The following is a 67,129-nucleotide window of genomic DNA, read 5'->3' as shown; positions in this document are numbered from 1 at the left end:
GGAGCTTTGTCTTTTGATTTGGTTTTGTGTATGAAAAATAGCATGGGCAAATTTTGGGGTATAACACATATGAATATGTCTCCCCCTGAGATTAACAATCTCCCCCTGAGATAAATAATCTCCCCCTGAAATAAATACTCGAAGAACTTTAATAAAAGACTTCCCTGATTATTTCGGTAGAGACGATCACATAAGCTTCTTGTCTTTAGAGAATTCATAGCTTCTGACTTCTGCTTCCATTGGACAGCTTCAGAACTAGAATTTCCTTAGATCCCTAGAACACTCACAGCTTCTGATTCCTGCTTCCATCTAGGACAGCTTCAGAACTTGAATTTCTTTGATCTTCTGAACATTCACAACTTCTGACTTCTGCTTCCATTTAGGACAGCTTCAGAACTTGAGTTTTCTGGATCTTTAGAACATTCACAGCTTCTGATTTCTGCTTCCCTCGGATAGCTTCAGAGCTTGAATTTCTACCAACATCACTTCATGCTAGATTTGTATCAGAACATTGTTGAATGTACCAGAGCATCATCTGAGCATCTCTACATCCTGAAATGTTACAGAACAAAAAACTAAACGACAAAAGTCAGCATGAACGAGTCAGAACATAAAATGTATATTTGAACACATGATATGTATCAGAGCCATATAGGCTGAAATAATGTATCAGAGCAAATAGAATTTTGTCAAAGCAGATAGACAAATATGGATCAAATTCTATTATCAGTGCTTCTGATTCATTCTTCTTTCTTGCTTCTGATTTCTGAAGCTTGACAGCACTCAGCTTGCTTCAGTTTCCATGGTTTTGCTTCTTGTGTTTGCTTTGAAGATTCTCTTCACTTCTTTATACCTGCAAAACACTTAAACCATATAGAACTTGCAGTTCTTGTTAGTAAATGTGTGGGAGCTTTACCCAGCAACTGATAGATTAATCAAATCATTTATCATTTATCTTCTCCCCCTTTTTGTCATAACATCAAAAAGAATATTTCAAAAGATTCAGATGAATAAAACGACAAATAAAATCACTGGAATGTAAATCAAGGAAACTTTTTATTGATAATCAAAAGATATTACAAAAGGTTCCTATATTTAACAAGATGAGAAACATTCCTAGCAAATACATAAAAAGTCATCCCAAGAGGAAATGACTACAAAAATTAAAAACAGCACCCTAGCAAGACACACTCCGTGTCAACCCATCAAGAATCCCTGTGGACTCTTGTCTTCCAGACTGGAACCTCCACTGTAGGAGAGATCCAAGTGACCAAAGAGGAAGAGAGGGACAGTTCACAGACAGAGAGCTAATGTTGCAAACGGGGCTTTCCCTTAACATAGAAGTTAAGAATATCATTCTTAACCTCCTCCCATAACTCAAGAAAGTCTTCTGTCTTTGGGTGAAAGTTGATAACAACATCAAAGAAGAGGTCTGACTTGAGAGGTATTAGGAGAGCCGTCCCGAGATATGCAGAGATCTGTCGCCTTTGAGTCATAGATCCTCAACAGACTTAGGATGAACGCTAGGTTTGAGCTAGGATTTTTTAAAAGTAAGAAAAAATTGTTTGAGTAAGAGAAGAAAACGGAAGAGAGAGAGATAACTTGATGAGGAATGCAAAGTGAGAGAGATATAAGAGGGAAAAGAAACGTTTGAAGAATATAAAAAGAAAATAAAACGAAACAAATGATGGATAGCATTTAATGTTACGTGACGTGAGGAGAGATAATAAAGACGAATGAGGTGACTAGCACAGTTACCTATGGTCGGCGTCCCTTCAACTGCACGCGCGCTTATCCATGAATAGTAACGACAGGTTTACCATCCCGAGATAAAACGTTACAGTTGTTTTGCTTTAAAAGAGGTTCTGAATCCACTTAGACAATGAAACGTTAGTAATAACCGAATCATAATTTCTAAAATATTTCAAACAGAACTTCTGATATAAAAAGAAATCCACATTCATTTCAGAAGATACTCATACGTAAGAACTTCTCATCTCCTCATTCTGGGCATAAATCCATACTGATGTTCTTCAGAATGAACTTAAACCTATCTTCAGCCAGGGGTTTTGTAAAAATATCAGCCCATTGATGGTCTGTATCAACAAAGTTTAAAGATATAACACCCTTCTGAACATAGTCCCTTATGAAATGATGTTTAATCTCAATATGTTTAGCTTTTGAATGAAGAATAGGATTCTTAGATAAACATATAGCAGAAGTATTATCACAGAATATAGGAATGTTACTCTCATATATCTGATAATCTTCTAACTGACTCTTCATCCAGAGCATCTGTGTACTGCAACCAGCAGCAGCGACATATTCTGCTTCTGTTGTTGATAGAGCAATAGTTGCTTGCTTCTTGCTGTACCAGGAGATCAAATGACTTCCAAGAAATTGGCAACTTCCTGAAGTACTCTTTCTTTCAATTCTATCTCCAGCATAGTCAGCATCGCAGAATCCTACTAAGTTGTATTCTTTAGATTTTCTGTAAACTAAGCCAACATTAGTAGTACCTTTCAGATACCTTAGAATTCTCTTAACAGCAGTTAAATGAGATTCTCTAGGATCTGATTGGAATCTAGCACACAAACAAACACTGAACAGAATGTCAGGTCTAGAAGCAGTCAGATATAGAAGAGATCCAATCATACCTCTGTATAACTTCTGATCTACCTTCTTACTTACCTCATCCTTACCTAGGATGCATGTTGGATGCATAGGAGTTTTGGCTTCTTTGCAGTCTAGAAGATTAAACTTCTTCAGAAGTTCCTTCACATACTTGGTTTGATGAACATACGTTCCTTCTGATGTTTGATTTATTTGTATTCCAAGGAAATACTTGAGTTCTCCCATCATGCTCATTTCAAACTCAGCCTGCATAGATTCAGCAAACTCCTTTCCAAGTGTAGCATTAGATGTTCCAAAAATAATATCATCTACATATATTTGACAAATTAAAATATCCCTTTTAAAGGTTTTACAAAAGAGAGTAGTGTCCACTTTTCCTCTAGTGAAACCATTATCCAGAAGGAAAGAACTTAAGCGCTCATACCAAGCTCTGGGAGCCTGTTTCAATCCATACAATGATTTCTTTAGTTTAAAAACATGATTAGGAGACATAGAGTCTTCAAAACCAGGAGGTTGATGGACATAAACTTCTTCATCTATATAACCATTTAAGAAGGCACTCTTAACATCCATCTGATAGAGAGTGATATTATGTTGAGTGGCAAATGAAATTAATAGACGAATAGATTCTAACCTGGCCACTGGTGCAAAGGTTTCTGTATAGTCAATCCCTTCTTGCTGACTATAACCCTGAGCCACCAGTCTGACTTTGTTCCTTACCACTTCACCTTTCTCACTGAGCTTGTTTCTGAAGACCCATTTTGTACCGATTATATTGAATCCATCTGGTCTAGGAACAAGATCCCAAACATCATTCCTTGTAAACTGATTCAGTTCTTCTTGCATAGCAATTATCCAGTCTGGATCTTCTAGAGCATGATCAACAGAAGTTGGCTCGATCAAAGATACAAGACCTAATTGACAATCTGCATTGTTCTTAAGGAATGCTCTTGTTCTGATTGGATCATCCTTCTTTCCAAGAATGACATCTTCTGAATGACCAGAGATGAGTCTGGATGATCTTCTGACAGATGGTTCTTCAGATATGCTTAGATTCTCCAGAGAAGCTGATACTTGATCTTCAGATTCTTTGCTTCTGAGAAGCTTTGCTTCTGATGCGTTGCTTCTTGGCTCAACAACTTCTGATATATCAATATCACAATCTGCAAAATTATCAAACTGCTTTGGTTTTTCAGAACCAAGCTTATCATCAAACCTGATATTGATTGATTCTTCTACAATCAATGTTTCAGTATTGTATACTCTGTAGCCTTTTGAGCGTTCAGAATATCCAAGAAGGAAACATTTTTGTGCTTTGGAATCAAACTTACCAAGATGATCTTTAGTGTTCAGAATAAAGCATACACATCCAAAAGGATGGAAATATGAAATGTTGGGCTTTCTATTCTTCCACAATTCATAAGGAGTCTTATTAAGAATAGGTCTGATAGAGATTCTATTCTGAATATAGCATGCAGTGTTTATTGCTTCTGCCCAGAAATGCTTAGCCATATTGGTTTCATTGATCATGGTTCTGGCCATTTCTTGCAGAGTCCTATTCTTTCGTTCTACAACTCCATTTTGCTGTGGAGTTCTAGGACAAGAGAAATCATGGGCAATACCATTTTCTTTGAAGAATTCTTCAAAGGATCTGTTCTCAAATTCACCACCATGATCACTTCTGACCTTTATGATTTTACACTCTTTTTCAGATTGAATCTGAATGCAGAAATCAAAGAACACTGAATGAGTCTCATCCTTGTGTTTCAAGAATTTTACCCATGTCCAGCGGCTATAATCATCTACGATGACTAATCCATATTTCTTCCCTCTGACAGATGCTGTTTTGACTGGGCCAAACAGATCAATGTGCAAGAGTTCTAATGGCCTTGAGGTAGAAACAACATTCTTGGACTTGAATGCAGGTTTGGAGAACTTGCCCTTCTGACATGCTTCACAAAGAGCATCTGATTTGAATTTCAGATTAGGGAGTCCTCTGACAAGATTCAGTTTGTTAATCTGAGAAATCTTTCTCAAACTAGCATGACCTAATCTTCTGTGCCAGACCCACTGCTCTTCAGAAACAGACATAAGACAAGTCACCTTCTGACTCATAAGATCTTTCAGATCTGTCTTATAAATGTTGTTCTTCCTCTTGCCTGTAAATAGGATTGAGCCATCCTTCTGATTTACAGCCTTGCAAGACTCTTGATTAAAGATTATATCATAACCATTGTCACTCAATTGACTGATAGATAAGAGGTTATGTGTTAATCCTTCTACAAGAAGTACATTAGAAATGGAAGGAGAGTTACCAGACTTTATAGTTCCAGAGCCAATTATCTTGCCCTTCTGATCTCCTCCAAACTTGACTTCTCCTCCAGACTTAAGCACCAGGTCTTGGAACATAGACCTTCTTCCTGTCATGTGTCGTGAGCATCCAGAGTCCAGGTACCATGACATGTTGTGCTTTGTCCTTTTTGCAGTCAAGGATATCTGCAATAGGAATAATCTTATCCTTAGGTACCCACATCTTTTTGGGTCCTTTCTTGTTAGATTTTCTCAAGTTCTGATTGAACTTGGGTTTAACATTGTAAGCAATAGGAGGAACAACATGATAATTTTTAATGTGAGTTTCATGATATTTCCTAGGTTGTGTCACATGCTTCTTAGTGTGTGTTATGTGAAAACTTTGAGCATATGAAGTGTGCCTAATATCATGGGAGTGGCCATACTTGAACTGATCATACAATAGTTCAAGTTTGTATGGGGTTTCACCCTCAAAACCAATGCCAACTCTTTTGTTTCCAGACACAGCATATATCATAGAAGCTAGCTGACTTTTGCCAATACTTCTAGATAAGAACTTCCTGAAACTTAAATCATATTCTTTCAGAATATGGTTTAGACTAGGAGTGGATTTTTCTGAATCAGAAGGAGATCCAACATTATTGGATAATTTTAAAAGTTTTTCTTTTAATTCAGAGTTCTCCATCTCAAGCTTCTTTGTTTCAAATTCAAATAGCTTTTTCAGCTTTTTGTATTTGAGACTCATCTGAGACTTGAATTCCAGAAGTTCAGTTAGACCGGAAACTAACTCATCTCTAGTAAGTTCAGAAAATACCTCTTCAGAATCTGATTCTGATGTAGATTCTGATCCGTCATCTTCTGTCGCCATCAGCGCACAGTTAGCCTGCTCATCTTCAGAGTCTGAATCATCTTCTGACTCATCCCAGGTTGCCATAAGACCTTTCTTCTTATGAAACTTCTTCTTGGGATTTTCCTTCTGAAGATTTGGACATTCATTCTTGAAGTGTCCAGGCTCATTGCATTCATAGCACATGACCTTCTTCTTGTCAAATCTTCTGTCATCAGACGATTCTCCACGTTCAAATTTCTTTGAACTTCTGAAGCCTCTGAACTTCCTTTGCTTGGTCTTCCAGAGTTGATTTAGCCTTCTGGAGATCAAGGACAGTTCATCTTCTTCTTCAGATTCTGATTCTTCAGGATCTTCTTCTCTAGCCTGAAAAGCGTTAGTGCATTTCTTGATATTGGATTTTAATGCAATAGACTTACCTTTCTTTTGAGGCTCATTTGCGTCCAGCTCTATTTCATGACTTCTCAAGGCACTGATAAGCTCTTCCAGAGAAACTTCATTCAGATTCTTTGCAATCTTGAATGCAGTCACCATAGGACCCCATCTTCTGGGTAAGCTTCTGATGATCTTCTTTACATGATCAGCCTTGGTGTATCCCTTGTCAAGAACTCTCAATCCAGCAGTAAGAGTTTGAAATCTTGAAAACATCTTTTCAATGTCTTCATCATCCTCCATCTTGAAGGCTTCATACTTCTGGATTAAAGCTAGAGCTTTAGTCTCCTTGACTTGAGCATTTCCTTCATGAGTCATTTTCAAGGACTCATATATGTCATAGGCCGTTTCCCTGTTAGATATCTTCTCATACTCAGCATGAGAGATAGCATTCAGCAAAACAGTTCTGCATTTATGATGATTCCTGAAAAGCTTTTTCTGATCATCATTCATTTCTTGCCTTGTCAGCTTTACGCCTCTGGCATTTACTGGATGTTTGTAACCATCCATCAGAAGATCCCATAGATCACCATCTAGACCAAGAAAGTAACTTTCCAGTTTATCTTTCCAGTATTCAAAGTTTTCACCATCAAATACCGGCGGTCTAGTATAACCATTGTTGCCGTTGTATTGCTCAGCAGAGCCAGATGTAGATGCAGGTGTAGACTTTTCACTTTCATCAACCATCTTTTACTGAAGCGTTTTTCTCTTCCTGAATCTTTTCTAAACACGGTTAAGTGCTTGCACCTTAGAACCGGCGCTCTGATGCCAATTGAAGGATAGAAAAACACTTAGAAAGGGGGGGGTTTGAATAAGTGTAGCTTTAAAAACTTGACAGATAAAAATAAATTGCACAGTTATTTTTATCCTGGTTCGTTGTTAACTAAACTACTCCAGTCCACCCCCGCAGAGATGATTTACCTCAATTGAGGATTTAATCCACTAATCGCACGGATTACAATGGTTTTCCACTTAGTCAGCAACTAAGTCTTCCAGAGTCTTCTGATCACACACTGATCACTCCAGGAACAACTGCTTAGATACCCTCTAAGACTTTTCTAGAGTATACTGATCCACACGATCACTCTAGTTACAACCTGCTTAGATAACCTCTAAGACTTCCTAGAGTATTCTGATCCACACGATCACTCTAGTTCCTTACAACTTAATGTAATCAATTCTAAGAGTATTACAATTGCTTCTTAAAAGCGATAATCACAAACTGTGATATTTCTCTTAACGTTTAAGCTTAATCTCACTAATATATTACAACAGCAATGTAGTGAGCTTTGATGAAGATGAAGATTCTGAGCTTTGAATTTGAACAGCGTTTCAGCAAGTTAATTTGAGTTGTTTTGGTGCAGAATCGTTAACCTTGCTTCTCATCAGAACTTCATATTTATAGGCGTTGGAGAAGATGACCGTTGAGTGCATTTAATGCTTTGCGTGTTCCGTACAGCATCGCATTTAATGTTATACGCTTTTGTCAACTACCTCGAGCCTTGTTCACGCTGTGTCTACTGACGTAGCCTTTAATAGCTTTTAACGTTCCTTTTGTCAGTCAGCGTAGCTTGCCACTTGTACTTCCTTCTGATCTGATGTTTGTGAATACAACGTTTGAATATCATCAGAGTCAAACAGCTTGGTGCATAGCATCTTCTGATCTTCTGACCTTGAAGTGCTTCTGAGCGTGATACCATCAGAACTTCAGTGCTTCTGTTCTCTTGTTCTTCTGATGCTTCCATAGACCCATGTTCTGATTCTGCTTCGACCATCTTCTGATGTCTTGCCAGACCATGTTCTGATGTTGCATGCTGAACCCTTTGAGACAAAGCTTCTGAGCGCTGAATTATGCGTACTCTTTATATATTTCCTGAAAAGGAAATTGCATTGGATTAGAGTACCATATTATCTTAAGCAAAATTCATATTATTGTTATCATCAAAACTAAGATAATTGATCAGAACAAATCTTGTTCTAACAATCTCCCCCTTTTTGATGATGACAAAAACATATATAAATGATATGAATTTGCGATCAGAAAGAACAGACGGCAAAAGACAAATTACACAGCTATAACATAAGCATATGAATATGTCTCCCCCTGAGATTAACAATCTCCCCCTGAGATAAATAATCTCCCCCTGAAATAAATACTCGAAGAACTTTAATAAAAGACTTCCCTGATTATTTCGGTAGAGACGATCACATAAGCTTCTTGTCTTTAGAGAATTCATAGCTTCTGACTTCTGCTTCCATTGGACAGCTTCAGAACTAGAATTTCCTTAGATCCCTAGAACACTCACAGCTTCTGATTCCTGCTTCCATCTAGGACAGCTTCAGAACTTGAATTTCTTTGATCTTCTGAACATTCACAACTTCTGACTTCTGCTTCCATTTAGGACAGCTTCAGAACTTGAGTTTTCTGGATCTTTAGAACATTCACAGCTTCTGATTTCTGCTTCCCTCGGATAGCTTCAGAGCTTGAATTTCTACCAACATCACTTCATGCTAGATTTGTATCAGAACATTGTTGAATGTACCAGAGCATCATCTGAGCATCTCTACATCCTGAAATGTTACAGAACAAAAAACTAAACGACAAAAGTCAGCATGAACGAGTCAGAACATAAAATGTATATTTGAACACATGATATGTATCAGAGCCATATAGGCTGAAATAATGTATCAGAGCAAATAGAATTTTGTCAAAGCAGATAGACAAATATGGATCAAATTCTATTATCAGTGCTTCTGATTCATTCTTCTTTCTTGCTTCTGATTTCTGAAGCTTGACAGCACTCAGCTTGCTTCAGTTTCCATGGTTTTGCTTCTTGTGTTTGCTTTGAAGATTCTCTTCACTTCTTTATACCTGCAAAACACTTAAACCATATAGAACTTGCAGTTCTTGTTAGTAAATGTGTGGGAGCTTTACCCAGCAACTGATAGATTAATCAAATCATTTATCATTTATCTTCTCCCCCTTTTTGTCATAACATCAAAAAGAATATTTCAAAAGATTCAGATGAATAAAACGACAAATAAAATCACTGGAATGTAAATCAAGGAAACTTTTTATTGATAATCAAAAGATATTACAAAAGGTTCCTATATTTAACAAGATGAGAAACATTCCTAGCAAATACATAAAAAGTCATCCCAAGAGGAAATGACTACAAAAATTAAAAACAGCACCCTAGCAAGACACACTCCGTGTCAACCCATCAAGAATCCCTGTGGACTCTTGTCTTCCAGACTGGAACCTCCACTGTAGGAGAGATCCAAGTGACCAAAGAGGAAGAGAGGGACAGTTCACAGACAGAGAGCTAATGTTGCAAACGGGGCTTTCCCTTAACATAGAAGTTAAGAATATCATTCTTAACCTCCTCCCATAACTCAAGAAAGTCTTCTGTCTTTGGGTGAAAGTTGATAACAACATCAAAGAAGAGGTCTGACTTGAGAGGTATTAGGAGAGCCATCCCGAGATATGCAGAGATCTGTCGCCTTTGAGTCATAGATCCTCAACAGACTTAGGATGAACGCTAGGTTTGAGCTAGGATTTTTTAAAAGTAAGAAAAAATTGTTTGAGTAAGAGAAGAAAACGGAAGAGAGAGAGAGAAATAACTTGATGAGGAATGCAAAGTGAGAGAGATATAAGAGGGAAAAGAAACGTTTGAAGAATATAAAAAGAAAATAAAACGAAACAAATGATGGATAGCATTTAATGTTACGTGACGTGAGGAGAGATAATAAAGACGAATGAGGTGACTAGCACAGTTACCTATGGTCGGCGTCCCTTCAACTGCACGCGCGCTTATCCATGAATAGTAACGACAGGTTTACCATCCCGAGATAAAACGTTACAGCTGTTTTGCTTTAAAAGAGGTTCTGAATCCACTTAGACAATGAAACGTTAGTAATAACCGAATCATAATTTCTAAAAGATTTCAAACAGAACTTCTGATATAAAAAGAAATCCACATTCATTTCAGAAGATACTCATACGTAAGAACTTCTCATCTCCTCATTCTGGGCATAAATCCATACTGATGTTCTTCAGAATGAACTTAAACCTATCTTCAGCCAGGGGTTTTGTAAAAATATCAGCCCATTGATGGTCTGTATCAACAAAGTTTAAAGATATAACACCCTTCTGAACATAGTCCCTTATGAAATGATGTTTAATCTCAATATGTTTAGCTTTTGAATGAAGAATAGGATTCTTAGATAAACATATAGCAGAAGTATTATCACAGAATATAGGAATGTTACTCTCATATATCTGATAATCTTCTAACTGACTCTTCATCCAGAGCATCTGTGTACTGCAACCAGCAGCAGCGACATATTCTGCTTCTGTTGTTGATAGAGCAATAGTTGCTTGCTTCTTGCTGTACCAGGAGATCAAATGACTTCCAAGAAATTGGCAACTTCCTGAAGTACTCTTTCTTTCAATTCTATCTCCAGCATAGTCAGCATCGCAGAATCCTACTAAGTTGTATTCTTTAGATTTTCTGTAAACTAAGCCAACATTAGTAGTACCTTTCAGATACCTTAGAATTCTCTTAACAGCAGTTAAATGAGATTCTCTAGGATCTGATTGGAATCTAGCACACAAACAAACACTGAACAGAATGTCAGGTCTAGAAGCAGTCAGATATAGAAGAGATCCAATCATACCTCTGTATAACTTCTGATCTACCTTCTTACTTACCTCATCCTTACCTAGGATGCATGTTGGATGCATAGGAGTTTTGGCTTCTTTGCAGTCTAGAAGATTAAACTTCTTCAGAAGTTCCTTCACATACTTGGTTTGATGAACATACGTTCCTTCTGATGTTTGATTTATTTGTATTCCAAGGAAATACTTGAGTTCTCCCATCATGCTCATTTCAAACTCAGCCTGCATAGATTCAGCAAACTCCTTTCCAAGTGTAGCATTAGATGTTCCAAAAATAATATCATCTACATATATTTGACAAATTAAAATATCCCTTTTAAAGGTTTTACAAAAGAGAGTAGTGTCCACTTTTCCTCTAGTGAAACCATTATCCAGAAGGAAAGAACTTAAGCGCTCATACCAAGCTCTGGGAGCCTGTTTCAATCCATACAATGATTTCTTTAGTTTAAAAACATGATTAGGAGACATAGAGTCTTCAAAACCAGGAGGTTGATGGACATAAACTTCTTCATCTATATAACCATTTAAGAAGGCACTCTTAACATCCATCTGATAGAGAGTGATATTATGTTGAGTGGCAAATGAAATTAATAGACGAATAGATTCTAACCTGGCCACTGGTGCAAAGGTTTCTGTATAGTCAATCCCTTCTTGCTGACTATAACCCTGAGCCACCAGTCTGACTTTGTTCCTTACCACTTCACCTTTCTCACTGAGCTTGTTTCTGAAGACCCATTTTGTACCGATTATATTGAATCCATCTGGTCTAGGAACAAGATCCCAAACATCATTCCTTGTAAACTGATTCAGTTCTTCTTGCATAGCAATTATCCAGTCTGGATCTTCTAGAGCATGATCAACAGAAGTTGGCTCGATCAAAGATACAAGACCTAATTGACAATCTGCATTGTTCTTAAGGAATGCTCTTGTTCTGATTGGATCATCCTTCTTTCCAAGAATGACATCTTCTGAATGACCAGAGATGAGTCTGGATGATCTTCTGACAGATGGTTCTTCAGATATGCTTAGATTCTCCAGAGAAGCTGATACTTGATCTTCAGATTCTTTGCTTCTGAGAAGCTTTGCTTCTGATGCGTTGCTTCTTGGCTCAACAACTTCTGATATATCAATATCACAATCTGCAAAATTATCAAACTGCTTTGGTTTTTCAGAACCAAGCTTATCATCAAACCTGATATTGATTGATTCTTCTACAATCAATGTTTCAGTATTGTATACTCTGTAGCCTTTTGAGCGTTCAGAATATCCAAGAAGGAAACATTTTTGTGCTTTGGAATCAAACTTACCAAGATGATCTTTAGTGTTCAGAATAAAGCATACACATCCAAAAGGATGGAAATATGAAATGTTGGGCTTTCTATTCTTCCACAATTCATAAGGAGTCTTATTAAGAATAGGTCTGATAGAGATTCTATTCTGAATATAGCATGCAGTGTTTATTGCTTCTGCCCAGAAATGCTTAGCCATATTGGTTTCATTGATCATGGTTCTGGCCATTTCTTGCAGAGTCCTATTCTTTCGTTCTACAACTCCATTTTGCTGTGGAGTTCTAGGACAAGAGAAATCATGGGCAATACCATTTTCTTTGAAGAATTCTTCAAAGGATCTGTTCTCAAATTCACCACCATGATCACTTCTGACCTTTATGATTTTACACTCTTTTTCAGATTGAATCTGAATGCAGAAATCAAAGAACACTGAATGAGTCTCATCCTTGTGTTTCAAGAATTTTACCCATGTCCAGCGGCTATAATCATCTACGATGACTAATCCATATTTCTTCCCTCTGACAGATGCTGTTTTGACTGGGCCAAACAGATCAATGTGCAAGAGTTCTAATGGCCTTGAGGTAGAAACAACATTCTTGGACTTGAATGCAGGTTTGGAGAACTTGCCCTTCTGACATGCTTCACAAAGAGCATCTGATTTGAATTTCAGATTAGGGAGTCCTCTGACAAGATTCAGTTTGTTAATCTGAGAAATCTTTCTCAAACTAGCATGACCTAATCTTCTGTGCCAGACCCACTGCTCTTCAGAAACAGACATAAGACAAGTCACCTTCTGACTCATAAGATCTTTCAGATCTGTCTTATAAATGTTGTTCTTCCTCTTGCCTGTAAATAGGATTGAGCCATCCTTCTGATTTACAGCCTTGCAAGACTCTTGATTAAAGATTATATCATAACCATTGTCACTCAATTGACTGATAGATAAGAGGTTATGTGTTAATCCTTCTACAAGAAGTACATTAGAAATGGAAGGAGAGTTACCAGACTTTATAGTTCCAGAGCCAATTATCTTGCCCTTCTGATCTCCTCCAAACTTGACTTCTCCTCCAGACTTAAGCACCAGGTCTTGGAACATAGACCTTCTTCCTGTCATGTGTCGTGAGCATCCAGAGTCCAGGTACCATGACATGTTGTGCTTTGTCCTTTTTGCAGTCAAGGATATCTGCAATAGGAATAATCTTATCCTTAGGTACCCACATCTTTTTGGGTCCTTTCTTGTTAGATTTTCTCAAGTTCTGATTGAACTTGGGTTTAACATTGTAAGCAATAGGAGGAACAACATGATAATTTTTAATGTGAGTTTCATGATATTTCCTAGGTTGTGTCACATGCTTCTTAGTGTGTGTTATGTGAAAACTTTGAGCATATGAAGTGTGCCTAATATCATGGGAGTGGCCATACTTGAACTGATCATACAATGGCTTGTATGTGAATTTCATTTCATCAACAAGTTCAAGTTTGTATGGGGTTTCACCCTCAAAACCAATGCCAACTCTTTTGTTTCCAGACACAGCATATATCATAGAAGCTAGCTGACTTTTGCCAATACTTCTAGATAAGAACTTCCTGAAACTTAAATCATATTCTTTCAGAATATGGTTTAGACTAGGAGTGGATTTTTCTGAATCAGAAGGAGATCCAACATTATTGGATAATTTTAAAAGTTTTTCTTTTAATTCAGAGTTCTCCATCTCAAGCTTCTTTGTTTCAAATTCAAATAGCTTTTTCAGCTTTTTGTATTTGAGACTCATCTGAGACTTGAATTCCAGAAGTTCAGTTAGACCGGAAACTAACTCATCTCTAGTAAGTTCAGAAAATACCTCTTCAGAATCTGATTCTGATGTAGATTCTGATCCGTCATCTTCTGTCGCCATCAGCGCACAGTTAGCCTGCTCATCTTCAGAGTCTGAATCATCTTCTGACTCATCCCAGGTTGCCATAAGACCTTTCTTCTTATGAAACTTCTTCTTGGGATTTTCCTTCTGAAGATTTGGACATTCATTCTTGAAGTGTCCAGGCTCATTGCATTCATAGCACATGACCTTCTTCTTGTCAAATCTTCTGTCATCAGACGATTCTCCACGTTCAAATTTCTTTGAACTTCTGAAGCCTCTGAACTTCCTTTGCTTGGTCTTCCAGAGTTGATTTAGCCTTCTGGAGATCAAGGACAGTTCATCTTCTTCTTCAGATTCTGATTCTTCAGGATCTTCTTCTCTAGCCTGAAAAGCGTTAGTGCATTTCTTGATATTGGATTTTAATGCAATAGACTTACCTTTCTTTTGAGGCTCATTTGCGTCCAGCTCTATTTCATGACTTCTCAAGGCACTGATAAGCTCTTCCAGAGAAACTTCATTCAGATTCTTTGCAATCTTGAATGCAGTCACCATAGGACCCCATCTTCTGGGTAAGCTTCTGATGATCTTCTTTACATGATCAGCCTTGGTGTATCCCTTGTCAAGAACTCTCAATCCAGCAGTAAGAGTTTGAAATCTTGAAAACATCTTTTCAATGTCTTCATCATCCTCCATCTTGAAGGCTTCATACTTCTGGATTAAAGCTAGAGCTTTAGTCTCCTTGACTTGAGCATTTCCTTCATGAGTCATTTTCAAGGACTCATATATGTCATAGGCCGTTTCCCTGTTAGATATCTTCTCATACTCAGCATGAGAGATAGCATTCAGCAAAACAGTTCTGCATTTATGATGATTCCTGAAAAGCTTTTTCTGATCATCATTCATTTCTTGCCTTGTCAGCTTTACGCCTCTGGCATTTACTGGATGTTTGTAACCATCCATCAGAAGATCCCATAGATCACCATCTAGACCAAGAAAGTAACTTTCCAGTTTATCTTTCCAGTATTCAAAGTTTTCACCATCAAATACCGGCGGTCTAGTATAACCATTGTTGCCGTTGTATTGCTCAGCAGAGCCAGATGTAGATGCAGGTGTAGACTTTTCACTTTCATCAACCATCTTTTACTGAAGCGTTTTTCTCTTCCTGAATCTTTTCTAAACACGGTTAAGTGCTTGCACCTTAGAACCGGCGCTCTGATGCCAATTGAAGGATAGAAAAACACTTAGAAAGGGGGGGTTTGAATAAGTGTAGCTTTAAAAACTTGACAGATAAAAATAAATTGCACAGTTATTTTTATCCTGGTTCGTTGTTAACTAAACTACTCCAGTCCACCCCCGCAGAGATGATTTACCTCAACTGAGGATTTAATCCACTAATCGCACGGATTACAATGGTTTTCCACTTAGTCAGCAACTAAGTCTTCCAGAGTCTTCTGATCACACACTGATCACTCCAGGAACAACTGCTTAGATACCCTCTAAGACTTTTCTAGAGTATACTGATCCACACGATCACTCTAGTTACAACCTGCTTAGATAACCTCTAAGACTTCCTAGAGTATTCTGATCCACACGATCACTCTAGTTCCTTACAACTTAATGTAATCAATTCTAAGAGTATTACAATTGCTTCTTAAAAGAGATAATCACAAACTGTGATATTTCTCTTAACGTTTAAGCTTAATCTCACTAATATATTACAACAGCAATGTAGTGAGCTTTGATGAAGATGAAGATTCTGAGCTTTGAATTTGAACAGCGTTTCAGCAAGTTAATTTGAGTTGTTTTGGTGCAGAATCGTTAACCTTGCTTCTCATCAGAACTTCATATTTATAGGCGTTGGAGAAGATGACCGTTGAGTGCATTTAATGCTTTGCGTGTTCCGTACAGCATCGCATTTAATGTTATACGCTTTTGTCAACTACCTCGAGCCTTGTTCACGCTGTGTCTACTGACGTAGCCTTTAATAGCTTTTAACGTTCCTTTTGTCAGTCAGCGTAGCTTGCCACTTGTACTTCCTTCTGATCTGATGTTTGTGAATACAACGTTTGAATATCATCAGAGTCAAACAGCTTGGTGCATAGCATCTTCTGATCTTCTGACCTTGAAGTGCTTCTGAGCGTGATACCATCAGAACTTCAGTGCTTCTGTTCTCTTGTTCTTCTGATGCTTCCATAGACCCATGTTCTGATTCTGCTTCGACCATCTTCTGATGTCTTGCCAGACCATGTTCTGATGTTGCATGCTGAACCCTTTGAGACAAAGCTTCTGAGCGCTGAATTATGCGTACTCTTTATATATTTCCTGAAAAGGAAATTGCATTGGATTAGAGTACCATATTATCTTAAGCAAAATTCATATTATTGTTATCATCAAAACTAAGATAATTGATCAGAACAAATCTTGTTCTAACAATCTCCCCCTTTTTGATGATGACAAAAACATATATAAATGATATGAATTTGCGATCAGAAAGAACAGACGGCAAAAGACAAATTACACAGCTATAACATAAGCATATGAATATGTCTCCCCCTGAGATTAACAATCTCCCCCTGAGATAAATAATCTCCCCCTGAAATAAATACTCGAAGAACTTTAATAAAAGACTTCCCTGATTATTTCGGTAGAGACGATCACATAAGCTTCTTGTCTTTAGAGAATTCATAGCTTCTGACTTCTGCTTCCATTGGACAGCTTCAGAACTAGAATTTCCTTAGATCCCTAGAACACTCACAGCTTCTGATTCCTGCTTCCATCTAGGACAGCTTCAGAACTTGAATTTCTTTGATCTTCTGAACATTCACAACTTCTGACTTCTGCTTCCATTTAGGACAGCTTCAGAACTTGAGTTTTCTGGATCTTTAGAACATTCACAGCTTCTGATTTCTGCTTCCCTCGGATAGCTTCAGAGCTTGAATTTCTACCAACATCACTTCATGCTAGATTTGTATCAGAACATTGTTGAATGTACCAGAGCATCATCTGAGCATCTCTACATCCTGAAATGTTACAGAACAAAAAACTAAACGACAAAAGTCAGCATGAACGAGTCAGAACATAAAATGTATATTTGAACACATGATATGTATCAGAGCCATATAGGCTGAAATAATGTATCAGAGCAAATAGAATTTTGTCAAAGCAGATAGACAAATATGGATCAAATTCTATTATCAGTGCTTCTGATTCATTCTTCTTTCTTGCTTCTGATTTCTGAAGCTTGACAGCACTCAGCTTGCTTCAGTTTCCATGGTTTTGCTTCTTGTGTTTGCTTTGAAGATTCTCTTCACTTCTTTATACCTGCAAAACACTTAAACCATATAGAACTTGCAGTTCTTGTTAGTAAATGTGTGGGAGCTTTACCCAGCAACTGATAGATTAATCAAATCATTTATCATTTATCTTCTCCCCCTTTTTGTCATAACATCAAAAAGAATATTTCAAAAGATTCAGATGAATAAAACGACAAATAAAATCACTGGAATGTAAATCAAGGAAACTTTTTATTGATAATCAAAAGATATTACAAAAGGTTCCTATATTTAACAAGATGAGAAACATTCCTAGCAAATACATAAAAAGTCATCCCAAGAGGAAATGACTACAAAAATTAAAAACAGCACCCTAGCAAGACACACTCCGTGTCAACCCATCAAGAATCCCTGTGGACTCTTGTCTTCCAGACTGGAACCTCCACTGTAGGAGAGATCCAAGTGACCAAAGAGGAAGAGAGGGACAGTTCACAGACAGAGAGCTAATGTTGCAAACGGGGCTTTCCCTTAACATAGAAGTTAAGAATATCATTCTTAACCTCCTCCCATAACTCAAGAAAGTCTTCTGTCTTTGGGTGAAAGTTGATAACAACATCAAAGAAGAGGTCTGACTTGAGAGGTATTAGGAGAGCCATCCCGAGATATGCAGAGATCTGTCGCCTTTGAGTCATAGATCCTCAACAGACTTAGGATGAACGCTAGGTTTGAGCTAGGATTTTTTAAAAGTAAGAAAAAATTGTTTGAGTAAGAGAAGAAAACGGAAGAGAGAGAGAGAAATAACTTGATGAGGAATGCAAAGTGAGAGAGATATAAGAGGGAAAAGAAACGTTTGAAGAATATAAAAAGAAAATAAAACGAAACAAATGATGGATAGCATTTAATGTTACGTGACGTGAGGAGAGATAATAAAGACGAATGAGGTGACTAGCACAGTTACCTATGGTCGGCGTCCCTTCAACTGCACGCGCGCTTATCCATGAATAGTAACGACAGGTTTACCATCCCGAGATAAAACGTTACAGCTGTTTTGCTTTAAAAGAGGTTCTGAATCCACTTAGACAATGAAACGTTAGTAATAACCGAATCATAATTTCTAAAAGATTTCAAACAGAACTTCTGATATAAAAAGAAATCCACATTCATTTCAGAAGATACTCATACGTAAGAACTTCTCATCTCCTCATTCTGGGCATAAATCCATACTGATGTTCTTCAGAATGAACTTAAACCTATCTTCAGCCAGGGGTTTTGTAAAAATATCAGCCCATTGATGGTCTGTATCAACAAAGTTTAAAGATATAACACCCTTCTGAACATAGTCCCTTATGAAATGATGTTTAATCTCAATATGTTTAGCTTTTGAATGAAGAATAGGATTCTTAGATAAACATATAGCAGAAGTATTATCACAGAATATAGGAATGTTACTCTCATATATCTGATAATCTTCTAACTGACTCTTCATCCAGAGCATCTGTGTACTGCAACCAGCAGCAGCGACATATTCTGCTTCTGTTGTTGATAGAGCAATAGTTGCTTGCTTCTTGCTGTACCAGGAGATCAAATGACTTCCAAGAAATTGGCAACTTCCTGAAGTACTCTTTCTTTCAATTCTATCTCCAGCATAGTCAGCATCGCAGAATCCTACTAAGTTGTATTCTTTAGATTTTCTGTAAACTAAGCCAACATTAGTAGTACCTTTCAGATACCTTAGAATTCTCTTAACAGCAGTTAAATGAGATTCTCTAGGATCTGATTGGAATCTAGCACACAAACAAACACTGAACAGAATGTCAGGTCTAGAAGCAGTCAGATATAGAAGAGATCCAATCATACCTCTGTATAACTTCTGATCTACCTTCTTACTTACCTCATCCTTACCTAGGATGCATGTTGGATGCATAGGAGTTTTGGCTTCTTTGCAGTCTAGAAGATTAAACTTCTTCAGAAGTTCCTTCACATACTTGGTTTGATGAACATACGTTCCTTCTGATGTTTGATTTATTTGTATTCCAAGGAAATACTTGAGTTCTCCCATCATGCTCATTTCAAACTCAGCCTGCATAGATTCAGCAAACTCCTTTCCAAGTGTAGCATTAGATGTTCCAAAAATAATATCATCTACATATATTTGACAAATTAAAATATCCCTTTTAAAGGTTTTACAAAAGAGAGTAGTGTCCACTTTTCCTCTAGTGAAACCATTATCCAGAAGGAAAGAACTTAAGCGCTCATACCAAGCTCTGGGAGCCTGTTTCAATCCATACAATGATTTCTTTAGTTTAAAAACATGATTAGGAGACATAGAGTCTTCAAAACCAGGAGGTTGATGGACATAAACTTCTTCATCTATATAACCATTTAAGAAGGCACTCTTAACATCCATCTGATAGAGAGTGATATTATGTTGAGTGGCAAATGAAATTAATAGACGAATAGATTCTAACCTGGCCACTGGTGCAAAGGTTTCTGTATAGTCAATCCCTTCTTGCTGACTATAACCCTGAGCCACCAGTCTGACTTTGTTCCTTACCACTTCACCTTTCTCACTGAGCTTGTTTCTGAAGACCCATTTTGTACCGATTATATTGAATCCATCTGGTCTAGGAACAAGATCCCAAACATCATTCCTTGTAAACTGATTCAGTTCTTCTTGCATAGCAATTATCCAGTCTGGATCTTCTAGAGCATGATCAACAGAAGTTGGCTCGATCAAAGATACAAGACCTAATTGACAATCTGCATTGTTCTTAAGGAATGCTCTTGTTCTGATTGGATCATCCTTCTTTCCAAGAATGACATCTTCTGAATGACCAGAGATGAGTCTGGATGATCTTCTGACAGATGGTTCTTCAGATATGCTTAGATTCTCCAGAGAAGCTGATACTTGATCTTCAGATTCTTTGCTTCTGAGAAGCTTTGCTTCTGATGCGTTGCTTCTTGGCTCAACAACTTCTGATATATCAATATCACAATCTGCAAAATTATCAAACTGCTTTGGTTTTTCAGAACCAAGCTTATCATCAAACCTGATATTGATTGATTCTTCTACAATCAATGTTTCAGTATTGTATACTCTGTAGCCTTTTGAGCGTTCAGAATATCCAAGAAGGAAACATTTTTGTGCTTTGGAATCAAACTTACCAAGATGATCTTTAGTGTTCAGAATAAAGCATACACATCCAAAAGGATGGAAATATGAAATGTTGGGCTTTCTATTCTTCCACAATTCATAAGGAGTCTTATTAAGAATAGGTCTGATAGAGATTCTATTCTGAATATAGCATGCAGTGTTTATTGCTTCTGCCCAGAAATGCTTAGCCATATTGGTTTCATTGATCATGGTTCTGGCCATTTCTTGCAGAGTCCTATTCTTTCGTTCTACAACTCCATTTTGCTGTGGAGTTCTAGGACAAGAGAAATCATGGGCAATACCATTTTCTTTGAAGAATTCTTCAAAGGATCTGTTCTCAAATTCACCACCATGATCACTTCTGACCTTTATGATTTTACACTCTTTTTCAGATTGAATCTGAATGCAGAAATCAAAGAACACTGAATGAGTCTCATCCTTGTGTTTCAAGAATTTTACCCATGTCCAGCGGCTATAATCATCTACGATGACTAATCCATATTTCTTCCCTCTGACAGATGCTGTTTTGACTGGGCCAAACAGATCAATGTGCAAGAGTTCTAATGGCCTTGAGGTAGAAACAACATTCTTGGACTTGAATGCAGGTTTGGAGAACTTGCCCTTCTGACATGCTTCACAAAGAGCATCTGATTTGAATTTCAGATTAGGGAGTCCTCTGACAAGATTCAGTTTGTTAATCTGAGAAATCTTTCTCAAACTAGCATGACCTAATCTTCTGTGCCAGACCCACTGCTCTTCAGAAACAGACATAAGACAAGTCACCTTCTGACTCATAAGATCTTTCAGATCTGTCTTATAAATGTTGTTCTTCCTCTTGCCTGTAAATAGGATTGAGCCATCCTTCTGATTTACAGCCTTGCAAGACTCTTGATTAAAGATTATATCATAACCATTGTCACTCAATTGACTGATAGATAAGAGGTTATGTGTTAATCCTTCTACAAGAAGTACATTAGAAATGGAAGGAGAGTTACCAGACTTTATAGTTCCAGAGCCAATTATCTTGCCCTTCTGATCTCCTCCAAACTTGACTTCTCCTCCAGACTTAAGCACCAGGTCTTGGAACATAGACCTTCTTCCTGTCATGTGTCGTGAGCATCCAGAGTCCAGGTACCATGACATGTTGTGCTTTGTCCTTTTTGCAGTCAAGGATATCTGCAATAGGAATAATCTTATCCTTAGGTACCCACATCTTTTTGGGTCCTTTCTTGTTAGATTTTCTCAAGTTCTGATTGAACTTGGGTTTAACATTGTAAGCAATAGGAGGAACAACATGATAATTTTTAATGTGAGTTTCATGATATTTCCTAGGTTGTGTCACATGCTTCTTAGTGTGTGTTATGTGAAAACTTTGAGCATATGAAGTGTGCCTAATATCATGGGAGTGGCCATACTTGAACTGATCATACAATGGCTTGTATGTGAATTTCATTTCATCAACAAGTTCAAGTTTGTATGGGGTTTCACCCTCAAAACCAATGCCAACTCTTTTGTTTCCAGACACAGCATATATCATAGAAGCTAGCTGACTTTTGCCAATACTTCTAGATAAGAACTTCCTGAAACTTAAATCATATTCTTTCAGAATATGGTTTAGACTAGGAGTGGATTTTTCTGAATCAGAAGGAGATCCAACATTATTGGATAATTTTAAAAGTTTTTCTTTTAATTCAGAGTTCTCCATCTCAAGCTTCTTTGTTTCAAATTCAAATAGCTTTTTCAGCTTTTTGTATTTGAGACTCATCTGAGACTTGAATTCCAGAAGTTCAGTTAGACCGGAAACTAACTCATCTCTAGTAAGTTCAGAAAATACCTCTTCAGAATCTGATTCTGATGTAGATTCTGATCCGTCATCTTCTGTCGCCATCAGCGCACAGTTAGCCTGCTCATCTTCAGAGTCTGAATCATCTTCTGACTCATCCCAGGTTGCCATAAGACCTTTCTTCTTATGAAACTTCTTCTTGGGATTTTCCTTCTGAAGATTTGGACATTCATTCTTGAAGTGTCCAGGCTCATTGCATTCATAGCACATGACCTTCTTCTTGTCAAATCTTCTGTCATCAGACGATTCTCCACGTTCAAATTTCTTTGAACTTCTGAAGCCTCTGAACTTCCTTTGCTTGGTCTTCCAGAGTTGATTTAGCCTTCTGGAGATCAAGGACAGTTCATCTTCTTCTTCAGATTCTGATTCTTCAGGATCTTCTTCTCTAGCCTGAAAAGCGTTAGTGCATTTCTTGATATTGGATTTTAATGCAATAGACTTACCTTTCTTTTGAGGCTCATTTGCGTCCAGCTCTATTTCATGACTTCTCAAGGCACTGATAAGCTCTTCCAGAGAAACTTCATTCAGATTCTTTGCAATCTTGAATGCAGTCACCATAGGACCCCATCTTCTGGGTAAGCTTCTGATGATCTTCTTTACATGATCAGCCTTGGTGTATCCCTTGTCAAGAACTCTCAATCCAGCAGTAAGAGTTTGAAATCTTGAAAACATCTTTTCAATGTCTTCATCATCCTCCATCTTGAAGGCTTCATACTTCTGGATTAAAGCTAGAGCTTTAGTCTCCTTGACTTGAGCATTTCCTTCATGAGTCATTTTCAAGGACTCATATATGTCATAGGCCGTTTCCCTGTTAGATATCTTCTCATACTCAGCATGAGAGATAGCATTCAGCAAAACAGTTCTGCATTTATGATGATTCCTGAAAAGCTTTTTCTGATCATCATTCATTTCTTGCCTTGTCAGCTTTACGCCTCTGGCATTTACTGGATGTTTGTAACCATCCATCAGAAGATCCCATAGATCACCATCTAGACCAAGAAAGTAACTTTCCAGTTTATCTTTCCAGTATTCAAAGTTTTCACCATCAAATACCGGCGGTCTAGTATAACCATTGTTGCCGTTGTATTGCTCAGCAGAGCCAGATGTAGATGCAGGTGTAGACTTTTCACTTTCATCAACCATCTTTTACTGAAGCGTTTTTCTCTTCCTGAATCTTTTCTAAACACGGTTAAGTGCTTGCACCTTAGAACCGGCGCTCTGATGCCAATTGAAGGATAGAAAAACACTTAGAAAGGGGGGGGTTTGAATAAGTGTAGCTTTAAAAACTTGACAGATAAAAATAAATTGCACAGTTATTTTTATCCTGGTTCGTTGTTAACTAAACTACTCCAGTCCACCCCCGCAGAGATGATTTACCTCAACTGAGGATTTAATCCACTAATCGCACGGATTACAATGGTTTTCCACTTAGTCAGCAACTAAGTCTTCCAGAGTCTTCTGATCACACACTGATCACTCCAGGAACAACTGCTTAGATACCCTCTAAGACTTTTCTAGAGTATACTGATCCACACGATCACTCTAGTTACAACCTGCTTAGATAACCTCTAAGACTTCCTAGAGTATTCTGATCCACACGATCACTCTAGTTCCTTACAACTTAATGTAATCAATTCTAAGAGTATTACAATTGCTTCTTAAAAGCGATAATCACAAACTGTGATATTTCTCTTAACGTTTAAGCTTAATCTCACTAATATATTACAACAGCAATGTAGTGAGCTTTGATGAAGATGAAGATTCTGAGCTTTGAATTTGAACAGCGTTTCAGCAAGTTAATTTGAGTTGTTTTGGTGCAGAATCGTTAACCTTGCTTCTCATCAGAACTTCATATTTATAGGCGTTGGAGAAGATGACCGTTGAGTGCATTTAATGCTTTGCGTGTTCCGTACAGCATCGCATTTAATGTTATACGCTTTTGTCAACTACCTCGAGCCTTGTTCACGCTGTGTCTACTGACGTAGCCTTTAATAGCTTTTAACGTTCCTTTTGTCAGTCAGCGTAGCTTGCCACTTGTACTTCCTTCTGATCTGATGTTTGTGAATACAACGTTTGAATATCATCAGAGTCAAACAGCTTGGTGCATAGCATCTTCTGATCTTCTGACCTTGAAGTGCTTCTGAGCGTGATACCATCAGAACTTCAGTGCTTCTGTTCTCTTGTTCTTCTGATGCTTCCATAGACCCATGTTCTGATTCTGCTTCGACCATCTTCTGATGTCTTGCCAGACCATGTTCTGATGTTGCATGCTGAACCCTTTGAGACAAAGCTTCTGAGCGCTGAATTATGCGTACTCTTTATATATTTCCTGAAAAGGAAATTGCATTGGATTAGAGTACCATATTATCTTAAGCAAAATTCATATTATTGTTATCATCAAAACTAAGATAATTGATCAGAACAAATCTTGTTCTAACAATGAGTATTCTGGTTACGAATGCATAGAACTGTATGTTACTCTACCAGAAGTTCAACCCACGCAAATGGTTGAGTCACAAGTCATTGATGCACTTGGAGACGAGCAAGCAGAGGTCGACGTTGTAGATGAAGAAGAAGAAGCACCGGAAATAGAAGTTGATAACCTGGTAAACGAGGAAAGTGAAGATGAACCGGAAGTTGTTGTACCACGAGATCAAGTGCATATGCCTCCAGTGCACATGAGGAACCTGAATTTTGATGGGGATGACGAACCATCGTCTGATATTTTCTATGATCCATACACCCAAACAGATCAACGGTTAAAAGTAGGAGACAGATTTCGTTCTAAGGAGGCATGTATCATGGCCATAAAAAGATTTCATATGGCAAACAATGTTGATTTTAGAGTTGATCGCGCCAATGTCGAAAGGTACAAAATTTACTGTAGAAACACTGATTGTGGATTCAGGTTGCATGCATCATACAGGAAGAGAAATGACTCATGGGTTATAGGATATATTTCCCAAGATCACACATGTGTTAACACAAATGTTTCACAAGATCACCGTAAGCTAAGTTATGACATCATTTGTCAAGAAATCTTGCCTCTAGTTGAAAAAGATCCATCGTTAAAGGTGAAAACGATAATCTCTCATATCGTTGCAACGTACAACTACACTCCGTCTTATAGAAAGGCGTGGCTGGCGAAGACCAAGGCGATCGAAGTTGTGTATGGAAATTGGGAGGATTCGTATAAACGACTCCCACATTTCTTATATGCACTTCAAATTTATGCTCCTGGAACTGTTACTATTTTAGAGACCCTTCCGGCGCAATCTCCAGACGGAACATCACTTCAAGGAAATGTGATATTCCACAGGCTCTTCTGGGCTTTCCGCCCATGTGTACAAGGATTTTCATATTGCAAACCAATTCTTCAAATAGATGGAACTTGGTTGTACGGAAAATATAAAGGCACCATGTTGATGGTTGTGGCTCAAGACGGAAATAGTAACATCTTTCTTGTTGCTTTCGCTCTTGTGGAAGGAGAAACTGCTGGAGGTTGGGGTTTCTTTCTCAGAAATCTTCGGACACACGTTGCCCCCCAACCTGGACTTTGCTTGATTTCAGACAGACATGCTGCCATCGAGAGTGCGTACAACAATCCAGCAAACGGGTGGCAAAACCCTACATCAACGCATGTTTACTGTATTCGACACATCGCACAAAATTTCATGCGGGAGATAAAGGACAGGGCTCTTCGGAAGACTTTTGTCAATGCCGGATATGCGTTGACTCAACCGACGTTCCAATATTATCGCCAAGAAATTGTAGCGGCAAATCCAGATGCAGGCAGATGGGTAGACAATCTTGCTAGAGAGAAATGGACCAGATCATACGACAACGGGAAGCGATGGGGGCACATGACTACGAATCTTGTGGAGTCTATGAACGGAGTGTTTAAGGGCATCAGACACCTTCCGATTACTGCCTTGGTGGAAGCAACATACTATAGGATGGCTTCTCTTTTCGCAAGAAGAGGTGAGCGTTGGAATGCAGTTATAGAATCCGGACAATTATGGAGCGAAACATGCGTCAAATTCATGAAAGAGCAATCTGCCAAAGCCAACAGCCACATTGTGACATCTTTCGACCGATTCAACCGGACCTTCAGTGTTAAAGAAACGATTGACCATAACGAGGGCCTTCCGAGACAACAATACAGGGTTCTTATAAATGAAGGGTGGTGCGATTGTGGAAAGTTTCAAGCCTTTCGGATGCCATGCTCTCATGTAATTGCAGCATGTTCGTATGCGCATCAAGATCCGTTAGCACTTTTATCTCCCATTTACAAGGCGGATACCTTGCTCGGGGTGTACAACAACTCATTTCAAGTGATGGCAAAGGAGGATTATTGGCCTGCGTATGAAGGGGACGTGGTTTGGCATAATGATAACATGCGGAGAAAGAAAAGAGGTCGCCCGAACAGCACTCGGATCACAACCGAGATGGATCATGAGAAAATGGTACGAAAGTGTAGCATATGTCGTGAAGTCGGGCACAATAGAAATACATGTCCTAACCGTGGATCAAATTCCACCAACAATTAGTTGTATGTCTTTTGTATTTTGTATCTTTATTTTTATTGATAATGTTTTTGTATTTGTATTAGTATTAGTATTTGTATTTGTATTTGTATTTGTATTTGTATTTGTATTATCCTTTATTAAATCAACTATTTATGTCTTTGTCTCGTAGTGAAATTGTCTTCATGGCCCATACTGCCACTCTTTATTTTGGACAGTCAGTCAAATACGCATGCTTTCTTCTAGTCCCATCAAGTCAGTCATTGATCAGTGTGTCTGCATTTATCGTACATGTTAGGCGTGCTTGTAAACAGTACGCAACATCATTACTTTTTTTTACCCACTACTATTATAAATTAGGGGCTCCTATGGTTGAGTTTACACACAGATACACAAACTCCAAATACCAAACAATCACACAAACACAACCATGCCTCGCCGGACAACCATTAGGCCAGATGGATGTCACCGGACAACAGAGTTGCCGCCCCGGAGATCAACATGGCGTGCCGAACCTGAATCGGAGTATCGCAGAAGGACCGGACATGTCATATTCTCACCCGTCAAACCTCCCATGCCGGTTATGTTTTGGAATATCTCTTCCGTCGAGCAACTCAAGAGGACTCTCATGAGATTTTTAGAGGGGGAGTACGAAGTCGACGAACAAATAAGAAGCATCAAGAGGCTTAAAACAAGGGCTGATGATGTGACTGGAGTAACGATAACTTTCTGGGATAACGTGGAATACGACATTGATGCCATTCAAATGATGCATGGACCTAATGACATTGTTTTAACCGTGGTGATTTCTTAGATGTTTTAGTTTATCTTTTTCTGTTGGTTATTTTCTATGTACCTTTTAATTAATGAATGAACTACTCTTTTCCGTGGACGCTCGAGTTAGCTGATTCACTGATCTTATATGTTGCAATTTAATATATATATTTTTTTAATACTTTAAAATAAAAACAATTTTATTGATAAATAAAAAAAACAAAATATAATTTATTTATTTATGTTAAAAACAGTTTTATTAATAAATAAAAAAAATTAAAAAAAATTAGTATATAAACATTTAAAAAAAAAAAGAAAAAGAAATGTGCATAGGCGCCACCCTAGGTGGCTAAAAAGGAAAAAATGTACATTGATGCCACCCTGGGTGGCGCATAGGTTAGGAGAGATTACTCTTTGGCGCTACCTGAGGTGGCTCTTATGTGGAGACCACCTCTGAAACTTGGTCATACAGGTAATTTTTCTGAAAAGATGATTTTTGGTGTAAATAAATTATTAAACATGGTTATTTGGATTTTTTTTTCAGATAAAAAAATAGAAATGAAGATAAAGTATCTCTTAACATATTAGTAAGTCATTGACTATGTATCGATTATAAATTAAATTATCACTTATCTTGTAGTAGTATTTTATAACCAAGATAGTTTCAATGAAAATAATAATTTGAAATAATTCATTCAAGATATAAACATACAATGTAAAATCTAACTAAGGAAGGTTGGTGGTGAGTTGACAGTCAATTACCTCACACATTAAGAGGTGGATAAAATTTTAATAAATTTCAACGTATAACACAAATAAATGTTGTATATATAGTACTAGTACAAAAAAATGATCATAGAAATGAAAGAATTCTTTAAGATTGTTGTGTGGGATATTTACACCTACAAACCTCGTTTTTCGAGCAACCCTAAGCAAGCAGGAGAGCATAAGCATAGATGAGTCATTTTCTCTCTCTTGACCACCTCTATATCTGTGTCATAATCTCACACTTCTTCATCAACCTTTCTTCTCTCTCATCTCACACATAGATAATAGATTCTATACAATTTCGCAGTTTCCAAAGAAAACCATCTTTCACCTTCATATAAAAAAACAACTATGGACTCATCCTCCTCTTCACCCCCCACAAACACTAACAACACCTCCCTCGCTTTCTCTCTTTCCAACCACTTCCCTAATCCTCCACACTCCTCTTCCTCTCACCTCTCTCTCTTCCACTCCTTCACCCCTTATCCTCCCTCAACTCCATCTCTCACCCTCACAGGCTCGCCGGAGCCAACTGACAGAGGAACCACCAACCTCTCCATATTCAGCGGCGGAAACAAGCTCGAGAATTTTCTAGGAAACTCCACCGCCACAGCAAGAACCACCGCCACCACATATGCACCCACAGAACTTCACCGTCTTTCCACCGACATATACGATTATGAACTGAAAAAAACCATAGCCGCTTGCTTCCCTCATGGCTACCCTACCGAACCAAACTCCGAACCTCCAAAACCTTCCCCCAAGAAAACCGTCGACACCTTCGGCCAACGCACCTCCATTTACCGTGGCGTCACCCGGTAAATATATATTAATATATATTTATATTTACCGCATGCTTATGTTTCTGATGTCTCTGCATAACTGATGTCTCTGCATAACTACTTAATAGAAATATCTATAGCATGTTTTGTTTGTAATCTTTATACACATGAAAAATAATAAAAATATTTTTTGATATTTTTAATATTATTTTTGTTATTATTTTTAGACATAGATGGACGGGAAGATATGAAGCTCATTTATGGGACAATAGTTGCAGAAGAGAAGGACAAAGTAGAAAAGGAAGACAAGGTATAACAATATGCTATAATCTTGGGATTAGGGTTTCAAAATTTTGAATTTAATGCTTGTGTCTAACGTGCGCTGTGATGCACACGAGCAAAGTGGGTCCACGAGATCTAATGTGTGTGACCACTGACCGGAATAAATGGGAGTTAAAGAATGTGTCATTGTTTTCAAATTTCAAATCTCAATGTTAAACCTCATCTCAATCGAACGGTTCAGATTAATTCACTTCCATGCACAACTGTACTAGATTATTGTTACTCCGTTTTAGATTATTCTGACTGTGCTTTTTTTCTTTTGTACGTGGTGAATGATTGCTGATTCGTGTGATGTGAACTTTTGCTTCAGTTTATTTAGGTGAGTTAGTACTTTTGTTGACCAGATCATCATTTTGTTTTAGCATATTCCAACTTCATGTTATTTATTGTATTAATGATAATGAATTTGAATAGTAGTTTGTTTTTTTTAGATTCAGATTCTACTCAAGTTTAAGTAATCATTTTTTGGTCATAAAATTGAATTTTTGTTTCTTGTTGTTTATTTAGGTGGATATGATAAGGAAGAGAAAGCAGCTAGAGCTTATGATCTTGCTGCTCTCAAGTACTGGGGTCCAACTACCACTACCAACTTTCCAGTAATAAAGATTACCTTTTTTTTTACTACTATATGCGCAAATAAATAAATAAATAATGATCAATATTTTTGTTGCAATTCTCAGATTTGCAACTATGAGAAAGAACTTGATGGCATGAAGAACATGACTAGACAAGAGTTTGTTGCTTCTCTAAGAAGGTTACATTTTATTTTCGAAATTCTTATATACAATTAATTTGATATGGATTTTATGAATAGTTTTTATGGACATTTTGATTTTCCTTTGTATTTATAGGAAGAGCAGTGGTTTTTCAAGAGGAGCATCAATTTACCGAGGAGTAACAAGGTAAGAAAATTTACTTTTAAAAGTTATTGAATAATTAATAAATTTGGTCCGGGCTCGTAGTGGAGTGAATAAAATAGGAGTATTATTAAATTTGAGATATTGAAGATTGAATTTTTTGCAGACACCACCAGCATGGTAGATGGCAGGCAAGGATAGGTAGAGTTGCCGGAAACAAAGACCTTTACCTTGGCACTTTCAGTATGTTCTTATCCATATATTCACATCATTTTCGTTTCTTTTCTTTTTTGGCATTTATCAAGTTATAGTAATTTATGATAATATTTTGATAATGTTCTATAACTTGATAATTTCTTAATTTACTTAGGCACACAAGAAGAAGCTGCTGAAGCTTATGATATAGCAGCAATCAAATTCAGAGGACTAAATGCAGTTACAAACTTCGACATGAGTCGCTACGACGTAAAAAGCATCGCGAATAGTTCTCTCCCCATAGGCGGTTTATCAAATAAAAACAGCAAAATTTCTACTGATCATTCTTTATCAGAAAGCAAAAGACTTGATGTTGCAAGTATATCAGATGAAAGAACTCCATCCACAGCCTTTACAATAACTCAGCAGCCTTCAAATTCTACATTAAGTTTCGCGATTCCGATAAAACAAGATCCTTCTTCAGATTACTGGTCCAATATTCTTGGATTTAATAGTAATAATAGCAATAATAATCCTAGTCATGCTGTTCTTCCATCTTCAACACCCTTCAACATGGATTTTTCTTCGCATGTACCTTCGAATACAAATGGCGATAACAATGGAGGCTTTTTCAGTGGATCAGTTGTTCAGCAGCAACAAAATGGAAACAATTCTTCTTCTTCATCATCATCATCGTCATCTTCAACAAGTTCGATTCCATTTGCTACACCGATATTTTCCTTAAATACTACCAATAGTTATGGAAACAACTGGATCAATAATGGACACACATTCCAAACACATGCAAAATCAAGTCAGTTTCAAACACCAATATTCGGAATGGAATGAGCTCATGCACCAGATAGAAAAGAAGATGAGAATCTGTGCATATAATAATAATAATAATAACAACAAATGATGAAAGTGTTGAAGGACAAAGTGATGTAGTGATGGTAACATGCAATAGAAGCAGAAAAAGATAAGGACTAGTCTTCAGTAGTTTCATGAGATAGCTATGTTGCTGACACTATGTACTACTAACTCAAAGTTCCTTTGTTTGTTTTAAGTTTTGATTTCTTGCTTTGATTTTGAATTTTTTTTGCGTTTTGTCCCTGTTCATCAACTTGCCATATACGTGAAAGCATTCAATGCTTGTGTTAGCATAAAAAAAATAGTTTGCATCAAATTAGGTGTATATTTTATTTGTTATATAAAGAGAAATGTTGAGAACTGTTGTGTGACGTAGAAAATGTAGAGATAAAGATAATATTCGTTGAGTGTTTGACGTTTATTGTGAGTGGGGATCTCTTTAATTTGGGTAGCTGGATTTGTTTCACATGCAAGAGCACACGTCTCTGTACACTATGAAGTCAGAATCATTCATTAGCTTTTACTACAGTAGTACTTTTTATTATACTAGGAAAATAATAAATAAATAAATAAATAAATAAATATTTTATTTTTATTATAATTATTGGAGTTTTCACATGATACAGTGCATTGCACGTTTTTTACTTGAGTTTTAACAAATGTGTGGTCAAATAATGTAACATTTTCTTGACAAAAAAATAACGTGACATTTTCTTGACAAAAAAAATCTAACATTTTAGCTTAATAAATTAAGAGTCTACAATTAGTTATTATTGAATTAATAATTTTAATTAATTAAATAAGAATAATTAGATTCTTATTTAAAAATTAATTAATTAATTAAATTTATTTTTATATTAATTATATTAATTATTAATTATTAATTAATTAATAAATTTGTTAAGTAGAAGTTCAAATATGAAAATGGATTATAGAAAGACACATTTCAAATAATAGAATCATAATTACCATTATCTTATATATAAAATATGGTCTCTAATATAACTATAGTCACCATAAAAAACACTATTCAAAACGGTTGTGAAATGCATATTATGACGGTCTTACGTTTCGTTATTATGTAGTGTGTAATTAGAAATATGTTGTTTTCTATCACGAGTGTGTTTAGGGGCGGAGCCAAGGCCTATCTAGCCCGGGCAGACGCCCGGACTCAACCTCTATTTTCTTTGTACTCCTCCAATTTAATAATCGATTTTTAGACAAAATTAGGGGCAAAATTATGGACAAAATTAGTAAAAATAGGGTGTGAAAATTAAAACAGATGAATAATCAAGGGTGTAAAGTTTTTGCCTAGACTGCATAAAATTCCTGGCTCCGCCACTGAGTGTGTTACCGTGGTCATCAAATAACACTAAAGTGTCAAACTTAATAATATGACACATTCGATAACTCTTCACCACATGTCTGTATAATAAAATTTACCGTTAGATTGAAAGATATTATCATATAGATCACGCTAATAAAATTTTGCACCAATAAAAAATATTAGATATGTTAAAAATTAACGGTTTTCATGAAGTTTTGTAAGACGTTAGTTTTTATGCATCTCGTTGATATGTCAAATGATTTTCGATTGATGTTAAATTTTATAGACAGATGTATAAGATAATAGCTTTCAATCCAACGGTAGATTTTATTATACGGATGAGTGGTGAAAAGTCATTAAAGATGTCATGTTACTAAATTCGAAACCCAACAACTACAATTTAATTAAAATATAAAATTTACATTTCACCACGGCTATAAAAGATAACATTTATGGTATGTATACATGAGTTTATTATAATATATGTGTCCCTTATTTTTCCCTACACCTCATTGGACATATACGATCATTTAAATTGATGTAGAATATAATCTGAAAAATTAAATTATTCTTGAAAAACAAGTTAAACAAACCATTAATTATTTTTCGAATTTCATGCATCTTGTAACTCCTCTCTCGCTCTGTAACACAGAGAATTTGATTCAATGACCTAAGTTCTTCATAGCAACGGTTCCTTTTTTTCTAACTTATTTGTAAAAGCATCAATTTGTTGACTAATTCTAGAGCTGTCAAAATGGGCCCGGCCCATAAGCCCGTCAATTTAGTGCGGGCTGGACCGCAGATACCTTAAAAAACACGACCCTGTCTTTTTGGGCCAGTCCACGGGCCTATGTTTTTTATGGGATGGGTCGGGCCAAGCAGGCTTCAGGCTTACCCATTAAACAAAGATTGTGGTAAATTTTGGGGAAAAAAGATTGATATAAGATATGATTTCATAAATGTGTTTTCAAGTGATAAAGTAAAGTTAAAGAGGATGGAAATATATTTTTAAGATGATGTGATCAAGGAAATGGTTGTGAGATGGAGAGAAAATTTGATAAGTATCAGTGATAATATTAAGTTACTTTGTACTTTTCCATGGATGATTTTGTGGTATTCATATATATATATATATATATATATATATATATATATATGGATAAATATTTTAAACATCGCTTATATGCATTTATGATGACTCTCTACTTATGTTGTGTTGCATTTATCCATTACATCCTTTTTATAAAATTAAAACTATAATATTAAAATACGGGTCGGGCTGGCCCATCGGACCGCACGAGCCTTTGAAAAACGGGTTGGGCTCATTTTATGTGGCCCATTAAGCAATTGGGCCGAGCCGAGTCAACCCATTTAAACACGTTGGCCCACCGGGTCGAAGCGGGTTGGGCCAGGCCGACCTATTTGACAGCTCTAACTAATTCGAATTCATCATCATCACTATCATCGTAATAATCATCAAATAATGATGATGATGATGATGCTAGTGACGATGATGAGTTTGAATTAGTCAAAAAATTAATGCTTTTAAACTAGAAGAGGAGAAATTGTTGCTATGAAGAATTTATGACATTGAACAAAATTATATAGGTTAAAGAGCGAGATATGCATTACGAGATGCATGCAATTCAAAAAACCACTACGACAAATAATACGATTCACCTTAGATGCTAAATGCAATTAACCTCGACTACAGAAGCGAGGTAACAAAGTGCAACATGAAAAGTATCAATTTTATTCATCGGTTTTTAAAACATCGAGGAGAAAATGTTTATACACATGAGTTCGAAGCCCAACTTCTGCACTTTTAATATTTTCAAAACTAGCGCATCATACCTATCGATTTATCAAAAACACCGAGAAGATTGCTTCTTTTTTTAAACTCGTTACAAACTATATAATATTAGTAAAGTAATTGTTTATTCATAATATAACATTGCTTACACAGAATATTTATGTAAATATATCTAACAATTTTTGAATCTGATTCATCGTCATCACTGTTGGCGAAGATCAGATGTTGGATCATCGTTTTATTTAAATGTCGAGAAAGATAAAATGTTAGATGCAATATATTTTAGATCCCTTTTGCATTTATTTGTTTCTAATATATTAAACTAAAAAATGATTAATTAAAATAATGAATATATGATTATTGAAGAACACCGTAAAAATTGATTATTGAAGAACACAAACCTTGCAATCCATCGTAGAGAACTTTATCAAGTTTTTATTCTTCAAAGTTTTCATGTTATAGGTTTCATTAACAATTATTATATTCATAATGCTTTTATAAAGGATGTCAATTAGGTTTCACGCAGATCACTAATGGAAGTATCTTGAGCGTTGACACTCATGAAATGAACAACACATATTTGTTTAAGGACGGTGATAAATATATCCTCAATTATCACGAAAAAATTTTACCCTTGATATTTGACAAAAACCGAGGTAAAAAGTGTATAAGTTTTTTTATTTTATTTTTAACATTACATTGTTTACATAGTAACTGTTATTCTTGGAGAACAACACATCTTTGTTGAAATCAAGATCCTGTCGGATACATTTTGTATTGTAATCCATCATAGAGAACTTTTACAATCTTCTTTAAGTTACAAAATTTCATTATCTTGAGCAAATATTATCAAGGAAAATACTTTTATAATAAAGATATATAGTGGTGGATGTAGATAGTATGTTGTGGATTGATGCATTGACAATAATTTGAGCGTTTTTCTTTTAAGAATGTAAGGTAGAAATTTGTTGTTGTAGCTTTGTATCATTATTCCTCGGTTTTTATTTAAAAAACCATAGAAAAACCTATTTTCTTTTTTAAATAGAAAAATTAAATAAAATAAGTAAGCTCCTCGATTTTATAAGAACACCGAGGTAAATAATATATTATTTTAAACATTACATTATTTACACAAAATATTAAAAAAAATCCATATTCATCGTCATCGCTCCAGTTCCAAATTTTGTTGAATATATCTTTTTAATGGTTGAATATCCTTCTTTGTTTAACTTGAAAGCAGAAATGTTTTTATGCACTTACACTCTATCATAAGGAACTTTTCCAATATTATTTCACAGAAAATTGTTTCAGGAATACAACACCAACAACACTATGTGAAATAAATTGCAAGGGCAGAAAAAATATTTTGTTTCAGGATAGACTAACATTAAATATTTTTTCTGTCTTGTAATCCATCCCAAAGAATGATGCACACTAGTTTGGGGGACAACATATAAGTTAGGATTAGAGTAAATTTGTTTAACAATTATTTTTATAGTAAAATCTTATTATTTTATCTCTCGGCTATTAAGGAAACCGAAGGAATAGATCAATTAGTTTTCACTTATAAACAAATAAAAACATAAACTGCAATAGTTAGGATTCGAATCATGTTAGAGTTATTCTTTTCCTCGGCTATATTAAAAACCAAGGGAATATGTTGTTTTTATTTTTATAAGAAAATAAAACACGGTGCGCCTTGACATAATACCTTAGTTTTTTTTCTGGATGAGGTGAAAGTTTCGTCATGAAGTGTATTAGTTGTAGTAGTGGACATTAATTGATCTAAGTTGGTTTTCAAATATAACTTAATTTTCAAATTATTATTTTCTAAATCAATTTAAATTAATGCATGTTCAGTGAAGGGTTTGTGAAACAAACAATCTACATATAATATAATAAACTCAATTGGATCTTCTGTTAATCTACATAAGAAATTAATGCTGTAAGAGTCACAAAATCAAAATATTTCTAAGTAGCAAGAAGGTTTTCTCTTGTGACTTAGTAATATTTACTACAAGAAAAAGTGTTATTTGCCAGGGGTAAAACCTCAAACAAAAAAATTACGTTGCTTGGGGTAAATCACCTCGCAAAGTACAAATTTTGTTTACAAAAAAAATTATATTGTGGGGTTATCCCTAGCAAATTAGAAAGAGCGAAATTTTGATTTTTGAAAAAATAGATTGTGAGGGGTAACCCATGGCAAGCAGAAAATGGCGCCAAAGTGTTATATCGTCAGTCAGATATTGTAGAGCATTGTGAGGGGCTGACCCCAACCAAACCGAAGAAGTACAATTCTGAGGGGTAACCCCTTGTCTGTGGGGACAGCATGCGTCCCATCATCGCAGTGTTCAAACTGCGCGTGCAGGGGGCATTTTTCAATGCCTACACATTTCGAGGGGAGCCCCGTCGCAGATTATTTTGTTCATTAATGCACTTATCCGTTCCATCGCTTCAAGTTTTCCTTTAAATCTTCCTTATCTTTCCATTTTCATTTGCCGAGACAATATTTCTTTCCCATTCCCATTTTCTCTTCTTGCTCTCAACAACAACCAACTTAATCTAAGGTAATTTTACTTCCAAATATATTTTTATTATTTATATTTATTGTTTTTCAAATTTGTAATGTAATTTTTTTTTCATTTTTTTTTTGTGTTTCATGTACCAATTGGCTTATTTAGAGGAGCAAGATTTTGGAGTTAAACACCAAATATACAATAATTTGTTCATCATATTCAAATACACATTATAAATTTTCGGAATTTTTGTTATACATTATTTTTTTTGTAGTAGATTTATGTTGTATATATGTATATTTGTTTGGTGCGACTCATGTTGTGTTATATATATTTTAAAACACAATATATATACTGTAAACTATTTATTCAAGTAATTTTATAAAAAAAATCGAAATTAAAATTTAATTTTCAGTTTATTAAAACAAAATATATATACTATAAATAATTAATTTTTTAAATTTTTTAATTTTTTTTCAAAATTAGAGTGCAATATACAATTTATTTATTTGAAAAATAGAATATTTATTTAAAGGTTAAAGTTTTTTACAAAATATTTATTAAAAAAGTAACTAAAGTTTTTTAGAAAATAGAATATTTATTAAGAACATGATAGTTTGTGTTTAGGAGTAAAAACAGGTTTATATTTAATAACATGATAGTTTATGTTTAGGAGTAAAAGCAAGTTTATGTTTAGAAAAAACTCTAAAAAAATAGTATATAATTTTTAAAACAATACGTAAATATATTTAGAAAGTTTGTTTGATTAGAATAAATAGGTAGATATATTGTTTGGTTAAATATATATTTTGAAAGTATGGTTGAATAATTTTTAAAACTAAGTAAATATATTTAAAATTATATGTTTAATAAGAATAAATAGGTATATTGTTTGGTTAAATAATTGTTAAAAAAATTATTAAAATTAGGTAGATATATTGTATAAAAAATGCATTCTTACAATTTGTCAGGGACTTAACCCCAAGATAATTGAAAACACTTGCAATTTGCGCTTAATTCCAAGTAAAAATCTGACACAACATACTGTACCACTTTGCCACACGACACACTACTCTGGGTGGTAGATGGGGATTTGTAATTTGTGAGGGGGGAAGCCCGAAGCAAATATGTGATGTGATACACCCCTCACAAACATTTTGTGATGGCCTGTTTTACTAGGGAAACTTTCCCCTGGCAAAATACTTTGTAGTGAGGATTTTTTCACTTAGTGAGGGGTTTAACCCCTGGCAAATAACAATTTTTCTTGTAGTGATTTTATTCTTGTTCTGAGAAACATTTATCAAGAAGAACAACATACAACAAAATTAATCAACATTTATCAACAAAACAACAACAACATATCAACTCATAAAATGTTTCACGAACGGATCTTTTATTGAAAAGATTCGTAGAAAATAAAGACGAAGAAATGATCTACTTATCTTAAAATAAACTGAAGTTGATCTACTTTTTGTTGCTATGAAGAAAAATACAAGGTAGATGAAGCTTCCACAATAGCTTCATTCTTCTTGTATTGTTTCTCCATAACAGCACAAACCATTTGTGAATCACACTTATTCTTTATGACTTAGTAATATTTTGTTTTTGTTCTAAGAAATATTTATCAACAACAACATACAACAACATTTATCAACAAAACCAGAACAACATAAACAATATATCAACTCATAAAATATTTCACGAAAGTACCTTTTATTGAAAAGATTCATGGAAACTGAAGATGTTTTTCTTGTATTGTTTCTCCATAGCAACACAAATCATTTGTGAACCCTACAAGTCAAAAAATACCATATACCAAATGTAAACAGTGTCATACATAGAACTGAGATAACAAAAAATATCATGCAAGATGAAAACTCTTTGTAATAAAAAATGGGACTGTAAAAAAGAAAAGAATGAAAAACAAAGATCAAGGAAAGTACATATACACATAAAAATGGAAGAAAGCGTATGAATAATATGGAAGAAAACTTATGAAGAAGAAGAAATATAAAGTTTATGAAGTTGATTACCTTTTGGTATGAAAAAGTTTATGAGGATGAGTTCGCTGCATGTGGGAGAAAGGGATTTTACATATTCTATAATTCTCAAAGGTCTGTCAAGGAAACCGGAATTGGAAGAAAGTGTGGCGGACAATGAATTAGGATTGATTCTGGAGATCCTGCCTACTTGCAACTCGTCAGGTGCCTACCTCGAGTTGCCTACTTGTAACTCGGCAGGTCCCTACCTCGATTTGCCTACTTGCAACTCGACAGGTGTCTACCTCGATTTGCCTACTTGCAGCTCAGCATAATTCTACCTCGAGTTGCCTACTTGCAGCTTGGCAGGTAGGGGTGGCAAAACGGGTCGTGGCCCGCCGAGCCGGCCCGCGCACCCGCCTAAAAATGGCGGGTTGGGTTGACATTTTAGGCTCGCCGTCCGCCATAGCCCGCCCCCGACAAACCCGCCGCCCGCCATAGCCCGCCTCGCCAAAGTCCGTTGCCCGCCAAAACCCGCCGCTCCGTCAAAATCCGCTATTTTTTAAGTTAATTCTACTAATTATAACTTTTGATGGTTTTATTTTATACATTTATTTGTGAATATATGCAATATTTTTAAGTAAAATTTATTTAAAAATGCTTTATAAATAATTGTTCTAAAAACTATGTGAAAAATCTAATTAAAATGTAAAAAAATATATTAAAAAAATGAAAAAATAAAATAAAAAAATTGGCAGGCAAGTCCGCCAATCCGCCACCTTGGTGGGGCGGGCTAGGTTTTTATGCCTATCTCAATTTGCGGGCTTGTCCGCCCCGCTCTTTTTTTGGCAGGCATACGACGGGGCGGGGCGGGCCTCCCGCTTTGCCACCCCTATTGGCAGGTGCCTACCTCGAGTTTCCTACTTGCAGCTCGGCAGATGTCTACCTCCAAATCGGCCTCGGCGGTTACACACATGCCAAAGGTTGCTACTGTTACGGAGGTTATGATTCCCTATTGATGAAGTTAGTTACAAACGTTACAATATTTATGGGCGGTTACAACGGTTACAAGGACGATTAATGATCATTAAAGACCAAGGATTTCACTATAAATAGGGCTCCCGATCGAGAAATAAGAAAGAAAATCCTATTCTTGAGCTTGCACCACTTGCACGACTCTAATCCCTAAAGCGAATACTTACAAACTCTTGTGTGACTTCGCCGAAATCCTCTTCTGGGAAGTAATCTAAAATGTTTTGCAGGAACATAGATGTTAAGGATTTGTTTTGAGATGTTATCAAGTTTTAACACAAAATAGTCGTCACTCTCAAAACCGTAATATATATAACTTATCAACATGGTTGCGGACAAAAATCGTGATAAAATGTAAGCATTATTCACAACGATTTCTGGTAATAACTGTGGTAATAAGTATTTTAATAATAATAATATATTTATATGACTATAAGAACAAACCCTTTTTATTGTTCATAAAGGGGTTTTTCACCGCCGTAGATAAACTCTAACCATCATACAACGTAATATATCTACAAAGGCTTTTGAGTCCTCCTGCCATTGAAGTAGAAATTTACATTCCACTATTTTTTTTACTAGTACAATAGATTATGATCTTCAATTTACCGTATGTAGGAAAATAATCTCTTCTTTCCATCTTAAGAGAATTCCAAAAGACATTATAAATATCAATTGATAAATAATTCCACAAGTCATAAGTACATTTCTATGACTGTTTAGAGGTTTTAGTAATAAAGTATATGTTATTATGTGTTGAACATCCATAATTAATTGGTTATTGATTTAATTTTAATAAAAGTAGTACCCCAATAGTCATTCTCTACAATTCAACAATGCAAATATACTAACTCAAACTCACGATGAGGACTGCAATAATTGATCCTATATGCTTCGGTACTATTTTACATTAGAAAGGTAAGTCATGGGGCCACTAATTATGAGGGAGTAAATTTTGACCAAAGTTGGATTATCAAATTTCAAAAGTGAAAAAGGAAAGTTATAACTATATAAATGATCACGATACACAAAGGACAGGAAAAAGACAAATATTGGTAGTGTAATGGAACTTTTTGAGATGAGTCCTTTTCTTTTGGTCTAGTTATAACTAGACTTCAATAAGTTTAACTATAGACTTGTTCAAAATTTCAAAGAATAAATGGAATGTAAAAATGGAGGGAATAGAACAAAAAAAAGTGTCTTTTCTCGTCTCTTGTCAAATCCTCTTAGGATGAAGAATGATCACTGTCCTTTGTACCTTTCGGTGCTTATTATACTTCCCTACCATGCATGCCCTCATCTTTGACCATTGCTTCACTATGCATCCTTTTTGTTTTAATTTAAGCGATTCATTTAAGTTTAATTGCATTTATAATCTTATTTTAAGCTTAATTAATTCTAGATTCTTTAATTTAACTTAAAGTTTTATTTTTCTCTCTTATGTAATAAATGATATTTTGTTGAGAAGAATAAGTGTGAGGTGAAAATATTAAGAAACAAAGTGTAGAGAAGTCTCACATTGATTAGAAAAGTGAAGACCTGAGCATTTACAAGTGGGAGAACTCACACATCTATTACTTTAAGATTTGGGGTGAGTATGCGATGTGTCTCTCACAAGGTATGTTGCTCATAAACAAATATTTTAACTTAAATGTTCCCTCATGTTGATATCCCAAATTGATGATCCAACAGTGGTTTGGGTGAAGGTTCATATTACTTGTATCGAAAGTCCTCCTCACATGGTGTTGAGTAAAATGCATGTCCCGTTTGAAATAATATCAACGGTGATACAAGTGTATGTGAATGAAAGAGCTTATGTTTGAGGGAGAACATTGTGGATAAATTCACACTTGAATGGGAGTGTTGAGAAACAAAGTGTGTAAAAGTCTCACATTGATTAGAAAAGTAAACTTGAGCATTTATAAGTGAGACAACCCATAAACCTGTTACCTTAAGCTTTTGGGTGGGTATGTGGTGTGTCTCCCACAAAGTGTGTTGCTCATAATTAAAAAATGTTTCAATGTAAATGCTCTCTCATGTTGTCTCCCCCCTTATTAATAATCCAACAATTTTTTAGTCTCTCAAAAAACTATTTTCTTAATTTATATTAAATTTTGCCCGAAATTATTCATGTGCTTTTGTGGCAATCCAGTTGGTAAAATTAGACAACGTGAATCAGCAAACTTCATTTAACTCAAAAAAATAATAATTAAAAATTGGTTATTTTCTTCACCTTAATCTTCTTCTACTTCTACTTCATCTTCATTTCCATCTTCTTCACAATCCAACTAGCTTTTAAGCTCTACATAACAACATGTTCCATGTGGAACCAGAGTTATTTGGTGAACAATGAACTAGAACCCTTTGTATGCAGGAGTAAGCTTTCGGTTCGCCGAAGAGGGGGTAGTCCTACAAGGTTATAACTCTAATGTTCAAGTTATTGAGAGAATGAAAAGTGATGTTTGAGCGAGAATGAATTTGAAAATTATTTATCTAAGCGATATATATATATATATATATATATATATATATATATATATATACATATATATATATATATATATATATAGGTTGGTTGAGATGCCCAAAATTTGGATCATATGTGGGTGTTTCTCTCATTGTGAATGTGGTCGACCCATAACAAATGTCCATAAGGCTTCTTGATGTGTAGTAGAGATAAGTCTTTTAGAGAACTGACTTGGGTTCTATGTATTGTGGTCGTTGCTTGGAGAAACAAAAAGGTTAGGCAGCCGACATATATGACATAGGGAATATGTGAATTAAATGTTAGTCTCGTCATTAAGATGTTTGACATGATTTCTTGGATACGCGGCCTTAGGTCTCTAAGTTCGAGTGTAACGTCTTTTCCTAGAATATTTAAGTGCACTTATGTGTCGTTGCATTTTCTTAGGCGGATCTTAAACGTTGTTTTTTGTGTTCCATTTTTCTTTCATTCAAGAACGTTGATTTAATAATATTTTTGTAATATATAAAGGTCACTTGACCTTTCAAACAAATTTCCGCTGTTCGTGCAAATTGACTTTCCTTTTTCTTCCTAACGTTGACATTCGTCCATGAACTCTAGGGACCCTTGGTTTCTTCGTCCTCTATCTGTTTGAATTTTGCATTTCACTATTCATCGTAGCCTCAAAGTTTCTTTTGCCTCTAATCATTTATTCGATTCACATGTTTCCTTTGTTGATTTCATATTTCTCTCTATGTCATGGAAAACCTAGAAAACGCACGTGTAAATATGATAAATATTCCTATCGGTGATGATTCTTCATCGCCCACTAAAGTAGAAAACTTTAATATGAAAAATGTTGATCCTTTAGAGGTTAACCAACATAACCCAAACCTCATCGTACTTAGCGATGGTTCTACGTTTGGTGAGGTTATGTAGAAGACGATGATAAACCTTCTAGTGTCTCATCTAACGAAAGTACTTATGTATCTTTTGAAGAGGGCATGTGGATGGATAACGTAGTCCCGTTACAAAGGGTGTAAATGTAGGCCTTTCTTCTTCAGCTATTCGGCTTGCGAATTTAGATTATGTTGAAGCTACCCATGATGAACGGAGGATTCATTGTTAACTCTGGCAGGAGGATCTACAGTTCTTTTGATGGGTACTAAATCCTTGTTTATAAGTGCATATTCTCAAGATTAAACTTTAGGCCGCCCTTAACGAGTTTGGGTAAGAAGTGCTAAGGCATCTAAGAATTGGTTATTCTCTAATGCATATGGTGGCCTAGAATTTTGTCAAAATGTTTGAATATTGGTGTGAATACCAGAATCAAATACCGCATGTGAAACTTTTTTTCAATATCTTCATTGTGACACGTACCTCTACATCCGATGGTCGGGGACATGGGTTGATCTTGCAACACCAATTACTTAAATTTTATGGTGTCTATCTTAAAAGTTGAAAACACTTCAAGGATCGTTACTTTTTGGTGAACCCTTAAACTTCGGGGGCTCACTTCTTATTTTGCAAAGTCTCTTAAGGAGAACCTTCCTTGACCGCCCCCTAGTTCGAAGCCTCTGAAAGTGTTAGGTCCAATACCATTTCAATTAGGAATCGAACAAATATGTCATCTCCTCTGAGTCTGATTCCAGATAAAAAAGTCAATGAAAGTCTATAATAATAAAAGTTTATTTTATTTCAGTTTTATTGAATTTTATTGTATTTATATGTAGCATAAATAATAAATATCTCAATAAACTATGTATATGATTTTCACTACATCCAACAATTTTTTATGTGTAAAAAGAGTTTATAAATTTTTTTTTCGTAAAAACTTTAAATAAAGATTTAATTTGAATAGTTATTCTTAAAATGTTATTTTTGATATTTGATCGATTTATCGAAATTCTTTTTGGATATCAAAATTTTAGAAAATCACTTAATTTTGAAGCTATTTTCAAATAGCTTTTCATGAAAATCATTTCTAAAATATAATTTTTTTAAAAAATTATAATTTCGATTATGTTTTGATCTTCAATAATGCATATTATATTATAGGATGTCAAAATTAAGCTTTTAATTCATAAAAACTTGTAATATTTTATAAAACAATTTTATTACAATTAAGTCAACCCATTTTTAAAAATATAAAAAAAAATCATTTTTTTAAAATTTAAACGAACAGGCCCGTGTATTTTTTGAATAATTATCACACATATTAAGCATCAAAGAAATGTTATCGATAAAAATTGAAAACATTAATTTTTATTAAAATATTTTTACCTTTTTTATCCATAGAAGAATGAATAAATATTAATTAAATATTATGATATATGCAATGCTGTTAGTGTTAAGTGTTTTTGATAATATCGGAGAAGTTCTAAGTCTTTTAGCTTCTATTAAATGGGTATTGAAATTGGGTTATGATAATGTGGATTTCGAATCGGATTCTAAAACTGTAGTGAATAGTGTGACTATCCCTAAGTCAACCGACTCAGATTTTGGCGCCATTACTCGAGTCTGTTATCAGCTTCTGACTTACTCTGCTAGAAACTTTCATGTTAAGTTCATTAGAAAACAAGCTAATGAGGTTGTCCATGTTTTGACTAAGGTGGCTCCATCTCTTACTAGTTTTTATATTTTTAACGATGTATTTATATATATTCACAATTTTGTTACTAATGAAATAGTTTAGTTTTTTTTATGTAAAAAAGAAAAAGTGTTTTTGATATTATCCTTGTGTCAAAGTATTTGTATCGTGTTTCAATGTCCATATAATGTGTTTTATAAATAATGACTCATAGTCTAAGTTGAATTGCCATTATTTAAGTATTCTTCATTAAAAAAAAATACACTCAAGATGGAATTATTGGAACTTTAGGTATAGTAGATAGGGGTTAGAAAATGTTTAGGAGTGTGAAAGTCATGCTTTACCACAAATAGTAAAAGTATAACTCCATCTTTTCCTAATGCAGTCTTTGTCTGCTGAAATATACCTACAAATAAACATAATGTTTCAGTCAAGGAAAAAATCAACATCTACAATTATAAATAATAAAAAAAGAAATTTAACATCATATATATAGACTATAGTAGTTATTATCTTCCATATAGAAACCATACACTAGATTAATGAAAGATATAGTAATAAATTTATATATCTAAGTATATATTATACACATATATGGAAACCTAGCTACAAATTATGTGTTCAAACCAAGTTGAAAGGCACGTGCATATCATTAAAAGGCTACAATATGAAATTGAAAAAAAGATTATAGTCAAATACTAAACTTCAAAAAGCAAACATTTTTCCTTTTTTTGGATGTTAAAATATTTTGTGTAGGGGATATCTTTTTTCTGATTTCATTCTTTGCAATGCCTTTTCTTTTGGTGAGTTAAGTCACAATCTATGTTCCCCATATGTTTTGCCTACAAACAAGATGTGTCGGCCATAATATAATACAAACACTCACCTTAACTTTATTCATTTAGCAATTAATTACACATCTTACTTTAGGTGTGTACCTTTGACTTGATTGAGTCCTATGAAGTTTTATAATACAAACTCTCATTATCTTTTAAAAGAAATAACAACTTAAATGTCCACCATAAAATTTTAGACTTGCTCCTAACAAAACAGATAAGAGAGAAGAGTATGAGACTAAAATCTTAATCCATTTCATAAAAAAAAAAAAAGGAAAAATAGATGTTTAGATATTTCATCCCTAAAACTTAAAAATTACTAGACAAAAAATATGATAGACAAATTTAAAATTTTAGTTTGTCCTGCAAAAATTAAGATAAAATAAATATATCTAATAGATCAGATCTATCAGGGCCGACCCTCCCTTTATGTAGCAACTAAAACCACTATTAATTTTAAGGCAAATCTATCGGTCGGGAATCTGTCATGAAATTTTATGGCATAAAGTATATATATTTTAAAGGTTATGCTAACGAGTGCTCCAGAGACATTTTTTAAACATTTTATATAAAAAAATATTTCTTAAATAAATTATTTATTTCAATTTCCAATGCATTGAATACAAGTAATTTCAATAAAAAAAACTTTATTATTCATTAAAAAAGTCAATTATTTCTATTTCTAAAACATAACAAATATTGTTTACCTATTTAAACTCTTAACAAGTAGTCGTGAAACACTAGTTAGCATTTTCCATATCTTAATTCTTAGATAGCAATCAAAACCACTATTTATTTTTTGGTAATACTAACATGTGCCCTTAGGGATATTATAATTAAAAAAAATTAAATATAATAAAGTCATATTTAAAATTTCGACACATTAAATGCACGTGTTTCAAAAAAATATTTTTATATATAACTTATTAACTAATGTATTTGGGACACATGTTAATTTTTTCTTTATTTATTTTTATTTTTTTTAATGCTAATTATCATGATGAAAGGATTAGAAGAATTATGCTTTTTTTTGGATGCAAACAAATTGAAATAACTCGTGGTTCAAGGATACACCATTAACAAATCGTGATTATGTATCAAACACTTGTTTTCAATTATTGTACACAGTCAAACTTACTTTGTTAATTAAAGTATTGTGATGATAATCATGCGTTGATGAAGGTTCACGTGCTTTGCTGACTTCAGTGCCCCGGCCAAGTTGAATTTCTTAATTTGTTTGTCTAGATCCTGTCTTCTTCACTATATATACTAAATACATCTCTCATTATCTTTTAAATTAGAAGTATTCAACATAATTAGTACTCTCTCTGTTCCAAATTATAAGAGAAATTTACTTTTTTGATTTATTGAATAATTAATGTATCTAGTCTATATAAAGGCCAGATACATTAAATATTCAATGAATCTAAAAAGTGGATTTCTCTTATAATTTAGGACGGAGGAAGTATTTAATTTCTTTTAACATATTAATTTTATGTTTTAAAATTAAAATGTAGTTAATATTTTAACTATATTTGTGGAAGAAGAAGAGAATGATATATTTATTATTTATGTTACGACATATGCAGTTGTTCCGCTTGGGAATCAAAAATCATTACGAGGTGATGATGTGAAGTTTTTGAGAGATAGGTTGACCTTTCGGTGTAACAGTGCGAGATGGATCTACAAAGTTAATAAACAAACGCCTACGCCAGTTGATGAGTTTAAGAAATGTAAATTGAATTATGGTTAATATCATATCTTTTACTTTATGTGGAGTGTCTTATATATGAAAATTAGTTAAGGTGTCTCATGCTTCACAATTTGGAATACAGGAGACCGTTAAATGATATCTAACGGTGATTAGAGACTCGTGGCCTAGATCAGGTGTGAGACTCTACAACATGGCTGGACTATACATCCCTCATACTAGGGGAATGGACTTGGGCTGATGATTGAGTCTTTTCTTTATTGGGCCTTTGGTCCATCCAAAATTACTGCCTCAAAGGTTTATTGTGGTGTAGCAGCGGAAAGTTTTTCAAAACAATGGGTCGGGACCTTTGTACCAGGCAGCTACTTGGAGAAGTGGAAGAAGGAACGCTAACTTCTCAGATAGACGGAGAAAGAGAATATGAAGACATGTGAGGACATCTTGACGAAGGTGAAGAGGGAGATTAAAGATTATGTTGATAACAACGTCCATGTTGCTTATGAAGCCTTCCAAATTGTAATAAACTAGGTAGAGGTGTTGTGCCCGACCATTAAAATTCCCCAAGAGTTAATGGATTCGTGAAAGGGAAGATAATGGTTACTGAGGAGTAAGTTTCATAGCTTCTTTACTGAATGCTTGTAATTTTACGACAGTTTATGGAAATTGTAACAAACATGTACTTAACAAATTGTGATTTTTATTTGATAATTCACCATTTCCTATTATTAAGTTCATGGACTTGCTTCTTTATTTCTCCTTGCATAATTTTATTTCATCGTGTAGTTGCGCACGATTTTGTTTCTTCGTATGATCTTTCATGATTCCATTTCATCATTTAGCCATCCACGATTTTGTTTCATTGTATCGCCTTTCATGATTTTATTTCATCATTTAATTGTCCACGATTTTTTATATCGTATCACCTTTCATAAATTTTATTTCATCAATTAGTTATCCTAATTTGGAAACCGGAGTGTGCTTCAACATCTTTGGGGACCGTGCCCGACCAAAGGTCGATTTTCCTTCCTTGCCCCCAGGTAAAGATCCAATTTGAAGTCGGCGTGTCTTGGACTTTACTGCATGTGCTCTAAAGTGGCTAACTACATAGAGGGATGCTAGTTGTGGCTTTGTATGCCTATTTGTCTTTGAGAATGCTTTTTCGGGGAGAAATAAAAATTTCAACAAAGATCATTGTATTATTTATATCAAAAACATTACTTATGACAATAATTAATCATTCATATTTGCGTAAAAAGGAGTATTAAGCTAAAGTATAGTTTGAGCATGGATGTGTTCCATGTCCTAGACATTGGCTCCACCGCAGGTAGTGATTATATGCTACATTTCTGATGCTAGCCTTGATCACGAACAATCCTTCCTAATTGGTTGCAAGCTTTCCATCTCTGGTGTTTTTTCTTCCGACATTGAATCGCCTCAATGTGAGGTCTCTAGGTGTAAACTTTTGACGTCAAACTTGCTTATTGTATCTACTTGTGGTGGCTTGCTTCACAATGAAAAATGAGAAGACCAGAGAGGCATTTTAACTTCTTAGAGTTTTTTCCAATGAAATGGTGAAGCCATTGTTAACTCTGCATTTTTTTAATAATTCGAAAAACAAGTCTACAGTTTTTTTTTTTAAGAAAAATCTGGCACATACCTACATGAAATTTTAGATATTTTAATATAACATTAACATCCTACACTACATATTGAATTTAGCAACATAATAATAGTGCTAACTTTGTGTTTTTATAACTAATTGCAGCACACAAAAAAAAGAAGATATTTTACCAATTTTTTTAAAAGAGTTAGTACACTTAGGGGTGTTCATGGGTGCTGGTCGACCCACGAACCCGCTCAATCAAACCGAACCAACCCATAAATTATTCGAACCCATTCATTTACGGGTATAAGCAACCCAACCCGTAGCAACCTATATTGTTTTGGTTCGGGTATCGGGTTTGAGTTTTGCAATCCGTGGACCCGTTGACCCAACCCATTGATGTTATATTGGTAATTTCTTATTATTATTATTCTAAATAGAAATATAAAATTATTATCTCAGTACTAACCATATTTTTATTCTCCACCAATAATACCACTGAATAAATGAGTTTACGTAATTCTAAGACTAAATGTTGTTTCTTATTTTCTTTTGTATCATTTTCAACTTATGTATTTTATAAAAATAATGTGTCTTATAGAATTTTATACTATTATCTAGTATTTTGTCATGTTGATGAATATTATTAGATAATATATGATGTGCTTCATCCATTTTGTGTGTTAAAATGAGTATTGAATTGTGTTACAATATTTTTAAATTGAAAAAAAATATATTATTTTTTAATTAGAAACACAACCCAATCCAACCCAACCCAACCTATAAATGAAGTGGTCGGTTCGGGTTGGTTTTGATAGTGAAATTGCGGATTGGACGGCGAACCTAACCCATTGAAGTTTGAACGGGTTGGATAACGGATTAGGCCAAACCCGGTCTAATCCAACCCATGTACACCCCTAAGTACATGTACACCCTACGAATAATGTTTTTTCCAAAATCTGATATAAAATCACATTTTTTTTTGAAATTTATGGTTTTATATTAATTTTTTTACAAAATAACAAAAATCATAATTTTCCTAACATTTATTATTTTATATTGGATTTTCAATTTTTTTATAAAATATTAATATTTTAAAAAATTAAAAATTAAATTAATTAATTGTTTAACTTAAAGAACATAATAATCATTTATGAGAAAAAGCTCATAAGTGCATTTCTAAACCAACTTCTTAGAAATTTTACCCTATATTCCAACAATTATCCTTCCACCCTTATAAAACATATGAATTGACTATTATTCCATTCTATAAAATACTTAAACTTAAAAAAAAAAATCATTTCCCCCTTATTTCGCTATCAAACAATCTGGTCCAATGTTGAGAGTTGAGAGATTTATGGTAATTGTTTGTATCAGAATTCTTACCAGGAAGATATTCAATCCATAGAAATTATCTAAGTAAGTAATTTGGTCCATTTTAATTTTGATGATTTTCACCATATATTTTACACTTATGTAATTTGGTCTTTGTAAATCATTTTTACTATTGAATTTATTGATGTTGAGTCATCAAGTCCGCAGTTTTTCTTCATCGGATGTCTTGATGTTAAGTTATTGGAAATATGTTTTGTTCCTCACCGGATGTCTTGATTTTAAGTTATCCATTCCAAATTTTTTTTCTCTATCATATGTCCTAATGTTGAGTCATCTCGTCTATTTTTCCTTCAAAATTATCTATAATTATGTTTTAACTTAGTTTGGTATATTCTCTTTGCTCCTTCCAACTAAGCATTGTTAGTAGTCGCCGCTCCCTGTAGGTTGTGGTATTTAAGTTTGAGAAGGATCGATGAGGCAACAACGTCTAGCACATCCGCAAAAGGTTGTCCTAAGATGCAGTTGTAGACACTCTTACAAAGAACAACAAAAAATTGGGAATTTATTGCTCAGGTGTTTTCTCCACTACCAACAAAAACTACTAATTCCATATATCCCTATGGACAAGTTGTGGTCTAGTTGAATGTTTGGAGGTTCGAGCCTTCATACGACAACAAGCTACTTCGGTTCAAGTCTATTATGTCAAATAAATCCAAGTACACGATGTCACATAAACTGCCGCCATCGATGAGGATTCGAGAAACGTCAAACTTTCCAATTGTGGAAATGATTACAAAGGGGGAAATCTCATTTGAAACACCTCCAAAATTTGCAGAGTCCTAGAATCCTAGAATACAATGTTCGGGAAACTTTACCGATGTACTTTCTTCCTTATGGTAGAGAGCCATCATCTCCGCGGTCTTTCTTTTCATTATTCCTCGGGAGGGGATATTTTCCGTAGGAGCTCCCCCATTAATGGTAGTAATGTAAAGGCAATTTCCTTTGTAGGCCTCTTTTCTTTTCTTGCTCGTTCCAACTGTGGTGGTTTTTAAGTGGGATTTACCTCTAAGAGACTCTTCTTTGTCTCAGTTTCCTCCCTTCACATACTCAATAAGTCGGTCTCTCTTTACCATTTCTTCGATGTCATCCTTCAGTTGGGTGTAATCATTAATGTTATGGTTGTGTCTTTTATGTAACCGACAATATTTTGATATATCTTTCTAGGATGTCTCTCTGATGGGATAAAGGGGACGGATTCATGCCTTTCGAAATTTAGTGTTCATGTAATTTGGATATATCTTTTTGCGAGAGACCTTCAGCAAGGTGTATCAGTCATAATTCCCTTGCATGTTTCGATCAGAGTTGCCCCAACACTGGTGAGGCTTTTTGCTTACTAGTGAGGCTTCCAAAATGATAAAAGGTTCGACCATGGTCAGCATCTCTTGGACGATTTTGACCTTCCTTTTCCTTAACTTTGGCCTAAAAGGATGATCGCTCAAAAGGCCATTCTCAAAAATCCAACACTTAAGGTCTTCTTGAACCCCGTCTACCTCAACTAAGACTTGTATAAATCTATCGATATATGACCGTACACTATCTTTCTTCCTCTGAATACGCCCGATAAAAGAGGATTCGATAATCCATCTTCGCTTCTGGGCCGTAAATGGTGTTGATAACCTCTTATAGAATTCCGCCCAATAATCAATACATCTATCGAGTAGGCCGTTAAACCATAGTCGAGTTGGTTCGAACAACTTTAGAGCAAAAAAATTGCATTTGAAGGCATCATCAACACTGAAATAACTCAACCATTTGTCCATAACTTGCACATGTTCATCAGGGTCCCCCCTTTCCATCATAGTCGGTTAGTCTGGGAGGCTTTTCCATAGACTTTGGAAGCTTGCTTTTCAAGATTTGTATTGATAAAGGGTGATTTGGATGCACGTTGTTCGGGTGAATTTCTGCTTGATCCGGGGTGGAGCATGACTTCCCCAGTCTCCTATGAGGCTCGAGGTATTTGATGCTTTTTTACTTCTGCATCAATCCTTTGATGGAGGAGCCTCGTCTCCTTTTGTCCAAACTGGATCCGGGACGGCGGCGTGAGTCTTTCTTGAAGCAACTTCTTGAATTGTATTTTCACATAAAGAAGCATTGTGGATGCTCTCTTCAAGGCGTTGGTGCCTTTCTTCGGTAGCTTATGCGTTTTATCGTCGAACAATGTTAAACACATTATTCAGCAGCTCATTAGTGCCCTGTACGTTGAGATTTGCTTGTAGAGCACGGAGGTCAAGTAAGGCTTCATGTTTCGTATCTAGAAGTGGAACATGAATTTCCACTAGATTTTCTAGAATAGATCTGACCACTTGTGAATCTTAACTAGATATGAATGTAGTGAAACTACTGCTCCAGAAACGGTGGTGTTTTGCATCGGAGGAAGAGGTGGTTGATTACTTGCTGCCTTAGATTCAGACATCTTCGTTGAAGATGAAAATTGATAATCCGAAAATATTGAATAAAGAGACCGAAATTGTGATAAGTCGAATCAAAACATGGTAGATCTTTGCGTTCGGTTGCAATTACTTGCCTAGTGATTGGGAAGAGTTACGAACTGTAAAAGTTGAATAACGAATGCAAATTTATGTAAATCGTAGTAATCAAGTTTTGATTCCCACATACGGCTCACTGTTCCATTTTGGAACCAGAAATGAGAAGTGGGTCGAAGATGACGGTTGATGGCAACCTTCTGTGCGGTGGAGTGGGGGTACCTGCAAGGTTAGCACTCCAATTCTTAAGTTAGCATATGAAGAAGAAAAATCAAATCAAATTATATTTGAAACTTGTTACCTCGATTTGGCGCTACTATATAATATAGAGAGATGAAAAATAACTAAATAGTTATCTGTTCATCGCTCTTTATGGATGACTGTTGGATATGCTTTACAGTTGAGATCTCTTGGGATCATAAGAGTAACTTTCTTTAGTGATTGGGAAGATATTTGAAGGGATGAGATCTTTATATGACTGCAAGTCGAGCTGGTTTGGTTGTTTAAAATGTCCATGGTATTTCTGGTCAGTCTAAAACATAAGTAATGTATTAGAATGAGTTTCATTGCATCTCCCTCCTATGATACATGGTCAGTTGGATGACCCTCATCTATCTTCACTCCAAAGAGCAAGTTTGAAGAGGGTTGATCCCAATGTCATATTATCATATTTTGAGAGGTGGCATCTAGAGACATCATCCTTTCATATGCCATTTAGTGAAATAACAATTTCTATGGATGATGTTTCATTCCTAATTCACCTTTCGATTATGGGTGATTTCTATAATCCTCCACCATGTATCCACGAAGAAGGTGATAGTGCTCTTAAATATGAGTAACTGGGAGTGACCACATATGAGACTACACTAGAGACTTGTACTTTTTAGGGTCCATATTTCAAGTTATATTAGCAACATACACACTATTTGAGGGGCATCAAGGTGTTAGTCAATTCGACTATGTTGTCATAATTTATATGTTGTTGCTGGATAAGTGCACTATTTTGGAAAATAAGAGTTTTACTCATATATATTCAAAATATCTACCACTATTTAGGAACCTATCAACATGTGGTAGATATAGTTAGGGTGCAGTTGTGTGGTCACCCGATACAAGTTTTTAGGAGATGGGTGCTTACTTGTACGAAGCTAGAAGGATACGCCACTCTAATATAAGTATTTATTTTTTATTTTTTTATTTTTTGTATTGTTTTATTATTTATTTTTATTATTGATAATATTATTATTGTAACAATGTTCGACTCACAAGTATACTCTAACTGTGGATAAGAGAGGAGAGAGCCGAATTTCAACTCGTAGTGTTTGAGTTCCTTGAACTATAAGATAAGCATATAAGCAAGTGACATAGAACGTTGATGAGCTGAAGAGTGTGTTAGATGAATTAACAGATCATGATATCATATGAAGTCCATTCGAGACTCATAAATAGGTTGATCTATTTGATGATATATGTATATATAGTTGTTGTCTTTGATAGTATGGCATAATTTTTTATTACTTACCTGGTAGCGGTATACATGAATTTGGTTTTAGACATTATATATCACCATAGGTGTAAACGAGCATGCCTTTATCGTTTATGTCTGCCTAACAAAAGCCTACAAAATAGGGCAGAGATAGGATTTTGTAAGGTGCGGACTTAAAACCTTGGCATGCCCCAAAAAACTAAGGGCGGAGCAAGCCCGCGGATACTGCACCTTTTTGCCTATATACCACATCTACCCCCATTTTCCACCCATATATACCACATCTACCTCCCGATTATAACACACATAATATTGATGTCGAATGGATTGATTACCATTCCAACATTCATAAGGTGTTAGTCATGTAGTTGTGGATGACAATCCATATGAGGTTGATGACAAATACATGAAGTGATATTATACAGGTTCACATCCTTGTTTGATTCCACCTCCTCAAGATGCACATAAAGAAGTACTTGTACATGGCTCTGATGCAGCACTATCTTATTTGAGGTTGTCAATGATTCTAGGCTCACTTTAGCTTCATATAGAACAAGTAAATATTGACGAGGACGACCCTGAGTTTAAATCGTTATTTTGAGCATCATACTTAGCTTAAGGTGGTCTATTAGATTAGTTGACTCGTGTATTATTATTTATTATTATTATTATTATTTAGACTTATGTATAATTATTTTTTAGACTCATGTATTATTATTTTGATACTTATTTAAGACATTAATTTTTGATATTTTGTATTAAGTCAATAGCATCTAATATAATATAATGCCAAAGTTATTTTTGACATCCAAGATCTTTTTTTAAGGGAACACAAATTCTTCTAATCAAATGTTACTTTTGGCAAAGGAAATCTTGCTTCATATTTACTAGATTAAAAAATAACGTAAAAAATAAGTTGTTAATTTATGACAAAAGTAAGTAATTAATTTAACAATAATAAGTATATAATTACCTGAACCTATGATTTTCTTTGACAAAACCAAGGCAATAAATAGTATCACATGCGAATGTAAAGTCGTCATAAGAAAGAAAATATTACAAGGATACCTTAAAATGATAAAAATGATATTAATCCAATTGGTTATCACAAAACCCATATCTTGTATTGTCATCCATTTCTCTTATGGATGAGGACTCAAACATGATATCTTCAAATATTCTTTCACTTCTTATAAATGTTTTTCAAATAACTTCTCATAGATACTTTGTCTAGCTCTTATTTCATCATCTAATTCTCGACAGAATATGGACCAACCATCTTAACCATATCCATGCAATGGTGCAATGACTTTAACCTCATAATTTTCATCTACTTCAACTTCAATTATATCATTAATATATGGCCTAATATGTAGATTGAGACATGAATTGATTTTAAGATGGTAGCTTGTTAGATGATTGCTTCTTAGAAGATTTCTTTTGAAATAATTGATTATGAGAAGATTGAGATAGTTGTACATGGTCTCTTTGAAGATCTTTGAGTATTAGAGTATGTTTGGTCAACATGTTCATGATATGAAGTGTTCCGATAAACATGATATCCTATTAATGGTTTCTTCTTCCCTTTTCCTTTGATTTTTATTTTTTGACGCGGTTGACACATTGTGTGTGTCGTCCATAATCAATACAATAGGAAAATATTCAACAACTTGACTGAATCTGGGTGGGCCCAAAAAAATATCTTTCACAATATTTAAGTCATATTTTCTTTCACTCTAGTAAAGAATCTATGCATCCTCTATCAACTTAAATAAATGTTGTATCTCGTTTCTAAGAGCTCTAATCTCTTTTTGTAACTTACTGCTATGTTTATATATTTGCGTGATTCAAGTGTCATTCTTAGGTTCTCGCTCTTGTAAGGACAAAAGTACGGGTCTAGATGGAAAATGATGCTTTGTCAAATCAACAACATGTTTCCTCTCACATGTACTTAGACGACCAATTGACGTGTGGCCTTCAAAACTATCTAGTAAATCGTAACTGTAAAGCATACATTTTACATCAATCCTCCATCCTGAATCATTTTTGGACTTTGCTGATCTGATTTTGAATAGACAACCATAATTTTTAGTAGCACTTCGTGTTGCACTATCCGCTTACTTGTATTTTTCATATTTATCACAACAAAATATTAATTTATCGCTTCTCCCTTTGTTTCATGTTTTGATATCTTAACGAGTAATAACGACAATCACATTATTTCGGAACTCAACCTCCTTAATCCACCTTATAACCTCTTTTTGTGTATCAAATTTCTATGTAATTGAGAATGCATCAACGGTATCTAAGCATGTCTGATTTTTATCACATTTATGTAACAGGATCTTCATATTTGTGAACTAAAAAAAATTAAAAAAATTGAAACCCATGAACAAAATTGAAATATACTATAATACTGATACCTAAGTTCTCTGACGATAACTTTTATACCAGATAACTATGCTACAAGTTATTATCTTATAAACAAAACAAAGATACATATCAAATTAGTTCATAGCAAGTTTAATAAACATAATATATATTAGATAACTTGGTAGTTGGTTGAAAGTAAATCGATGAAGGAAAAATCTGTACTGAAATATAAAAGTAAAGTAATTTGATAAATATTTGTGGGGTGAAGATTCACCGATCTCAAAAAAAATTGTAAATGGAAAAGTACAAATTGAATAGTAAATAATTTATTACTTAAAAATATAGTGATTTTTTAAATTCTAGAGGTGAAGAGAAAATATAGATGTATAGGTAAAAAATTTCATCTTTCTTTTTAATATGTTTTCAGTGGGCCTCTTAACCCATTACTAATGTGTTAAAAGAATAAAAGGCCTGTGACTTGATATTTTCTATACCTGACACTTTCAGGATGTACTTCCACACCCTCCTTTGAACCTTTAAATAAAACAACATTTATATGGGAAAATTTTCAGAAAATATGAAACATTTGTATTTTATTAAATTATATGCTTTTAATACATATTTAAATTGAAAAATATTCATAAAAAATTATTCCGAATTTTTTATAGTCGTTTAGTTTGCATAAAAAAAAAATGAAACAATCAAAATAAGAATAAATATATTTTTTTAATCCTTTTAACTAAAAATCCAAAGGATACTAGTTCATCATTCCTGGAGGTGTCAAGTTTTCTTCGTTTCTTCTTCTCAAGTTGCTAAAAGCCATAAAGTTCATGAATAATTTTAGAATTTAATGAGACTTTTAAATGGGCTTTTGTCAAATTATTGGAGAAATTAACCTACCACTCTCAAACTTATACCTGTCACCCTCCAATAAAGATGCTATTACTCATATCCCTAAATTTTGTTTTTTTTTTTTGTTTATCAGAAATTTCATAGAAATATCGGATTTTTTCTAAAATTACCCAAATTTTGGAAAAATCTAGTAGTTCATATCCCAAAAAGAATAACTTTTTTACACTACCAAAAATTTGAAATTTTCGATATTATACCGGAACTTTTAATATATTTCAAAAATTTTGATAGAATAAAAAAAACATTTTTTTTTAAAAAAATTATACTAGAAATTTATAAATGAACTACCAGTATTTTGATATGTTACCATTTTTTTTGCAAAACTATCAAAAATTTCGCTCTTGGGCTAAATTTGTTCATGAATATTTTTTGAATAATTGAAAATGGGAGGGGGCAGATATAATTTGAGGGATGTCAGATAGGGGTTAGAATAGATCATACTAATTAACAGAGCCTAAGGTCTAGCCTACACAAGTTCAAGTCAGATCGGATTTTTTTTAAATAGAAAAGGCATAGACTTTTTTAAAAGTCTATTTAGCTAAAAGGCTATGCCATAGGCCATACAAAAAGTGTTTTAAGCCTAGTAGGCTGTCCTATCATAATATATATAGATAATTTAATTATTATTATAATATAATTTGAATTAAAATTATAAAAATTAATCTTAGTCATTTTGAAGAACCGATGAGAAATAACCGTAAATACCTTATGAATAATGTCACTTATTTTTATATGCTCTCTCAAACATATAATATCACAAATTTTTTGTTAATATGTAAACTTTAATAAGTCAATGCAAATAACTATTTAGTCTTGTTGATCTTTTAATTTGTTAGTCTATTAAAACGTTAAATTTCTTATTTATAAATGCTGAAATAAAATAGACTTTATGTAGGATTTTAGGCTAAACAAACTTTTGGAAAAAGCCAGACTTAAGGATTAAGAAACAATTTTGTGATTTTTTATGGATTAAGAAACAATTTTGTGACGACAAAAAATGAAATTTATAATATTTGTAAAAAAATTAAAAATATAGTTAAACCTATCATTTAAAACCTGAACCTTCAATTTTTTTTTTTTCATATTTGTTGTTTGACCGATTAAAAAAATAATTTTGTGAACAAGACAAGGATAAGGAAAATGATGAATTGATAATGACAACCCTCAAAGAAAATGATGAATTGGTTTATCTTGACACTTGTCTGGATCTATCTCTCTCATAACTAATAACTAATGTAAATCCTAGTAATTTACCACATGAGTTCGATCCTCACCAAAAACTTTTCTTTTTATATTTTCAAAACTATCACCACATATCTCTCGATTTATGATAAAAATCGAGAGGAAGAAAATATACTTTTTTTAAAATACTCATTACATTGTTTACATAGAATATCAATAAATTAATTTGCTTAGAAACTACATTGTTTACACGTAATATTAAAGTAAAAATATATTAAAAAAATATGAATATGATTTATCGTCACCAGTCTCAGTGAAGAACAAATGATGGATCTTCGTTTTATTGAAATCTTGGTAAGAGAAAATGTTGGCTGCAATATATTTTTAATGGCTTTTGCATTTAGTTGTTTATGATATAAAAAAGGTTAGATAAATAAAATAAATACTTTCAAAAGAAAGAGAACAAGATATATCCTCTGATGGTCAAGAGCGTTTCTAGAGAAAATGTTTTCATGGCAAATACTTTCAAAAGAAAGAGAACAAGATATATCCTTTGATTAAAAATATCTTGAGCAAATTTGGTTGTATATCCATTGGTTAACAACATAGGAAGGTTATTCTATAACAACAACATCAACAACACAATGTGTGATAGATTGCAAGAGCAGAAAAATGTTTTGTTCAAGATAGAAAGAAGAATATTGAAGATTTTTTCTGTCTTACCATCCATCCAAAATAATGATGTGTACGATTTTGGAGCAGCTACATATAAGGTAGGATTATGGTAAAAATTTATTAACAAGTGCTTTTATAGTAAAATCTGATTATATATTCCCCTAATTATTAGAGAAATTGAGGGATAAGATGGTTTGTAAAATAAAAAGTATTTTTGATTCTAAATTAAACTTAAAATTGCAGACGCTTGGAATTGAAGCTTAAACCCTTAGCAATCTCTTATGTCGGGTTTATTTAAAATCGGGGTATAAGTTTTTTTTAAAAATGAAATATGGCGCGTTCCAGGTAATTCGACATCGGAATTCAATGGCTAAGGTGAAAGATTTGTCATGAAATGTATTATTTGTAGTAGTTTTAAACGCATGTGTAGCGGTAGGAAAATCTAAGATCGAAGCAATTGGATTGACTCGACTCGTTATTTCAGTGAAAGTCGCCACCGCGCTTTATTGTTTCCAAAGGAAATGGGAAAAGAGCGACATAAACCCAAAAATAAATTTTTGAAACAAAAACAACAAAAAGAGATCTTAGGTACGGGTGTTGATAATACAAGGGGAAGGTTTTAAGCAACCCTCATATCTGTGGTATTCCACAGGAACCTTTTTGAAAATCAGCGTTTATTAAAAGATATTGTGCGTGAAAGAAAGGGTTTTGTTTGATTTTTTAAAATAAGCTCGGCAAGACATTACATCTTGTGCCTACATACCTCCTCGGTGCAATGGAGATGTCAGAGCTAATGTAGTTCCACTTAAGAGGGAAGATTTTTAAAAGGAATACACACTTTATCATCTTCGGAGAGAATATTCAGCCATTGATCTTAAACATGAGAACAGATGGATTCTTTGCATCACAAATGAAAGAAGAGCTCCAACTTGGATAAAATCAACAAGTATGCCACTAGCTCTCTCAAGTGGAAAAGATTCCATCATATCAATCAATATCAAAATCGTGGGATATCGCAACTCACTACAACAATTAATCGTGTCTAAACTTTGAAAGAAATGCCAACAAAACCAAAGAAAGATTTTAAAAGAGGTTTTTCAAACATAAGAAGATTTTGGAAAAAGGGAGAAGATTTTGAAAATCTAAGAAGGGGAGGAGATGAAGGGACTATCCTAGAACATGAAATAAAATTTTAAGGAAAGAACGATCTGACCAAAATAAGAAGTCAACACTTGACATTAAAAGTCAAGGTAGATTTCTCATCCTTTGGACTAACAACACTAAACCAATGCATTACCACTTGGGGATCAGATGAACTTGATTATCCTTAGCACAACTTGTACCAAATCTTTGGAACACATCATAAAATTTTGACGAAAATCGGGAAGAGGAACGGATGTGCACAGATGAATTCCTTATCGCAATGCTTTGGAATTAACCATCAAGGGCTTTCGAGGAAATACCTGCACACACAAACAGACAACAACCCAATGCCAAACAGAATAACAACAGCATAACAAGGTCTAGAGGTGCTAAGTCCAAAAGTCTAGGTCTCCAAAATGCTTGAGATAGTAACCAGTAGTCCATAGGGCCTTAAGTTTTTTTATCATTTTAAGTTGTTTATTAATGTTTCAACACAAAAATAGAATATGGTCCAAATGAACAAAAAGAAAATGGCAGAAACATAAACAATACGTCTAAATAGACAAATGAAAAATAGCGGAATCATAAAGAACACGTCCAAATGGACAACGAGAAAATAACAGAAACATAAACATAATAAATGATAAAATGAAGCACAAAGCGAAAAATATAAAAAGTGATATAATAAAATGCGGAAATTAAAGTCAATCGTCAATTGTTAGCAAGATGACCATCTTGAAACTTGTCAAGTATATCATCAAAATGTTAGTAATGAAGATCAATGATGAGTGAATGATGATGTCGAATTTAAATTCAATGAAAGTTTATCAGAATCTTGATAAAATCATAGCGACTATACGATAAACTTCCATAAGTCTTAAATCAACCGCATACAATCTCTTCCATATTGGATCTTTTATTCAAGACACGAAATGTTGCGCTATGTTAAGCAGATCGCCAAGTGACTTATGCAGAAGTCACCCTACAACGAGGCCGGTCAACAATTTTTGTGCTAATGCGTGCGAGAGAAACAATATATAGATCGTTCTTCGAAAGCAATACCGCACAAAAAGAAAATAGGTAGCGGTCTCATCTTCATCAAGAATTCCAATGATATCGAAGAGTTTTATCGACCAAAATAAAAGAAATAAAAGAGGAATTACATTCAAAAGTTCCTTCCATTTTCAAGTTCAATCACTTAATATTGCGGATTAGGATTCTCAACCCATTAACGCCCTAAGTCCATTGACTTTGAAGAGGAATTAGACCTCTAAACTAGTAATTCAGAGAAAAAATCAAAATAATGGAGTAGGAGAAGAGTTAGAACCAAAAACAAGTTTAAAAGGCAAAAAATACATAATGCTGTCAGGAAATTGATTTACCTCTGTAGGAAATCGATTTCATGAGTGTGGAAATCGATTTACCTCTGTAGAAAATCGATTTCCTGAGTGTGGTTTTTCAAATTTGGCACAAAACAGAGTGTGGAAGTCGATTTACCACTGTAGGAAATCGATTTCCTGAGCACAGTTTTCAAAAAACAGCATTAGGAAGTATAAAACCTTGGTTAAACATATCAACAAACACCTTATGATCTTGGATACCAATATGCACGAAATTACCATCAAATCACCATCAAATAGAACCAATATAGCACCAAAGGTGCATCACACACAAACAACAATGGATCACATCTTGGAAATGGAATGGATATAGAGATTTACCAATTCTTTCACAAACTTTGAATCTTCTTCAAGAACACACCACCAAAGGCTTTGATCTACTAACAATTGATGAAGAGAGAACATTTTGATGAAGGTTTAGCTCAAAGTTAGTGAGGTTCAATGTGGAACTCACTAACTTTTATGGAAGAAAAGAGCTTTGAGTGGGTTTGGAAAGGGATGAGAAGAGAAAATGCAAGAGTTTCTTTGGCTCTCTAAGCTTGTGAAATGAAGAGGTAGAGGCCTCTATTTATAGAATTGGAAGTGAGGGTAATGACAATTTGGTAATTGTCCCTTGGAGATTTATTTGAATTTAATTGGTAAAATGAAGTTAAAATGAGGTTAATGAAATAATTAATTATGGTGATGAGGTGGAATATTGGTAATGACAATGAATAATCAAGGGAATGTGATTGGTGCCAAAATGATATCATGTTTCCCTCTTTTTTTCAAATTTCGTCCATGGAAATTGATTTCCCATATGGGTAAATCGATTTCCTCAGCAAAATTTTCAAAACATTTTCTTTTTTGAACTGCTTTGGTTCTTGCTCGATCTCTTACCTGTAAAACACAAACAAAAGAAACAAAATGCATATTTTTGGATTTTGGTTAGTATAAAACAAATTAAACAAACATGGGTGCTTGATGGTTCCCCTCGGAGACGAAGTGAGCATAACACCAAAAAATGAAACCTCAAGATTGTGATCTTGATTGACGATTGAAATGCAAATGATGTATGATCTTAGGGTCAAAAATTGGGATATGACAACATGTTATACCTCTTGATTGGTTCCAAGATGTCCACCAGGTGTGCAACGTAACTTTCCCCTTATGATGTCTTCACAATAATATCATCGATCTATAGTCCAGGTTTCTCCCTATCTATTTCGTGAATATTACATCCATTAGTCTTTGGTAGGTGGAGCATGCGTTCTTTAGTCATAAGAATGTTACACTTCACGACCAAATGTAGATTTGACAAGAAAACCCCCAATATGTTAAGGGCATGTCGCCCTATGATGATGTTGTATGGAGATAAAATGTCTATTACAAGATACTTGATCTTAATTGTCTTTGCAGTCGCCTCTAGTCCAAACATCGTCTTGACTATTATGTAACCTTTAAGATGCACCTGCTTGTCTGAGAGACCTACCAAGGACCCTCAAAATTCCTGAATGTCATATAAATAAAGCCGAAGTATCTAAAAGGAATTTTAGAACTAGAATTCTAATGGGCTTCCGGGGTCAATCATCGCTCATTTTATATCCTAATTATCGTACTGCACTGCGACGATTGTGTGATCGTTGTTATGAAGGATGATGATGTAAGAACAAGATTTGGTTCTGCATCTGGCCTTATGTTTTGATGATAACAATGCATGATATCTTAGAGAACAATTTAATACTCTAATGGTTTATGTCTAGTGTGTAGCTTTTTCTAATAGGTTCTAACTCTGAAGAAAAGGCGTGTGACGTTATCAAGTTCTGAACTCACCACACTCTAACTCTGGAAGAAACCAGTGTGTTTACAAAGATTCAGTCAAATTCTTGAATGCTTCTATAACAACGGTTTTAATGAACGTTTGTAATAAAGCTTCTGCTTGTATCTCTCATGAAAGAGATTATGGGGCCACCTCTAGCTCTGAGATTCTATTTTTTGAGTTTTGAAGATTCAAAAGACAAGGTTCTTGAAGAACAAGTTCTGAAGAATCTAAAGACAAAGATTCTGAACACCAAGTGCTGAAGATTCTGAAGACAAGGTTATAGATGAACAAGTTCTAAATACTCTGAAGACTTACGATATGAAGATTCAAACACCAAGTGCTAAAGACTCTAAAAACAAGGTTCTGCGTTAACAAGTTCTGAAGACTCTAAAGACTTAGGTTTCAGTGACTCAAGTTTTGGTCCTTCTAAGCATGCTTCAACATCTACTATCAAAAGCATCTGAAGATTAGAAGATAATATCAAAAATGGTTTACGTGAGGAAATATTACAAGGTACATCTGTTTCCACTACCCAAATAAGGTGGCACAAGGACAGTACTACTGTACAATATTTTCGACCACTCCCTCAATGACCGTTATGAACAAAACATCTGGAATTTAGTATTCCCATTCTACCCTTCAACGGATTTCTTTTAGGGATATAAAAAAGACTTGGAAGATTGAAGAAAAAGTAGAATAATCTAAAAACATTACAGAACTACACTGAAACACTACACAAATCTCATTGATTAATTCTTTGTATAGTTTTGTAAGCAAGTGAACTTTTGTTCGTTAACTTGAAGCAAATGAACTTTTGTTCCATACTTGCTTAACACTTTTGTGTTATTTGTTTGTATTTTAAATTTGTGTAATCTGCTTTCTAGAAGCAATCTTGTAAACACAAACTTTTGTATTTAATGAGTTGATAGTTCCTTGAGAGACTAGGGCTTTAATAAGGATTCTTAAAATGACATTGGAAATTAGTCTTTGCGGTTTGCAATAAGTGACCGTTAGTATTTGTTGTGGTTTCTGTAATCAGTTTGGTTATAGTGACTTAATTCCTTGTTGATAAGGAAAAATCACCTTGGTGTGTGGACTGGAGTAACTTCGTTAACAGTTAACCAAGATAAAAATAACCATGTTGTTTATTTTGGTTCTTGTGTTCTTTGTTTTTGACTTGGGAAGAATTTGTTTTTAACCCTTGAAACCCAATTAAAACTCTTATTTCGCGTGTTTCACTCACCTTCAATTGGTATCAGAGCTCCGGTTATGGTATTAATAGTTATTAAACGCTTAACGTGTCAGATAAAGATCCATAATTTTTCCTGTGAAACATTATGGCCATTCCACCACCGCCACCACCAATTAACAATGAAATAGATCATTACAACGCCAAACCTCCAATCTTTGATGGAGAAAGATTTGATTACTAGAAGGACAAAATGGAAATTTTCTTTCTTGGATATGATGTTGATCTATGGGATTTATGGCTACGAACAAGAATGAATGAATGAAGAAGAATGATTAACAAGAATCTATGGGATTTATGGAAATCAGATTGAAAAGAAGAAGAATGAATGATTAACAAAACAAGGAGTATAAGAATCACCATAAAGCTAGAACTATTATCTTGAATGAGATCTGTTATATTGAATATGAAAAGATAACAAATAAAGACTCTGCCAAGTCTATATATGATTCCTAAAGAATAACTCACGAGGACAATACTCAAGTAAAGGAGATAAGGCTCTTGCCTTGATTCAAAAGTGTGAAGCCATCAAGATGGAAGATGATGAAACCATTTAGCACATGTTCTCAAGGTCTCAGACTCTTGCTGCAGGACTAAAGGTTATGAACTAAGCGTAGTCTATGTCAGATCATGTAAAGAAGATTATTAGAAGTTTGCCAACAAGATGGAGGCCAATGGTAACTGCACTTAAGCTTGCAAAATATATGAACAACACCTCTCTTGAAGAACTTGTTAATTCTTTAAGAAGCCATGAGATAGAGCTGGAATAAGATGAACCTCAGAAGAGAGCAAAATCTGTTGTTCTAAAGCGTGCCAGAAAGTCTAAGAAGACTAAATCTCTTCAAGCTAAAGAGGAGGAAGAATCTTCAAAAGAATCTAATGAAGATGAACTATCGCCTCTTTCTAGAAGAGTTAACCAACTCTAGAAAAGGAAGCAAGGCAGTAAGTTCAGAGGAGCTAGAAGGACATGTGGTTGCTTCGAGTTTATGTCTAAACTAAGGAAGTCTGGAAGCAACAAGGAAGTCACTTGCTTTGAGTGTAAAGAGCCTGGCCATTACAAGAACGAGTGTCCCAAGCTCCAAAAGAAGAATCCAAAGAATAAGTTCTTCAAAGGCAAGAAGAAAAGGCTTATGGAAACTTGGAATAACTCTCACTCTTCATAAGATGATTCTGAAGAAGAACACGCTAATCTGGCATTGATTTCCAGCATTAGAGGACCTGATGAGAAGATCCAACTAGAAGCTGATTCAAAATCTGACTCAAACATAGAAAGGGTATTTTCTGACTTTTCTCATTCTGATTTATCTAATTCTCTATTTGAGATTGATTCAAGGAACTGAAAAAGGTCCATGGATTTGTTTCTAAAGAATACATAAAGCTTAAGGAAGAATTCTCCATTTTAAATGAAGATTTTTTTTAAGGATGAAAACTCAGCTTTCAAAAGTATGAGTTCTAAACCTGAGAAAGAAATTCCACCAGAAGTTGCTGAGAGTACTGATGATGTCATAAATAAGTATGATAAATCTTTTAAGAAATTCTTAGCTAGAAGCATGATAGCTTTGATGATCTATGGCGATAGTAGAAACAGGACCAGAGGCGTTGGTTATGATTTTGATGAAGAATTTGATTCTGAACAAGAATCTAAACCAAATGTGCTCCACTCTCATTTTGTTTCTGCAGGTTTTGTGCTTAACGAGAAACCTCCTCTTAAACCTTAGGCAAAAACA

General features: G+C 34.5%; 2 protein-coding genes across 2 annotated transcripts; both read left to right on the top strand.

The window, feature by feature from the left end:
* The first annotated feature begins 24,822 nt into the window (after nt 1–24,822).
* Nucleotides 24,823–26,323, top strand: LOC131627910 (uncharacterized). Its single transcript, XM_058898761.1, has 2 exons — nt 24,823–25,819; nt 26,232–26,323. The coding sequence occupies exons 1-2, from the start codon at nt 24,823–24,825 to the stop codon at nt 26,321–26,323; spliced, it is 1,089 nt and encodes a 362-aa protein (XP_058754744.1).
* Nucleotides 26,324–28,524: 2,201 nt separating this feature from the next.
* LOC131627904 (AP2-like ethylene-responsive transcription factor AIL5) lies at nt 28,525–31,628 on the top strand. Its single transcript, XM_058898756.1, has 7 exons — nt 28,525–29,204; nt 29,396–29,478; nt 30,009–30,106; nt 30,191–30,264; nt 30,362–30,412; nt 30,534–30,610; nt 30,738–31,628. Exons 1-7 carry the CDS (start codon nt 28,738–28,740, stop codon nt 31,409–31,411), a joined length of 1,524 nt encoding a protein of 507 aa, XP_058754739.1. The 5' UTR covers nt 28,525–28,737; the 3' UTR covers nt 31,412–31,628.
* Nucleotides 31,629–67,129: the final 35,501 nt, after the last annotated feature.

Source organism: Vicia villosa, unplaced genomic scaffold (assembly GCF_029867415.1).
Source record: "Vicia villosa cultivar HV-30 ecotype Madison, WI unplaced genomic scaffold, Vvil1.0 ctg.000412F_1_1_3, whole genome shotgun sequence".
Lineage (NCBI taxonomy): Eukaryota > Viridiplantae > Streptophyta > Magnoliopsida > Fabales > Fabaceae > Vicia > Vicia villosa.
This window is presented reverse-complemented; position numbering and strand designations above follow the sequence as displayed.

What these genes read in the sequence shown, in the direction of transcription:
- LOC131627910 (XM_058898761.1), top strand. Translation starts at nt 24,823, where the DNA reads ATGGTTGAGTCACAAGTCATTGATGCACTTGGAGACGAGCAAGCAGAG. An exon ending in GGAAGGAGAAACTGCTGGAG is followed by an intron (nt 25,820 to 26,231) that starts GTTGGGGTTTCT and finishes TAAGGGCATCAG; the next exon opens with ACACCTTCCGATTACTGCCT.
- LOC131627904 (XM_058898756.1), top strand. Translation starts at nt 28,738, where the DNA reads ATGGACTCATCCTCCTCTTCACCCCCCACAAACACTAACAACACCTCC. An exon ending in ATTTACCGTGGCGTCACCCG is followed by an intron (nt 29,205 to 29,395) that starts GTAAATATATAT and finishes TATTATTTTTAG; the next exon opens with ACATAGATGGACGGGAAGAT. An exon ending in TTTGTTGCTTCTCTAAGAAG is followed by an intron (nt 30,265 to 30,361) that starts GTTACATTTTAT and finishes TTGTATTTATAG; the next exon opens with GAAGAGCAGTGGTTTTTCAA.